We start from the raw sequence: 71,150 nt of genomic DNA on the forward strand, positions 1-71,150 counted from the left end.
TAGCAAAAGAAACGGTAAAAGAAAATTGTCCTCTTTGAAACTTGATAGACTACTTATATTGATGAATAAATGTTTATAAAATGTTTTTTGTTAGTGTTTAAAACAATTTAATTTTTTAGAACACTTAAATACATTTCCTTATGAGTTTTTTTTTTTTTTTTACAATTCTTAATTTTAATTTCTTATGATTTTTTTAAAATCTATATTTTTTTTGGGAGATATTTCAATATATGGTTTTTTAAATTATAGAAGCATATTTATAAATAAAATCTTAACTCAATTGATAGGGACAATGCATTGCAATATGTAGCGGTCCAACACTCTATTTATTCATCATTAAAAAGTAAATTTTTAAACACTAAACTACTTAACTAAAAACATTTTATAAAAAATATATTCTTATGATGCTTTTCATCTACAACCAACCAATTCCTCATAGAGGTGTGTTATATGAACAACCATTTGAGTGACAACTTTTGTGACAACCACTAATTTACAAAGAAAAGTAGATAGTGACACGGAAACCAAAGCAATAGAGAGAGAAAGTAAAAAAATAATGTGAGTATGAGAGATAAAGTTGTCACATAGGTTGTCACAAAATGGTTGTCAAAATATCATTTCTCTTCCTCATAAACTCATTTCAAATAGAAGGCACAATAGTGAACGATAAAGATGTCAAAATAATTAAATACTGCAAAAACACTTGCAAGCATAATTCAAAAATGGTAATCCAAATACAAATGATGTAAAAACATTAAACACATTTCAATGTATTAAATTAATCTCTCTTCTTAGTCATGCTTCAACACCAGAAATTAGTCAAAGAATGATGTTTATATTCTTCAGAAACTATGAAAACTTAATTTCAATCATTCGCTTCATTTTGATATATTTACAATAATTCTAGAACCATTGATCTTGAGCAAAATGTAAGAACAAATATAGCCACACAAACTGTGAAAAGACACAAATGTTGAGGAAAAAGAGCAGCATAACTTCAAGTTTTTTTTTAAAAAATCATAGCCTAAGGCATAAGCCACACAAACAAATATAATATGAAGTCTTTTGAGAAAACCTCTTTTGATCCCTTTGTAAAATCATCTTCTTTCCCATAGATAACTCACAACTTTGTTGCTAGAGCACATTCACTAACTCCTAAACTACTAAGGATCCAATTATTGTGTTACTGTGTTAGGGCCATTCTAAAGATGGAAATATCTCCATTGTTTTTTTGTGTCCATAGTAATTTTCATGGAATAGAAGATGGAAAAATATTTGTTGCTTTACATATGAAGATGGAAAGATCTCCATTGTGTTTCATGATCTATTGTATTTTGTAACACATTGGAAAGCCGTGGAGTGACTCAGTCACCTGTAACATATGAAAATAAATTGTATTTTAGCATTTATATATTCGAATCTGCAACTTCATACTTGGTTCAATCAAATTAAGGAATTACATACATAATATGGATCAACTTTTATTTCAATCTTTTGAAGAAAAAAAATCTTAATAACATGTGTTGTCACACATAAGGAATTCGAATCTGCAGCTTCATACTTTGTTCAATCAAATTAAGAAATTACATACATAATATGGATCAACTTGTATTTCAATCTTTTGAAGAAAAAAATCTTAAATAACATGTGTTGTCACACATGGCTTGAATATTTTGAATGAAAAGCCAGAATCGGACATGGCTTGAATATTCAGTCTATAAAAATAATTGAAAGATTTTTAGAGTGTTTCACATGACATTGGCTTTAAGTCCTTACACATAGATGACTAAAGGTAGATAAACAATGAATCAAACCCTAATTTGATCATATGCATACTATTTTCTTATGATAATCAAATGGGAACATGAATACATCTCAGTCCACAACAAATATTGAAATTTAAATGGGTAATGGAAGGAATGTGACATCAAACTTACATTTTTTATTCCTTTTGATTTGCTAGTCTAGACCACAATTCATGTCATATGTAGAATTAGAGTTTTTCTCGATCTATGTTGCAGTGATTCCCAAACCTGTATAGTCAATTAATGTGTGTTTGAGCATATTACACAAATCAAAATATCCAAATAGAAAAAAAAATCCAATATATCAACAATTGAAAAAGGAATAGTGTCAACACTATGTGTACACATCATATATGGATGCAAGTTGAATGGATTTTAGCATTTTTTCAACCTGTGTAAAGTTTCAATAAGAGTATAGTGGCACCAAACAACATACCCATGTCTAAAGTTCCATTTTTGTTTCCCTAACCACTTTTAAAGCACATACATCATATGATTTATTAATGCTTATATCCGTAGGTTTCATTAGCACAACATATAATCATGACTTTGACCATTAAATGGTACAAAAAGGTGTTATAAAAACATGAGATAAGTAATGCTAATACCACTCGATGACAGAAAATTTACAGTAAAATAAAGCTTGTGTTAGACAATTGTCATCCAACAACACACTCCGATAACAGAAGATGAATAAATTTGTGTAAAGCAAAGGAACGCTAGCAGTGCGCAAAAACCAAGAACCAAAACACCTTAAATAGGGAACAACCAAACCCAAACAGTAGCTTAAAACAAACCCAAAGTCGCAACAAAAAATAGAAACCGCTATACCAAAAAAAACCAAGCCGAAGAGCCATGCTACCAACTCATAGAGCCAAAAATTAAAACTAAAATGTAAAACAAAATAGTAGTAGAAAATTAAAACCAACATATAGTAGCAATGAGAGCCTAAGTATAACTCCTTTAACCACAAATGCATCAGACTAAAAGCACATCAATACCAATGCACCAAATCCTTGAATCCAATCTTTCCAATAACAACATTAGGTTAGCTAATCTAGAACACAATATGAACAACATGAATATACAAACAGAAGCAATCATAACCGCAAAGATGCACCCACGAAACTTAATTTAACATAAACATGACAAGTAAGTGATTAGTTCAAATGAATATAAAAGTCTTAGCTCACCCACATCAATATAAGTAAACTTTAGGGATAATTTGATAATGTTGTCAAAAGGAAATTTGAGGACACGACAATAGAAATGAAATGGATCACCATTGTTATCCGCTTCTTTGATAAGACAATATTCTCAAATCCAGGACTGGAAATAGAGCACAACTCCACCATTTCTAATGGATCGGGATTTTTTTTTTGTTTTTTATAATGGCTTACACAAACAAACAAACACACACACACACACATTCAAATTAAACAAAATCTAGATTCCAAAATCATTAATTAAGAAAAAGGAAATTTGTCAAAAGGAAATTTGAGGACACGACAATAGAAATGAAATGGATCACCATTGTTATCCGCTTCTTTGATAAGACAATATTCACAAATCCAGGACTGGAAATAGAGCACAACTCCACCATTTCTAATGGATGGGGATTTTTTATTTTTTTTTATAATGGCTTACACAAACAAACAAACACACACACACATTCAAATTAAACAAAATCTAGATTCCAAAATCATTAATTAAGAAAAAGGAAATTAGAAAAAGGAAATTATCTCTTATTTTTTTTTGGTGGTGTCCGGGGATCGAACCATAGACCTTGCATATATTATGCATTGTCCTTACCAACTGAGCTTGCATATATTAAGAAAAACGAAATTATCTCTTATTATACCTCTCCAAGTGAACGTGAATTTTTAAATTCCGGTTACTGCCATTTAATGAAATCAATTTTTTTGAAGGGTTAATGAAATCAATGTGATATTTAAAAAAAAATAAGAGAGTGATGATTTTTTTAAGATGGTGAGTGATGATTAATAATAGTATTTTAGAGTGTATTGTAATTATTTATGTTCAATATTTTTTTTAAGGACTGTTCAATATACGTTTAAAATCTATTTGGTTATTCCTCGTGAGCTTAGCTCAGTTGGTTTGGACAATACATAATATATGCAAGTTCCGGGGTTCAAACCCCGGCCACTACCAAAAAAATCTCTATTTGGTTACTTGGTTATAAAAGTCTTTTTTTTAAGGAAGTTATAAAAGTCATTTGAAATAAATCTAAAAAATCATTTACTCCCTCCGTTTCAAAATGAGTGTCGCTTTAGCCAAAAAAATTTGTTTCAAAATGAGTGTCGTTTTCAGTTTCCAATGCAATAATAACTTTTTCTTTTCAATTGTACCCTCCAATTAATACTCTGTACACAACTTTCAAATTATTACTTTTAAAACTAACCAATAGTTAATAAGGATAATTTGGTAAAATAACCATTTTCTTTCTCTTAATCATTGCATTTTTTAATATGTATGTAAACACCTAAAACGACACTCATTTTAAAACGGAGGGAGTATATATTGCATATCTTTATATTTAATCCAAAGGTACATTTGCAAACAATACTTACAAAACCCTAACCTATCTTATTTGGCACTAAACAACATTTGCTGCACCTAACCACAATTAATGCGGGGCTACTTGCTTGCTCATGTTTAAAATTAAAAATTTGAATGAGACTTTCCATCCACCATTTTGTATGTTTCCAACGCTATATCATAAATGTTGTCATTAACCATTACACAATTAATATACCATGTCATTGACCTTGAGCCACTAAATATAATCACTAATCCATGGATTGCGGTGCTCAAGGAATGTCATGCCTAGACCAAATTTCTTTTCTTATCAGATTACCAAACAAGTGGTCTGACTGTGTGTAGGGGAAGTAAAATATGCTCCCCATGTCAATGCATTAAAATCCCTCCACCCATTTTTTTAAAATTCCAACGTGATTATGTACCATTTTTTCCTATTGATCTCTATGTTTTGTTATTTCTCTGAAGCTATATGATCCACGTAGAAACTTGAAAACCAGTGGCTTACACAAACTCAAAACAACCATTGATACAACCTCCTTGATATTAAAATCTAGAGATCCTTAGGTCGTTTTACCAATTTTTTTGTCCTTCTCTCTCATTTCATTCTATGCTCAATTTCAAGCCTCTATCCCCAATTTCTAACAAATGCCAAATCAATTGCCACCTCTCGAGCTTAAAAATTGAATTATAGGTATGAATATAGTTTTTTTTTTTTTTGCCTTTCAGAATTTTAATTTTATCTTGATATGTATGCTAACATGGTAACTTTAGATAGGTTGTGTAATTTTTTTTTGTCATTTTACCATACGAAATTTGACACCGCCGGTGTAAGCAAGCTTCATATACAATTTATTTTTCAATTGCTATTGTTCATGGCAAGTATACAATTTTATTTTCAATTGCTATTTTTCATTTTATTTCTTTGTCTATTATTTGGTTCTACGACTTTGTGTGCATCTCAACTCCAAACTTGGTTCTAATCGATTTTTTTCTTTATATTGCTACTGATATCAATGGGACATAAAGATAACACAAATTTCTCACACACGTAAGTTACGAAGAGGAAGAGAATAAATTGCTTCCAACACTATACTTGATTCACATAAATTAGTTTTGGGTTAATTATGTTTCTAGTCCCTATAAAATAGCGACCTTGTAAGTTTAGTCCCTACTTAATTTTAATAGCATTTTTAGTCCCTAATTTTGTTTTTCTGCACTGAGTATTAGTCCATACTCAATTCAAATTTGTTTAATTTATGCTTAAACTCTTAAATTTTTGAACAATTTTTTGCAGACATGTTTAGAACATTACTAAAAGTTCGTCCGCAAAAAATTATTGCAAAATTTGATTTCTACATCCAGATTTTATTACTTTTTATCTTTAACTTTTGTCGTTTTAAAAAATTCATATTTAATTCATTTCATGTCAGAAAATTCTAAATTTTAGTAAACGAACCTTTCATAGTGTTCTAATATTGTCTCAAAAAAATCGTTCAAAAATTTAAGAGTTTAAGGATAATTAATCAAACTTTGTTTTAGCAGGGACTAAAATTATAAGTAAATTTTTTTTATAGGGACTAAAAATGCTATTAAAATTAAGTAGGGACTAAACTTACAAGGTCGCTATTTTATAGGGACTAGAAACATAATTAACCCATTAGTTTTCAACATACTACAAGTATGCCCTATTAATAGGTTTCTATACTTATCATATATGCACTTAATTTTATGAATTAAGAAAATAGTTAATGTTAATTTGTGCCCTTAAGACACATGTTAAGATACTTATTATAGAAATATACATATCAAAAGACGTGCATTCAACTTCTTAAAAGTTGTTATATTGTGTTTTCCAATACAAAATTGCTCTATTTAGGTTGCTTAACATGTGCCCTAAGGGCACAAGTTAACCTAACCCAAGAAAATATCATCAGTGTTGTAAAGAAAAAAGTGGAGCAGTGCCTCTTATTTTCATGTGGTCCAATCAAAACATTTCTAAGTAACCAAGTATATGATACTACGGAAAATACTTGGGTGACATAATGACACCGTGGCATTAAATCTGGGTCACACAAAGGTGTTGTGTTGTGTGGCCCAGATGTGTTGTATGTGTTGTGTGGCCCAGATGTTGTGTGACAATGTGTGTTGTGTGACCCATATTTAATGTCACGGTGACATTATGTCACCCAAGTGCTTCCCATGATACTACCTATGTTCTACTTGCTACTTTATTCATCAACTTTCAACACCTACTATTCACTTATTTTTTGAGTAATCAGCTACTGGTCCTGTTAAGAACACGTAATTGAAGTTTTTTTTTATTGATTGGTTCTATGTATTTGTGTGCAATTAAACCAAAACTTGCAGCTTGAAGTTCTTATTGTGTTTTTCTATTGGAGCTGTATATTATATAACTTGCATGAATTTCCCGTACTCTTATAGAAATCTAACTTAAGATTTGTGAGCCTCTCTTCATTAATTGAACTAATGATTTTTTGTTTTTGATTTTGTTTGTTGTGACTATATTCTACTATTTTGTTTGATGGTGGTTGTTATTTTTTTTCAATCATATGGAAATTGAATTTCACATCAACTTTCTTTAAACTAATACACATCAATTTATTCTTCTTTGTGTCGTATTATTCTTTTTTTTGTGTTGACCTCTTTAAACTAATATATTGAATTTGTTGTAGTTTCAGTTTGTTAATTTCTTACGCTCCTTTTTTAATTTAATTTTTGTTAGAATGAAAGATAATGAAGCGGTGTATTTTAAAGTTGTTAAATATAAGCAAATAAGTACTTGAAAAGTGGATGCATTTGAACTAAATTTTTATTGTTTATATTTAATTCTCGAGGGAGTATCTCATACGAGAAATATCAAGAAATAATAGATAGTATGTACATGAGAAGGTGGCATTTAGCCTGGGAAAGGGAAGTAGTTTCCCACCATGGGATAGTTGATTTTGACTATTGGATCAAATGAAGAACATGATATTATCATAGACTCTTAACACCAGATATTTTTCACACTCTCTTTTACCACTCTCCTCTCTCCTCCATCCCCACTCTCCTCTGTGTCCACCACCGTTTCAAATCTGCCTCTTCCTTTGTCCATCCCCAATTTTCTCACCGTCCTCGTCCTGCCTTGAACGCCTTCATCCACTCTTCACTCACCACCCCCAGCAACCTTCAAGGAATTCAGCTCACCAGATTTGGAAGAAAAATCAAGATCTTGTTACGAAGGAACAAAATTTAAGGAGGTTCCAGTAGTTGATGAGTATATGAAATGGGGTGATGAAGGAGCACATAGCCTTTACCATTAATCCAATTACAGACACATTGAAAGCTACTCATTTTAGAAACCATTGATGTGATGTTAGATGAACTTATGCTAAAAGTTGAACTAGTATTATTAGATCTGCATCTTCTCCAATATTGAATTATTGATTGCAATATTTTATTTGCAAGACCAGCGTATGCATTTTTTGGAGTTCAATTGGCCCATTTTGAGTTTTTGGAATGTTCAACACCATAGCACTTTCTAGTTCATTTATTTATAATTGAAGAGTAATCAAATAATTTAAGATAATAAGATTTCAAGTTCAACATGAATTTTAGATCTGGAAAAAATTCGGTATTCATGGGGTTCAACAGAAGAGAAGGGTAATTGCAGGAAATATATATGTTGAAGACAATGGAGGTTTTTTTATCGAAGGAGAAGACAATAGAGGTTGAAGGTCACCGCAAAAGAGAATGAAAAAATAAATCTAGTGTGAACAGACTATACTAAGATCAATACTCCCCTTTAATCTAACCGTCCAAAAAAACCTTTCCCATGATAGGAAACAACTCTCCATTCCCATGCTAAACCTCACCACATGAGAAATGGGAGCTCCTGTGAGAAATAATAGGTAGTTACATTCTTGGTTTATATATTTCACACGCATGTACAGTAAAACAAATTCTGACGCTATTTTAGTCAATAATTAATATATTTTACCCTTGCAACTCTATTTTTTTTTTTTTTGTGTGTGTATTAGTTCAGCAGTATGGGCTATATTGATTTAACGTGGTTGTGGATCAAAGTAAGTGAGTCAATGATTGGGATTGTATCTTGGAGTTGTACTACTTAAGATAATAAAAGAGAATGAGAGATACTCTGAGTTCATTGAAGAGAAAATTATGCAGCTATGGCATACTATAATTTCATTCAGCACTGTTGTGGATGATTGATAGCATAAGGAGACTAATAATGTGATTTTTTTTTTTTTATGTAATTTTCTTGGTGTATTGAGGCATTTATTTTACTATAGGAAAGCTCATGCCAAAACAAATTTTTAGTCTCTCTTCGGTTGTTATATGGTAAGGATGTATGTGTCATGTATTACGGTGCGTTGAGTATATGACCGGTGTACGTGATCGAATGGGTGCAGCTCTATTGGAGTTGTTGCTATGCACTAACTTTTTATATATGATTTTCAATCAAATGATAGAAGGTGGGTAGTGTATTCTCCCTATGATGTTGGGTTTGGACGTTATTAATAAAATGGTTGATACCTCAAATAACCACATTAATATGGGTGAGGTCTAAAAATAGCTCCCGTAAAAATACAAAAATAGAAATGAATTCATTTATTTTGTATTTATCATATTTTTGCCTTTTACAAGGGCTACCTCGAGACTGCACAAATTATAGAGGTTATTAGTGGAATAAATTTTTAACGGGGTGATGACTAATTATGATGAATATAAAATTGCATAGATAAAATATATGTTTATTTTTTTTAGATGGGCTAATTTCAAACGAACTTGAGTCAAGTATATACTCTACAATGTATTTTTGCTTTTGAATACTATATTTACAATTGTATATGATGGAGCAAGTTAGATTTAAAATATCTTTTAAAACCCAATACACCCTTTAGATTAGATTTGAGTCACAAATAAAGATTAGAAATATTTGTCTCCTTAAACCTAATTTCGGATGCATGATGGAGCTCCATAGGTGAAGCCACCTAGAGTGTTTGACTTTGTTGACAAAACTCATCTATAAATTTCCTCTTGCTCACTTAACTTATCGACTAGATTCTACTTTCTTCCTATAACAACAAACACGAAAAGACATATCTATCCCTACATTGCATCCAGATTCTTCTAGTATCTTCTTTTCTCTCTTTTCCCTTATAACAACAACTCCTCACTCCTTCGCACACAAACAAAACAAAGACACAAAACTTCAAATTCTTTCTCACAACACAATCAAAAAAAATGTTCGGAGTAGTTTTCCCAAACCGCAGTTTCCCAATGGATATCTCAACTTTCTCACAAATCGACACTTTCCATTGGATCCTCGACATGAACACATTCGTCGGTAAGTTCTTTCACCAACACTGACACGACACCAACACATGTGATTACGTTTATTTAGTTTATCTTTCTCGTGTCAGTGTCGTATTGGGTATCTGTCTCAAGCAAGTAAGTGCTAACCACACCCCTCTATTTAGGTGAAGCATACGACCAAGTCACTGAAATCTGCATCTTCCTCCTCAACAACTTCACTCTCCCACCAGACAAAGCCCTCGCCGTCTACGTCCAATCACCGGGCTCCCCATTCGTCTTCTGCGGCGCTGTCACCATTGCTCGTCCCTCCGCTGTTCTCTCCCTCCTCTGGCCGGAGCCAGGCTCCGGTGCGATACAGCCACAACTGACTGCCGATGCGGTGCCAATTTCTGCGAAAATCGGTGTTTCGGTGGAGGATCTGGCGTCGTTGAATTCAATTGATGTTGCTGGTGAGAAGAGGATTGAACGGTTAGCGATGAAAGTTGGTGAGAATTTGTTTAATTTTATGCAGAGTTTTTGTGGTGTCGATGGTTCGAAATTGATTGTTCCGATGGATATTTTGGATCGGTGGTTTAAGAAGTTTCAAGAAAGGGCTAAGCGTGATCCTGAATACTTGAAGGGTTTCGCTTTGTAAGTTAAAAAGTTAGTTTTTTTAATTTTATGTTGAAAAATTGAAATTATGATAGAGAGAATAGAATGTGGTTTCTCTTATGTTGATGTAGTTTTAATCTAGATGTGTTTCTTTGAACGGACAATCAAGGTTTTTGATTCATGGTGTTGTTGTGTTATGTATTGAATATAACAACGAGGGAAGAGTTTGTAGGTAAATGAAAAATGTAGTTCTTATTTTCATTTTCTTAATTTGAATTTAAACTAGTTGTTTATGGTTTTGTGACTAAGTTCTATTTTGTGTTAACCCTCTGAGTCTCGAGGGACTCGGCGCCTGATAATCGGCAGTTCGGTTCAGAGTTAAGTAAGCTCTGGCCAAGAAGTATTCTACCTAAAAATTGAACTTAGGAATATAGTAGATACTGTACCAATATCCTTGAGTTGTTGGTTTAGAGTTAAGGGCATGGAGGGTAACTAATTAGTGTTTGAAGTGTGGAACAAGGAAATAGATTTGATGTGCACACAATTACTGATTTTGACTGTCTGATTTAAATCAATGACACATGTTGTTTAGAACTGAGTTGGTGAACGTGTAATTTGAGCCGTCTGATCTCAAAATAATTGCCAAAATTGTTTACTGCTGCTTCTGTTATAACAGGAGTCTAAATTTGTAGGACAATGTTTTATGTTGTTAGTGAATCAGTGATGTTTAATGCATGTTGGTAGAATGATAGTGGTGCTAACTGCTAAATCATGTCCTAGTTTTTATTTTGAGGGAAAAAAAGTACTACATATATATTTTTTTGGTTATGGTACTGAAACATATGATGCAAGTGTCAGTTAATCTGAGTAGGATCTTCTTCTACAGCTTAGTTGACTTGGGTGTTAGTACTTCTCTCTCCCTCTTGAGAACATTTTGATTTGGTTGGTGAAAAGAAAATGCTGTTAGGTTATTGTTGTGAGGTTGTTGAATGATTGGCTAGATTCTGCAGCATGCTGCAATGTTAGGAGGCTCATAAGAGTATTGTAGTTGTTAAAAGGTTTAGGTTAAACATGTAGGACTGGTTTTTGTGTTGAATTTGTTAAGGTTTGGCCAAGTTCAATTGATGTTTCGTAGCATGAGATAGCTAAAGGATGGTGGTGTCTCTTGATGGGGGAGGTGGGGAGAGTTGGTTTAATGCGGAAGTGTCCCGGAAAGTGAATAATGGGGAAGGTACTTCCTTTTGGAATACCAAATGGAGGGGGGATATGATTTTAAGGGAGAAATATCCTAGACTCTCTGGTCTCTCTAATCAAAAAGAAGCGAAAGTGGCGGATATGTGGAGGGAGGGAGAGATTGAGGTTGATTGGTTGTTCAATTGGAGGAGGAAGTTGTTTGTGTGGGAGGAGGGGCTTCTTAATGAGTTAAGGTTAGACCTTCAAGGTTTTGAGAAGTCCCAAGGGGAGGATGAGTGGTATTGGAAGTTGGAGGATCGAGGTTGTTTTACGGTTGGCTCTTTGTATAAGAAATTGGCATTGGGAGTCTTGGTTGAGAACGAGAGGGGGGAAGAGGAGAATAGGGTGTTTGCTCAAATTCGGAAGAGCCCGGCCCCGTCTAAGGTGGTGGCACTCTCGTGGAAGGGGTTGCTTAATCGTCTTCCGACTAGAGTGAATCTTATCCGGAGAAATGCATTGCCTCAACATGGTAATTCGCGTTGTGTGTTTTGTAATGAGGTGGATGAGTCGACAAATCATTTATTTTTACATTGCAAGGTGACTTGGAGGATATGGGCGAAAGTCCAAAATTGGTTAGAAGTGAATTTCATTATGCCATCGAATTTGTTTGCCCATTGGCGGTGTTGGGATGCTTTGGTGTCGAATAGGAAAGAGCTTAAAAGGGGTACCCGGCTTATTTGGAACACTACAATTTGGGTCATTTGGAAGGTCCGGAATAATATTGTGTTTAATAATGGTAGTATGGACATGGGAGATGTTGTGGATGATATTCTTAGGCTGTCTTGGCAGTGGAACTTATCAAGGCTGAAGATTCAGCCATGTTTGTATTATGAATGGCGGTGGAATCCGAGGTGGTGCCTTCAAGCGCGAGGATGAGTCTGCTACAGCTCAGGTTCTGTTGGCGAGGCTTCTGGTCCAGGTGTTTTCTGCAGGCTGCTGTTTTTTGGGGGTCTCTTTTCTTCTCTTTCCTAGTTTTGCCGCGCCTGTGCAGGAGGGTTTATAGGGGATCAGTTGTGGGTTAGGCGCATTGCTGGTGTTTTCTTTGTCAGTTTTTGATGTTGCTTTCCGGTTCTGTAATTGAACTAGGATTGATAGGTTTTTTTTTTTTTTTTTTTTTTAATGAGACTGTTTGGTGTTTTGGTGCTTTTGTTTTTGGGCACTTGTGTATTCTTTTTCCTCCTATGCGGGTTTAGTACGTTTTGTGCTAACCTAGCTTAATAATATTTGATGATTAAAAAAAAACTTATAAATTGAATCAATATATGCGTTCTTAACTTCTCATTCTTAAGACAATTTCTGTTTGGGTGTCCATATCCTAAAGAATTACAAATATTTTCGTAAATTCTTGGACTGGGCAGCTGGCCTTTTTTATAACCATTGTTGAAAGAGGCGTAAAAATTTGGTAAATGTGAATCAAATGTCCTGATTAGGAAACTAAAATGTTGATGAGTGTACAGATCAATATTGTTATGGTGCACCATTTAAGATCAATTTCAATCACATGTAGACCGAAATGTCCTGATTATTAACCACGAAATGCAATTTCATGCATAGTTGTACAATACCAGGTAACAACGTAGGCTAACAAAGAAAAGTCTCTGTTTTTTAAAATAAAAGAGAAATCTTACATTAAAATCCATCTCATAAAGCTAAAAACTTAAAGAAAGAATTAATCAAAGAAAGAATTCATCCTGGCTCGTCATATTTCCAATTTGTTGAGTTGAGATTGAAAGAAAGAATTCCATGAAGCTATTTTGGCATTCAGCAACTATTTTGACTAGTATGTGTGGCAGCACACAAATGATTGCCATATAAATAATTTAGTCTCTAATGTGCATTTCAGGTGGAAAGTGTGTGCAAGTGTCTGATTTATTCACTTGCTTTTCACTCTCACAAATTATTACTTTGTCTAAATGTTGGGACCGTGTGTGTGTCTGGGTTGGTAGATAAATTCAATTTAATGAACAAATAAAGGAATTCAAAGGCAGTGTACACAACATCAAAAGTGAAAGTATATTCATATTCATTATCCAAATGCAAGCAGAGCAAGAGAACTTTTTTTTTTGAAACAATAAAATTTATTAAAAATCAAATCCCTGCACAAGACGACATGGACCAGGAAACAGAAACTACAATACAAAGGCGCCGTACATAGACGGAACGCCCAAAAGAAAACAATAACACCAATGCAAACATCACCTAAATTGAAGGATACCTCAAGACACCAATAAGAGATCTAACCACCAAAACCTAAGTCAACATCTAAACCAAAGCCAAATTCTCACACATTCAGCAAGAGAACTTGAAAACTGTGAATCCTGCATATCACGAGGGAACATGATAGCTTTGCTCCAAAGCAGTAGAACCAAAAAAATAAACCTGCCAAATGAGATGCAAACATTCATCAAATCAAGAAATTACTTAATCAGCATTTACTTTTGGTAGCAAACAATTTTTCATATAAAATACTAATATAGTTAAGAGATGCCAACATTCATCAAATCAAAGTAAAATACTAATAAGCTAATATAAATACACATCCACATAGATTAGATACATTAAATCTTTACACAAATATGCTATTCCAAATACAGCTCCATACCATTCATATTGTCATGTATTCAACTCCTTAAGCTAGCTCAGAATGCAAATCACAAATCCAATTCTGCATATTAGATGAACAACCACTTGCCATCAAAGATGAATATTGTAAAGATTGAGAAGAGAACACTAATTTGCAAACATAAACATACCAAAAAACATTCTACCTAAAAATCAGAAATCAAATCAAATATATGATCAAATTCAACATTGCAAGTTAATCAAATGATTTTGGTTCGGGTACTTTAAAACTTCCATCGCAATGGCCCTAAAGACATGCTATGGTAGTAAAAAAACCTATAGCACTTATCCCAGACAAAATATATCAAATAGCTACAATCCCAAGTTCATATAAGCTGAGAAAATTCAAATCTTAGGAAAACAAAAGAAGCAAATGAGAAAGGTAATTGGATTGCATCTTAGCAGTTTCTCACAAGTGCCTCTAAGCATACTCTTTCCAAATTAGGTGAATATTGACCAAGCTACAGGTCTCCACGAGTGACTTTTCCAGAAATTGCACCTGCAATATACAAACCGAGTTGAGTTTTGGGATTGTACACATGAAGTTCATTTATATCTATCTATAAATGTAAAGAAAAATAGTGAAATAGTACCTTATGAGAGAGTGTATATAGGACCCTGAACTTTGAAATGGAGTTGGTAATGGTAAATAAAACTCAAATAATGTTTTTTATTTTTACTCATCTCAATCTCTACAAAAAACAATAAAAAGATAGATATTACTCCCTCCGTTTCAAAATGAGTGTCGTTTTAGATGTTTACACACATATTAAGAAATGCAATGATTAAAAGAAAGATAATGGTTATTTTACCAAATTATCCTTATTAACTATTGGTTAGGTTTAAAAGTAATACTTTGGAAGTAGTGTGCAGAGTATTAATTGGAGGGTACAATTGAAAAGAAAAAGTTATTATTGCATTGAAAACTGAAAGCGACACTCATTTTGAAACAATTTTTTTTTGCTAAAGCGACACTCATTTTGAAACGGAGGGAGTAATAATTAAATAAATAAACAGAAAGCAACAGTCAGAACTGTGGAGAAAATAATGACACAGAGCCCTTATTTCCTAACTGGGATTCAAATTGAAAGTTCAAAAGAAAATGACTCAGTGAAAGTACATCAACTAATATCCACAAAGAGAGGGAAATATGAACATGGTAGGATAAATATGCACTTGCAATTCCATTTTGAGACACAAATTCATGAATCAAAATCACCTCATGTTCTGAAGTTCTTTTTCCTAGATATCTCTGTTGTCCACCGAAATATTCTCGCATCCATGGAGAGGACTAGAGGATTAAACTTCCTAGATATCTTTGTTGTGTAATAAATAAGAAAAAAAGAAAGAAATCAAAACCACTACATACCAATGCTAGTAGATTTATTTACAAAAATCATCACCTAGAGTACATGAAACTAAAACATCAATAATAAAAACAATTAGAACCATCATCTATACTATTAGAACCATCACCTATATTATCAACATCCTGCAAATAAATAACAAAATCAAACTTGTGTAAAATTATGAAATCTGCAAGAGAAGCACATGAATAGCCTAAAAAGCTTACCTAAAAATTTCAAATCCTTTCCCAAATTTTTACCAAATAACCTGAAATTAAGAAAACAGTACCAATCGTTAGGAGTTCCAAACTTTACAACACTCAAATCACTGATTATGAAAATTAGGAATCAGGAAAAGAATCAAAAACAAAATATATAACAAAATCAGAAATAGAAAGCATTGAACAAAATTTGTAAACTACATTCCCTCAATGATATTAACAAAATGATATATTGCTAAGCTTATTCATATACAGCCAAGACCAACAAAAGAAAATCACAGTGTGATTCCACTAACATTCTTCTAGGTCACTATTCTTCCTACATTAAATTAAAAACAAAAGAAAATAATAGGAATGGATTCATAGAAATGTCACCATGGACATGATCATGACATTATAAGCATTACGTATAAATTTATAATGTATTTGGCCACATGTAAATGAAACTGCAAGTTTAGAAACTCATTTTTAATCACTAAAACTGAAACGAATTAATTAGAAAACCAAATGAATTAAACCAAAATTTGCCTACTCAAAATTCATCCCTTTAACAAACTGGAATTGAATTTCAAATTTTCATCCCTTTAAAAAACCGACATTCAAGGATGGGCTGTAGTGAACTTCCGCGAATAGAAATTTTCGATCCCTGTTATTTTAGTGAAAGAGGAAATGGGTTGGTTTGTGTGAATTGGGAAGATTTTCTTGGTGGGAAAACCTTGTACCAATTTAGGGTTACTGTAAGTCTCTGGGTATAAAGTAAGTGTTGAACGAGACAACATTGACCAAGGAGAATATTGAAGATGGAATGGGACTGGTCATGTGTACAGCAAAGCATCCCTTTTTTTAGGGGACCGACAAAGCATTTTGTGTTTGACTTTGAAGAGGCATGCTAATGACATAATATTCTGCCATAAGTAAAAAGCCTAAAAAACATAACGTGCATGTATAGTCTCAAAATGAAAACTATTTTATAAGAAGTAAGAACACTTTTACGATTGAAAATCGTCTTTTAGTGGAAATAATAATCCTAGTTGATACCATAAAAATGACAATTTGAAAAGAACCTTAATAAAAGAGCTTCTACAAGGAAACAAACCGCAAAGCTAGTAGTTTTCTAATAAACTGATCCTGCAACAAAGGCACCACATATTCACGTTTATTCAATGAAAAATACAAATTTACAAAAATCCAACATAAAATCGATTAAAGGAAAAATACCTTTGGTTGTATTGGTGTTAACTACCTGAAAAAGTACAAAGCAACATAGCATCAATGAGATTGGTAGCAGAATCAAATCAATTATTACATTCAAGTATATATTGACTGTGTTGTAGATTGAAAGAGAACTATTAATTAAAATTTAAAGTGTGGAAATATGCAAATTGAAGGAAATAGTCATTGACTCGGTGGTATATAATAGCTGGAGCCACTAATGCCTAATTATCAAACTTGAAATTTTTCAAATACGAATTGATATAGAAGCTAAAGAACATGGAAACATTTCCTATTGAGTATCATCATTTTTCTTCTTAAGACATTTTCTCAAATACTTTGAGTCCTCACTTCGACGATCAAAAAAGAAAATGAAATCCAAAAATTAGTGACATGCAAATATATTTATGGTAAAAAAAAACCATCAAGAAAACAAACATATCAAAGAAGGAAGCCACTATAAAGAACACTTAAGAAAACCTGAATGAAGTTTCTAACTGCAAATCCGGTGTGGCAGAAGCGAACTCCGACGCGGTGGCCGCTGGTGATTTGTAGATGTGCGTATAATCTTGATTTTGAGAATGATTAAAAGATGAAAGTAGAAAATTGATGGAAGGTTGTTTTTCCATGGATGTTGAGAGTGAGTTTTACAAAGAAGGAGAAGAAGAAACAGCGAAAGAGGAGAAGAAAGTAAACAAAGAGAGAAGAGGGTTTCGGATTATGAGAGAAAAAGAAATCTGCTGCTAGTGAGAGAAAGTGGGTATGAGTCTTTGAGGAAGTGGAACTGGAAAGATACTCTCCCTAAGTAAAATGTATATCAGAGAGAATCTTCTTTGTATTTTAGTGAGGATTTGAATTTCAAAAAATTGAGTTTGCTGCTTAAGCCATGAGAGCTAAATTTGGCTAAAAAAGTGTGCCTTTAGTTTCTGTGATGTACATGGCACCAAAAAGTCTAATATTAAGATAGACATAGCCATGGAAACCAAACAGTGAGCGAGATTTAGGAATGTCCTAGTCAATATAAGAAGCTTTTGACATTTCACAGCATCCACATGTAACTTAGCGCATAAGCTACCGCGTGTGATCAGCTCCTAATTGGAATGTTTGTGTAAACGGTTACGGCTACCCCAAGCAGCAGAATAAGTTGAAATTGCAGAGCTACTCTTGCTCCGTGAGCGTCTTGCAAATCTAAGGCTCTTTGTACTTACCAATCACACGGTGTAAAAGAATCCAACCCATCCTGACACGTATTATTTTCATGTTCATGCAATACTAGAAATTATACTCAAGAAAAAGGATAAAATAACCATACATAAAAATCCATCCTAGAGAGCTAAAAACTTACGTATTGCATTAGATTTAGTGCAGAAAGAGCAAAATTTACTGTCATGTTATAGTTAAGAGTTGCCACAGAACTTTTTACATAAAAATCAATCTCAGAAAGCTAAAACCTTAAAGCACTGTATTAGATTTCAGTGCGGATATTGTCATGTTATAGTTAAGCATTGCACAGAACCTATATCGTGGCTAGCATAAGCAAACAAGTAATGGACCTGGATTTCATGCGGCCACAAAACAATGCAGTCATTGCAGTTGGTGAATGTCAACCATTGGATGGAGATCGGCCACTGGTATTTTAAATTTAATAAATCGGATATAAAAAACAACTTGAAGTTCATGCCATTCGATTTTAATCTTACAGGAGAGATCAAAACCGTTGGATATGTCAACTGCAGCGAATTCATTTCCAATTTGTTGAGTTGAGGTTGAAGAAACAATTCCATCAGGCAATTTTGGTATATAGCAACCCTTTTGACTGGCATGTGTGGCAACACTCAAACAATGGCATATAAATTATTTAATCTCCAATGGGCATTAGGTTATTAGGGAGTTCTAAGGTCAATATCAATCTATGTAGCATTGATACTTCAGGTTGAAGGTGTTTGTCAGTGCGACAGTGTTCGACACACAATCACTCATTTTTTAAATCATTGTCAGTGTCTGTGCCTGTGTTAGTGCCATGTTGTGTGTGTCTGTGTCGATGCTTCATAAATGTCAACAAGATACGTCTAATCCATGCACAATTGCATACGAAAATGAAGACATTCCATATATCATGAAAATGTACGCAGTGACCAGAAGAGACACAATATACTTTAAGATTCAAGTATCTCTACAAAGGGTAACACAACAAACTAGCACAATCATTGATCTGAAATAATGCCAGTCTTCAACAAAAAGTAGTTAAATTGAAATTCAGAATCTTAGCATGTGTTATAGTCCAATTTATATTATATCTACAAGTCATTTAATCTATAGCTTTGCTCAAATTAAACAACCTATCAAAAAACTAATAAAATTTAAATTGCAAACAGTACTAAGCAATTAAAAAGAAAAGAATTAGGTTGGCAAACGAGTTACCTGTAGTTATTGGAATAGCCACAGTTGTCCAAAACATAACTGTGGCGATAACAAATATTGCTACTAATAATGCTCCAATATATATTGCTGTCACCAAAGCAAAGAAAAGAGACAAGAATCCTCCGGCTACAGCCAAAGAAATTAAAAGGGAGACAATGAAGGCATTGATAGTTGCAACCAGAAGGGCAAACTAGCACATAAATTAGGCAACAAGTTAAATCCAGTAAAATTAACAGTTTCGGTTACAGAGGTAATAAATCCAGTACTGTCTTTTACCCAAGAGTTTAAACTTCTGAGTATTTTCCCCAACAAGTGGTCACTAGTTAGGCGTTAGTCCTTACAGCCTCTATTTCATCAAATTAAAAGGTAAAATTTCAGCACAAGGTATAGTGAGGTTGTGCACTGTTACAGAGATAGTATCAAAATCACTCAGGTCTCTTTATCAAACAAATTAAGCTTTTAGGACAATTGTTCAAGACTTGACATTGCAGCATCTATGACCATGTGTTCTAAACCGCCCCTATTATTCTAATAACAAAATGAATATCAAAACATAGTTGGTGGACCTAAGCATTGTTACCAATCCAAGCCCACAACTCTATTGCATGAAGGGGAAAGTATGCAACTCATGAATGAATGTGTACATTTGTGACTGTCTGTGTGTGTCTGTGTGCGCATGCGTGCACACACCTGTCAGGTGGTTCTACTGTTGTAGGCTTTCAATTAATAATGTGTACTTTACCTGAAGCGCCTGTCATAACCTTGCTTAGTTCCCCCAGCTGAATCACCTACAGCTATGCAAATTTCTGCAACATGGGGATAACGAACAATGAACTTTCGATTCAAAAAACAGTTTTATTCATCAAAAAGATCAGGCAATCTAATATGCAAGTTGCATAACCCAACATGAAATTGCGTAGATAGATCTCATTTTATTGACTTAAAAATGATAGTTTAAATATTACTCACAAAAATACAAGCTAGTAGGGATAGCTGTATATAAACTAGAAGGATATTCACAACAAATAATGCGATTGATAATAAGTGGATGACAATGAGTGATACAACTATTGAGCCACAGAGGTTTTATTATGAATCTACAATCAAACAGTTTAAAATGGATTAACAATTCACACGCAAGTTGAATAACATGGTATATAATATTAGAGATGTCAAAACACAAAAAGAAAGAAACTATGTCAAAACACATACCAGCTGGATACAATGGAGGCCTTGACAGAGCTATCTAACTCCATGAATTGCATCAACTTCCGGACACGGAACCTTATGACCTACATTATCTGGACAGACCCTTTGCCCTCATTTCGTCATACCACTTATGAGCCTGATCTCTCATGTCTAACTTCCAATATGCATTAATGAAACATGTATAAGTAACTACATTCGGTGAACAACCTTCCTCTAACATTCTAACAAATAATTTCTTCGCTATTATCATATCTCCAGTATTACAAAAAGCAGCTATTAGAGTATTATATGTAATCTGATCTGGATGCACACCCCTTTTTTCCATATCCTCAAATAAGTCACATGCCTTACCAATTTTGCAATTACGGATGCATAGGTCAATAAGAGCTGTATACGTTTTGACGTTGAAAGTGATTCCTACTTTTGTCATTCTTGTGAATAACTTCACAGCTTTTTTAGAATTCATCTGTTTGGCAAAGCAAGATATAAGAGTACTATAATTAACAACTCCGGGAAGTACATTCCTTTTAAGCATTACTGGAAGAAGCTGCAGTGCTTTTTCTGGAAATCTTTCTCTGCAAAGCTTGTGGATGAATTCATTATATGAATATGGGTTGAGGGAAACACCATGATCCCGGAATTCCTCCGACAATGCCAAGGCTTCATTGAAGTCGCGCTTCCTGCAGTAAATACTAAGGATATGATTGCAAGCGATGGTATCTAGCCATATACCACGTTTTTGCATGATACTATAAACTTTCAACATGTTAGCGAATTGTCTCAATTTGTAGAACCCCTTAATTTGACTACAATAACAAAAAGCAGAAGGAGCAAAATTATTGCTACCCATCTCCTCCAAAAGCTTTCCGGCTGAAACCATATCGCCTTCCCTGCAAAATCCATCAACTAAAGTTTCATAAATAGTCTGATCATATTTGCAACCAGAAGCACCAATAGCACGGAACTTATTCATCACGATTTGCATCGGCATAGTCTTGCTCTTGCATAGACGGTGGATGATGGAAGTGTGGCTAACAATGGATGGTTTTATTTGGTTGAGCTTCATATCCTCCCTCAAGTCAAGAACTTTCTTATCATCTCCATTCTTGCAGAAGGCATCAATTAAAATGCTATAACCATAAACATCGGGCAATATTCCAAAGCTCTTCATTTCTTCCAAAATTTGTGAAGCTTCACCTAACTCACCTCTTTGACACATTCCATACATGATAGCATTAAAACAATGGTTATTGATTGGCTGGTTTTCTCGACACATGTTACAAATTAACTTCCATGCAACCCTAAGAGAACCAATTTTACAAAGTCCCTTAATATAAGTACTATATGTAACAACATTCGGGGTTTCCCCACTCCTATAAATCTTCCCTAAAATCTCAGAAACCCGACTGATATCAGCACTGCACCGAATATCTCTACAGTAAAAATTCATCATGATTGTATAAGTGTGGATATTCGGCGTTGGACCAAAATTTCTCAAATCCTCAAAAAAACACCTCACACTCACACCATCAACATCATCCACTCTATTAGCATCTACCAAACATTTCAACAAGAAATTGCAAGACATAATATTAACTTCAATTCCAACATCCTTAGCACTAACAAAAACATAATAAGCATGTTCAAGCATAGAATTTGAAGCAAATACTTTGATAAGCATATCAAACACAATAACATGACATGCCGAATGAAGCAATATCGCAAACAGTTCGCGAGCGTCACGAGCATCCTCTTTATAGAATTCAACAATTTCTCTAAGCAAAATAAAGACTTCTAAAGGCATAGAAGCGAAAGCATAAGTGTGAATGATGATAGTAAAGGAATTGATTGAATGAGAAAAACCATGAGTTTGAACCCAACCCTTGAACTTGATTTCCCTTGCAACACCCCAATTTAAGGACTTGAAGACTTTAGCAACTAAATGAGGCAAATTTGTTGTAGTTTTGTGAAGTGGGGTGTTGAAATTTGGAGTTGAAGGTTCTAACATTAATGCTGCGTAAGAAGATGGAGAATAAAACCTGTTGAAAAAATGGACTCTTCTGCTATTGCTGCTGCTACTGCGGCGGAGTAAGCTAAGCATGTCACCGTCATGAAGATTCACTCACTTAACATTGTGGCCGGCGGGGGTGACGGAGGAATCACGGCGGGATTGTCGGAGCAGTTCAGAGTGTTTTGTGGTGTTTTAAAAAGGAGTGGAATAATAAACAAAAAGTTAGAAAGTTCTTCATCAATAAATTAAAAATCACTTTTTATGAAATCATTTTTCTTGTTTGGTTTAGAAGAATTCTACTACATATTTTTATAGTTTGCACATAATTAAATTAAGTTTAAGCGGTCCTCGTGAGCTTAGCTCAGTTGGAGTTGGTAGGCACATTGCATAATTTATGTAGAGGTTGGGGTTCGAACTCCGGACATCCCACTTCTTCACATTTAAATGTGTGAGCTCCGACCACTAGGATACTAGACAAAAAAAAAATTAAGTTTAAGTGTTAATATCTAAATTTAATTTGTGTTAACTTTATTTTAAATTTTAAGTGATGAAGAATGTAAATTTAAATTACGTTAATATATGATTAATACTTAAGCTTAGTTACCACACACTTTATGAAAGAATTACTTTTTTAGAAAAGATAAAGGACGTGGAACAAAGACAAAATAGAAACTTAACATCGTTGAAAAATTGGAAAAAAGAAAAGAAATTCATTTACCTATATGTAGTCGAGTATGGATGAAAGATGTTATGATAGAATATTTAATCTTTCATTGAGATGAGTTTCACATTCATGATTGTTTATGAGTGAGAAGGGGTGAAAGTTTAGAGTGCGGTTTAGAGTGGGACAATCAGTGGCGATTCCACCCCCCAGCTAGCCTGGGCTAGTGCCCAAGCTCAGCTCCAACTTTCCTTTGTAGCCAGCCCAGCCATTATTACAACTTTGAGCTTTTCCTGCGGATTTTTGGGCTAATTTCCTGCAGATTTTGCCAGCCCAGCCATTTCCTGCAGCAACAGCCAGCTAATTTCCTGCAGATTTTGCCCAGCCCAGCCATTTCCTGCAGATTTTGCCAGCCCAGCCCAGCCTCTATAAAATTTTTGGCTTCGCCACTGGGGACAATGAAGAAAGAGTTTTGAGAAATTTATATGAAAAATGCAGCTTTGGTATTAACTTAAAATTTTAAGTAAATTTGGGTATAACCAGAAATACACGAGGTTTGACTAAAAATATTCTTTATTTTTCTGCTCCACATTTGTTTCTCTCTTCCATCCATTTTTTTTCTTATTTACCAAACTATTGATGTTCATCTCTCAAGATACAATGCATTATCTAATTTTGGAGAAAACACAAACTTTGTGCTACATTTCTCAACAAAATATATTTGGAGAAAACACAAATTTTGGACTACATTCACTATCCTTGCCTTCCTTAAACGATAATTGAAAAAATCGTTATATTCAATCTTTACTTTTTTTCTCTTACTACCTATCTGTGTTAAAATTCTTAACAGAGACATCATGTTGCCTTTAACAAATATATTCAACCACTTGCTGTCTTCAGTTAGAACCTTAGTTGGTTGGCAAACATGATAGCATTGAAGGAGATGTTTTTTGTGCCTTGGATGAAAATATTCAAGTTTTGGAGCTTTGCATGCCTTTACCAAAATTCTTCACTTCTACTTCATTTCATTTTTTAATCCTTCTCTCTAATGTCTTGGGATATACAGACTTTGAGGCAAGGCAATAATATATGAATTTGCCAACAGAAACGAGGAAGATAACAATGGTTATATTCAACATTTATGCATTGCTTTTTTTTGTTGAGGGATTTATGCATTGCCTATCTACAACTGAAATCAGAATAAAAAGTTGTATTTTCCAATATATCTATCACCTAATATATATATATATATATATATATTTCTATGCTACCTTGTGCTCTTTTTATTAGAATCAAGGACTATATCATGTCTTCCTAATCCCTTGTGTGATTTAAATCTTCATCATTTCCAACACCGTAAATATCATGTTGTAATTTCTTAAAAAGAAAAAATATTATTCCACCACGCAGCGCACAGGTTTGTATCTAGATTAGGCCAATTTCAATCACACTCATAAAAGTTGCAGACATAAAATGGCATGTTCGAACCAATAGGCCAATGTATTAACATTAATAACAGTTATATTAAAGGTTATAATCACCTGTCGTGTTATAATATGATCCTGCTCTGGTTTCAAATGAATACCCGATGTTTCCACATTTTTTTTCGTTATGATGGCTAGCTACACTGATATCACATTTACACCTTCGTTCATACAAGTACATCAACTACAAACATTTAAAAATTACATTATTAACCACACAAATGCAATTTCATGCAAGCTTAAGTTGTACAATACCAGGTAATTACGTAGGCTAACAAAGAAAAGCCAATGCTTTTTCAACCCTTAATTGTGTAACACAATACATACAACCAGCATATTTTATCAACACTGCTCTCAGCTCATAAGTACAAACATAATCATAGCCATCGAAACCAAACAGTGAGTGGGATTTGGGAATATTCCAGTCAACAGAAGAAGCTTTTGCCATTTCACAGCATCCACATGTAACTTCACACATAAGCTCCTACCTGTGATCAGCTCCTAATCGGAATGTTTGTGTGAAAGGTTGCGGCTACCCCAAGCAGCAGAATAATTTGAAATTGCAGAGCCACTCACGCTTAATGAGTGTTTTGCAAATCCAAGGCTCTTGCTAGCTATCAACCATGCAGTACAAAAGAATCCAACCCATCCTGCTCGTATTATTTTCATGTTCATGCAATACTAGTGTTAGACCAAAAAAAGGAGAAAACAAAAAGCAATCTTAGATAAAAATCCATCTCAGGAAGCAAAAAACTTCAGCATTGCATTTGATTTCAGAGTCGCAAGGAAAAAATATATTGTCATGTTATAGTTAGATCTACCACAGAACCTCTGCTGTGGACCTAAGTTTCCTACAGTCGCAAAACAATGCAGTCATTGCTGTCGGTGAATGTCAACCGTTTGATGGAGATCAGCTACTTGTGTTTTAACTTTAAATTTATTAAACTGGATATAGAATACAACTTAAGTCAAAGCTGTTCGATTTTCATCCTATTGCCAAGATCACGACTGTTAGAAATGTCAACTGCATATTCATTTCCAATTTGTTGAGTTGAGATTGAAAGAAAGAATTCCATCAGGTAATTCTGGTATTCAGCAACTATTTTGACTAGCATTGTGTCAGCATTCAAATAATTGGCATATAAATAATTTAATTTCCTAACGTGCATTATTAGGTGATTAAGGAGTTCTGAGGGCAATATCAACCTATTTAGCATCAATACCTCAGGTTGGAGGTGTGTGCGAGTGTCTAACCAGTGTCGGACAGTCAGTGTATGATACTCATTCAACACTGAGACCTGTTTCTGTGTGTTTGTGTTGGTTTTGTGCCTGTGCGTGTCAATGTTTCATAGATGTCAACAAGACTGTGTTTAGTCCGCGTACAATTACATGCAAAAATTAAAACATTCAATATATCATGAAAATGCATGCAGTAACCAAAACACACACACACACACACTTTTCGGAAATACTCAAGTATCTTTCTATACAGGGTAATGCAACAAACTAGCCCAATCAATGATCAGAAAAAATTCCAGTCTTCATAAAAAAAGCAATTTAATTGAAACTCAGAATCCCAGCATGTATTATAGTCCGATTTATATCTACATGTCATTAAGAAAATTTAATCTATAGCTAATCTATCAAAATGTTCATAACAATTTAAATAGCAAACAAGATCGAGCAATTAAAGAGAAAAGAAAAAGGTTGGAAAACAGCTGGTTACCTGCAGTTATCAGAATAGCCACGGTTGTCCAAAAGACAACTGTTGAAATTGCAAATATGGCAACTGATAATGCTCCAATATATATTGCTGTCACTAAAGCAAAGAAAAGAGCCAAGAATCCTCCGGCCACCACCAAAGAAATGAAAAGAGAGACAATGATGGCATTGATAGTTGCAACCAGAAGGAGAAGCATAAAGGTAAGGAGTCCTGTCAAGGCAACAAGAGCAATTGTCCCAACCTGAAGAAATTTGAAAAGAAACCATAAACATTCAACTAAAAGGATAATTTTATGAAACCCTATTTTCTTGATATGCTGATTACACTAAAAATATGGATAATTTTGCAGCTTAACAATTTCATTTAGCATGTTCTCTTGAATTGGTATAGAAACATCTATGATTTCAAAACTGAGAATGAGATTTCTTACACACAAATATTGCAGTAAACACAACCAGAAGGATGAAACCGAAATGATATAAAATGCAACCAAATGGCTTATAAACACCAGAGCCCAATAGTGATGTCGTGAGGAGGTGTAATGGGAAACCAAAGTCCCACATAGAATAAATATAGAAGCCACAGACTAACTAACCACTCTGTAACTAACTAACTGCAATGTAACAGAATTGGAAAACTAACTAAAAGTCTAAAACTAACATTTTACACAATGAAATTAACATGCATAATGATAGTCAAATATTCACTGAGGACTAATTTTACTAATTATTACATGCTTCACGGTTAAGCACATCAGGATTTTAATAAAGGTCCGGTCCACAACCACAATCTAGACTGCGACATAACAAATTTTTGAAACTATAATGCGACCACAACCAAGGCTCATTGATTGTGATCCTCTACAATATCAATGATCACAGCACAATTACCATTCCAATCGTTACTGCAACCACTATTTTTTTCCCTCCAAAATGTTTCATGGACACCCAATTTTCCCTACACCTATGGGCTGCGACACCCGGTTAATCACATGCAGAATTGTTGTTAACTCAGCTGAGTAAATAGTTACTAGTTTAGATCGATGACATTCAAAATTATGAAATTATGGTAAATGTTAGTATGTTAGTTGTTATGTTAATATTTTCTCTCTAGTCAGGATTCAAACTCTGGATCTTTAATCCCTTAGATCAACCAAGTGAGCTACCCAACCCCCAATCATGCACTTGAGTTAATCAGAATTGAGTGTGAATTGAAAAAAATATATCTAATCTACTAAATTAACCACATTTTTAACATGATTAACAAAGTGTCGCACAAGTAGGGGGAAAAACTTGTCTCTCAATATCATTACTCTTTTTTTAGTACTAGTAATTGCACCCCTTTTTTTGTTGGTCAAGTAGGCTAGTGGCCAAAATTTCACCCGAATAAGTTGGGAAATCCAGGATTGGAACCCCGAATCTTGCATGTTGCAATGTCCTTCCCAGCTAAGCTAAGCTAAGTTTATGAGAATTAAACTCGCTATTTAAAACCCTGAAAAACATTATTAATTTAGTAATTTTAATATGATTTTGTTTTGGAATGTTAATTATTATTTTTTTCTTGTTAAGAAGTACTAATCTATAATCATTAATCACTCATCATTCCTCAGAACAACGATTGTTAATATAAATATTTTGAAGATCTATAGTGACTACAATTAGTAACTGCAATCACAATTTAAAGCGTTGGAATAATATACGAACAAACTTTGCATTAATTAGAAGTATCAACAACAACAATTAACTAACACTGATATGAAATTCATTACTTGAAATAGAAAATATACAGAGAGAGTAACCGAACCGAAATGAGAAGGAGAGGTCGAAGGGAAGAGCCTTGACGAGACCAGCGAAGAACACGGCGAGTGTAGTTTCTAGAAGCTTCGGGAATATAAGGAGAGAGTGAGGTTTTGATCCGATTAGCAGTATAAGAAGGTTCTGATATAAGACTCTGAACGACGTCGTATATCTTCTTTTTGTTGAAGCTCTCTTCTTCTTCTTCTTCTTCTTCTACTGTTACTCCGTTTTCTTTCTCTGCCATCTCTCCAGTTCAGATCGAAGAACTCAATTTTCAGTTAGTTGGAGGATACGAAACTAATAAAACTTAATTAAATGTGATCAAGATTGGAACTGTAGTAGTAGTACAATGGCGTCCCTCGTTTTTCTCATGACTCTATATTTTATTATTATTATTATTATTACTACTACTACTAAAATTAATTGAGCTATCAAACCTCATTAATTAATCAAGGGTTAAATATGTTTTTAGTCCCTACATTTTGAGTGACTTTGAACAATAGTCCCTACATTTTAATAAATGTTTTTAAAATCCCTATATTTTTCCACCGTTAACAAAATTGGTCCCTACCGTCTATTTTCGCTGACAAGGCAAACAGAATGCTGATGTGGCGTATTGTGGGGCCCATTTTTTTTGAGTGGCATCTTATGTGGACACATGTGTCAACACGTGGCATTTGGATAAACATTATAATTGAATATTATAATTAACTTTAATTATAACTTAAATTTTTATTAATAAAAAACCGTTTTGTTAAAAAAAAAATCCTTTTTAACCTTATCAATTGAATATTATAATTAACTTTAATTATAACATAATTTTTTATTAATAAAAAACCGTTTTGTTAAAAAAAAAAATCCTTTTTAACCTTATCAATTAATCCTCTATGAGGAAATAAAACTTTTTCCATTAATCCAGTTGCATCCTCCCAAAGCCTAATTCCAGAAATTCTCTCAAACATACTTAGAATGAGGGTTGAAACAACTATTGGTTATTTTGGCTTTTTGATTTTTCAGTCTTTTCAAATCGATATCTCCTTCTGAAGCAGGTGTTGTAATCCTGTTATTATTTGCATCCCCAAAAAATTGTTTCAGGAGACAGATATCTTTATGAATAACAAGATTAAGATTGTGAAATCCAGCAATCTGAAAAAGAGTACCCCTCCAAGACTAGCATTGAATCTTCCCCTCACATCCCAATCTTGGTGATTATTCACGGCGCAATGGAGGGATTTAGGGGTTTCCGGCGACGAAGTGGAGGGGCGACTGGGTTATACACGGGAAGAAGGGGGGCGGTGAAAGATGAACTTGTTTTGGATTGGAATGGAACTTGCAGCAACAACAGAACCTAGCAGCAACAATATCCTTAATGAACAACTTGAAACTGCAGTAAACAAAAACTCAAACAATGACAATCCAGATGCCAACAAAATCAGACAAATTTAGATCTGAAAATTCATCAACTTTGTTCTAATTTTTGCGATAGCTTTGGAATTTTCGGTTATGTGATGCGGATAGTACCAAATTTGAGGTTCTTCAAATTTGTGTAGTTGTTCACTAAGAAGAACACTTCTGATTTCAAGATTAAGGTGAAGATAGAAAAAAGGTTGTGATTTAACAAAAGGGTTGGGTTGTGAAACTGAAGATGATAACTATCATGAAGTCAATCAATGGGAAGAAGGTGTTCCATGATGAAGAAGGAATTTCAAATCCTTAATTTATGAAAAATTGAAAAATAATGGAAGAAAGATGATGAGTTTGGTGGTGGTGTTGGTACAAAGAGATCGTGGAAGAGTAAAGGGGATTGTTTTACTTTTTTATATTAATTTTGTAAGTGTGATAAATAAAAAAATATTCAATTTTTAATTTAAATTAGGATTTTAACATGTGGCATGACATGTTATTAATGAGGCCATGTGGCTTCTTGGTGGTGTCTATGTGGCATGTTCCGTTTGTCCAGTCAGCAAAAATAGACGGCAAGGACCAATTTTGTTAACGGTGGAAAAATGTAGGGATTTTAAAAACATTTATTGAAATGTAGGGACTATTGTTCAAAGTCACTCAAAATGTAGGGACCACAAACATATTTAACCCATTAATCAATACATCATCTAAATTAACCATAATTTTACATCTCATTAATAATAACAACATGTTTACGAGGAAACGTCCATGAAACTTTTTATTTTTATTTTATATTTAATGGACAATGACACACAAAGGAAATGACACATGATTTGACCCACGTAAGGGGGCATGTTGCATGTGTGGCGTTTTGACTTTTACATGCATTTGTTTTCTTTATTTAGCCATTAGTAAACTTAGAAAATGGATCCTCCTAATTGCTTTGTAGCAACCTCAACTACAGATGGTGGATGTGGTCTAAATGGATCACGGGGTACCCAACAATCAGAACCTGCACCTCGACCGTCTTTAGCACTTGTTTTTGCACAATCTTTCACACTGTGCACACCATTTTGATTTGTAGTAACCTCGGCAGCTACAGATGGTGGATGTGGTCTAAATGGATCACGGGGTACCCAACAATCAGAACTTGCACCACGACTGTCTTTAGCACTTGTTTTTGCACAATCTTTGACACTATGCACACCATTTTGATTTGTAGTAACCTCGGCAGCTACTGATGGTGGATGTGGTCTAAATGGATCACGGGCTACCCAACAATCAGAACTTGCACCACGACTGTCTTTAGCACTTGTTTTTGCACAATCTTTGACACTGTGCACACCATTTTGATTTGTAGTAACCTCGGCAGCTACTGATGGTGGATGTGGTCTAAATGGATCACGGGCTACCCAACAATCAGAACTTGCATCACCACCGTCTTTACCATTCGTTTTTGCACAATCTTTGACTCTATCCACATCATTTTGTTGTGTCTCAACTACAAAAACGTGAGTCATATTCAAATAAAATTACACATATTTTGCACCAGAGTTTCCTTAAATTTAGTAATTTAGGAATAATGAACATAATAAACTTCACAAATTTGGTTCGACATAATTAATAACATACATATATCGATCGACAAATGTGTAGATGCATGAGATGATCACATGAATTTTACTATAGACAAAACAAGATAATAAGAGTGTCCAATTAAAAATAATCAATTAGAGTGAAAGTGGTGAAAATGGCTTACTACTTGAATTATTTTTTATGGTTAAAAAAAAGTGTGGATCCTTAATGTAATTGGGGGTAGACCATTAGAAAAAGTATGAAGATATGTTTATGGAGGGAAATTGAACATGGAATGGAAATTTATTCCGCTATGGTCAATTCTATAGGAGCCTTGTAAGGAGGTAAAATTGTCAATCATCAAATGAATAACTCTTGAACCTATTATTGCATTTTATTCAATTATTATAACTGCAAAATTCAAAAGAAAATTGAAAACTCATTCTTTCTAGAGATTGAGGAAATCATACCCAAGTGCCTTGCTTCCCCCATGAAAGAGATTAAAACAGCCATGACCATGAGGCCTTGGATAAGCAATGATAGTTTAGAAACCATTTTTCTGAAGCAAATTAGAACTAACTAAAAGTATTGTAAATTAAAGATGTGAAAATTAGGGTCAAAATGTAATCTATATATAAGAGAGCTAGATGGTGAGTGGACAAGGCCATTGAGATTAACACACAATTTTTTGTCTTGTCTTAAATTTGGAAATGGTTTTTTAGTCAACAAAGCTTTATATTTTTTTTTCCTAAAAAAATATATTTCTTCATACGAATATAATATTTATTTAATAAAAAAGGTAATACTTTTTTCCCTTATCTGAACTTTTCTTCGTTGAAAATGGGTCAAAATTCTAATACAAGGAAAATTAAAATTTTACATGGTAAACCGTTACGAAATAATCTATATTGATTGAATAAAAAAATTATAATCATAGAGGTCATAGCTCAACTTGCAAATACCGAAATTGTAAGGTCGGACGTCATGACCCGGTTTCGAACACGAGACCTCACAAATATATGTGAGTTTAATTTCAGCGGCTTACAACTTCATCTAAAGACCCAAAAAAAATTACCACTTCATCTAAGACCCAAAAATATAAACATTCTATCCTGAAAAATAGTGTTCATATTTTTATTTTCTATGATGATTTTTGTTTTGTTTTGTTAAGACTATGATAAAATTTAATAGTACATATTTTCAATAAATAAATTAAATACTCAACATCTGAATATATTTCACTCAATCAAAACAAAATTTGAATATATTTCAAAAAAAAATATTTCAAGCTTTAACTTTTTTGGATATTATTTTTTTTATCGAAATTGAAGAGCAGATTTTCAATCAAGTGATTCTAAAGTAACCGACTTTAGGTTTTAATTTAAATAGTAATAATATTTTTTTTAATATATGGATCATTGAAACTTGAAGATTTTTATTTCCGTTGTTATAGTCCAGTGGTTTAACTGCATTGACTTTTTATGCATGTGTCTAAGTTCAAACATCAGACTCAGGTTTCTATCCTTCTTACGTGTGTCGGGTCACCAGGCCACTCATATATAAAAATCAGAACTTGCATCACGAATGTCTTTATCACATGTTTTTGCACAATCGTTCACTCTATCCACATCATTTTGCTTTGTCTCAACTACAAAAATGTGAGCCATATTCAAATAAAATAAAATTACACATATTTTGCATCAAAGTTTCCTTAAAATTAGTAATTTAGGAATATGAGCACAAACTTCACAAATTTTGTTAGTCATAGTTGATAACATACATATATTGTATCATTTATGGTCAAGTCTACAGGAGCATTGTACAAAGGTAAAACTCTCAATCATCAGATGAGTAAATCTTGATGCTATTATTGTATTTTATTCAATAATCTTGACTACAAAAATCAAAGGAAAATTGAAAACTCATTCTTTCATGAGATTGAGGAAATCTTACCCAAGTGCCTAGCTTCAACCATGAAAGAGATTAAAACAATCATGACCAAGAGGCCTTTGATAAGCAATGCTAGTTTAGAAACCATTTTTCTTAAGTAAATTAGAATCAACTAAAAGTTTTCTATATGAAAGATTTGAAAGCTAGGGTCAAAATGTATTCTATATATAAGAGAATTAGATGGTAAGTGGAAGAGACCATCTATAATATTATTATTTGGTACCAATTTGGCCTTGATCTGGCCTTCAATGCCTTGATTCTTCACTAACCAAAACATACATAACCAATACTATCATTGTATCTTGACAATTGATTATCATTAATCACACATTATTGTTTTCCTCAAATTTCAGGCAATTACTACTATCAATCACTCCATTAAAAACCTCCTAGGAAACAAATCATTGATCCTAAAGCAATTGAATTTTCTTCCTTGTAATGTTCCTAAAATTGATAATGGAATAAAGTGATAATTGTGAATTGATTGTGAAATGAAAGGTAAAATTGATAGATTAGAACTCAATTAAAATTGATGTTCTTGGTACATAGAAATATTAAAGAAAAGATAGAAGAAGATTAAGTCTAAGACTTAACCATTACTCTACTAGAGAGTACCAAAGGGAGAGAGGAGAGACTTCATCATTTTTTTTCAATAACCCTTGGTGATTATTCTTTCCCTATTTATGCACAATCACTAGCCACATGTCCATTTACCTCAACCAATTATATTTTGCCAAGTGTATTTTCTTATGTGTTATTTGAATCATAACATCCTCCTTCATCAACTCAACAGAATTTTAATTCTAGAGTTTATTACAGGATTCAAATCTTCTTAATCTATCCTTGATACATAACTATTTTTCTTCCCTTACTACATATCTTGCATTCGATTTTTGCTTGCATCTTAGTCTCACTGTTATTTGCCTATTATTTATCTACTTTCTCACTCATCTTCTCGACAGCAAGGTGACAATATTTCATCCATCTACACTTTTAAAATGAGTATCAAGTATTGTAGCATATAATAGACATTGGCAAATTATGTGTTCATTACAGCTTTACCTTCCAGAGAATGAGAAAGATGGCATTTCATATCATTTCAGTTTTATCCTTCTGGTTGTGTTTACTGCAATATTTGTGTGTAAGAAAACTCATTCTCAGTTTTGAAATCATAGATGTTTCTATAACAATTCAATAAAGAACATGCTAAATGAAATTGTTAAGCTGCACAATTAACCATATTTTTAGTGTAATCATCATGTCAAGAAAATGGGGTATCATAAATTATCCTTTTATGTCAAGAATCCATGTTCCAATAATGCAGATATAAATTATAGTCCAAGCAATTGTTGTCTTCTAAGAATAGTTTAAATTTTTTTAAAAAGTTTACATTGTTGACTTTTTTTTTATAGTTTCCCTTAAAAAAAAGTTTACGTGACTTATGAGTTTACGATAAAAGAAGATATGTCACTTGCAAGCACGGAATAAAAATTCTGGAAATATATTCTCATCATTAAACCAAATATACTTCCAACGTTTTAACATAAACATCACTTAAGAATACAATCAACATTATTAATAATAACAACATGTTTACGAGGAAAAGTCCATGAAACTTTTTATTTTTATTTTATATTTAATGGACAATGGCACACAAAGGAAATGACACATGATTTGACCCACGTAAGGGGGCATGTTGTATGTGTGGCGTTTTGACTTTTACATGCATTTGTTTTCTTTATTTAGCCATTAGTAAACTTAGAAAATGGATCCTCCTAATTGCTTTGTAGCAACCTCAACTACAGATGGTGGATGTGGTCTAAATGGATCACGGGGTACCCAACAATCAGAACCTGCACCTCGACTGTCTTTAGCACTTGTTTTTGCACAATCTTTGACACTGTGCACACCATTTTGATTTGTAGTAACCTCGGCAGCTACAGATGGTGGATGTGGTCTAAATGGATCACGGGGTACCCAACAATCAGAACTTGCACCACGACTGTCTTTAGCACTTGTTTTTGCACAATCTTTGACACTGTGCACACCATTTTGATTTGTAGTAACCTCGGCAGCTACTGATGGTGGATGTGGTCTAAATGGATCACGGGCTACCCAACAATCAGAACTTGCATCACCACCGTCTTTACCATTCGTTTTTGCACAATCTTTGACTCTATCCACATCATTTTGTTGTGTCTCAACTACAAAAACGTGAGTCATATTCAAATAAAATTACACATATTTTGCACCAGAGTTTCCTTAAATTTAGTAATTTAGGAATAATGAACATAATAAACTTCACAAATTTGGTTCGACATAATTAATAACATACATATATCGATCGACAAATGTGTAGATGCATGAGATGATCACATGAATTTTACTATAGACAAAACAAGATAATAAGAGTGTCCAATTAAAAATAATCAATTAGAGTGAAAGTGGTGAAAATGGCTTACTACTTGAATTATTTTTTATGGTTAAAAAAAAGTGTGGATCCTTAATGTAATTGGGGGTAGACCATTAGAAAAAGTATGAAGATATGTTTATGGAGGGAAATTGAACATGGAATGGAAATTTATTCCGCTATGGTCAATTCTATAGGAGCCTTGTATGGAGGTAAAATTGTCAATCATCAAATGAATAACTCTTGAACCTATTATTGCATTTTATTCAATTATTATAACTGCAAAATTCAAAAGAAAATTGAAAACTCATTCTTTCTAGAGATTGAGGAAATCATACCCAAGTGCCTTGCTTCCCCCATGAAAGAGATTAAAACAGCCATGACCATGAGGCCTTGGATAAGCAATGATAGTTTAGAAACCATTTTTCTGAAGTAAATTAGAACTAACTAAAAGTATTGTAAATTAAAGATGCGAAAATTAGGGTCAAAATGTAATCTATATATAAGAGAGCTAGATGGTGAGTGGACAAGGCCATTGAGATTAACACACAATTTTTTGTCTTGTCTTAAATTTGGAAATGGTTTTTTAGTCAACAAAGCTTTATATTTTTTTTTCCTAAAAAAATATATTTCTTCATACGAATATAATATTTATTTAATAAAAAAGGTAATACTTTTTTCCCTTATCTGAACTTTTCTTCGTTGAAAATGGGTCAAAATTCTAATACAAGGAAAATTAAAATTTTACATGGTAAACCGTTACGAAATAATCTATATTGATTGAATAAAAAATTTATAATCATAGAGGTCATAGCTCAACTTGCAAATACCGAAATTGTAAGGTCGGACGTCATGACCCGGTTTCGAACACGAGTCCTCACAAATATATGTGAGTTTAATTTCAGCGGCTTACAACTTCATCTAAAGACCCAAAAAAAATTACCACTTCATCTAAGACCCAAAAATATAAACATTCTATCCTGAAAAATAGCGTTCATATTTTTATTTTCTATGATGATTTTTGTTTTGTTTTGTTAAGACTATGATAAAATTTAATAGTACATATTTTCAATAAATAAATTAAATACTCAACATCTGAATATATTTCACTCAATCAAAACAAAATTTGAATATATTTCATAAAAAATATTTCAAGCTTTAACTTTTTTGGATATTATTTTTTTTATCGAAATTGAAGAGCAGATTTTCAATCAAGTGATTCTAAAGTAACCGACTTTAGGTTTTAATTTAAATAGTAATAATTTTTTTTTAATATATGGATCATTGAAACTTGAAGATTTTTATTTCCGTTGTTATAGTCAAGTGATTTAACTGCAATGACTTTTTATGCATGTGTCTAAGTTCAAACATCAGACTCAGGTTTCTATCCTTCTTACGTGTGTCGGGTCACCAGGCCACTCATATATAAAAATCAGAACTTGCATCACGAATGTCTTTATCACTTGTTTTTGCACAATCTTTCACTCTATCCACATCATTTTGCTTTGTCTCAACTACAAAAATGTGAGCCATATTCAAATAAAATAAAATTACACATATTTTGCATCAAAGTTTCCTTAAAATTAGTAATTTAGGAATATGAGCACAAACTTCACAAATTTTGTTAGTCATAGTTGATAACATACATATATTGTATCATTTATGGTCAAGTCTACAGGAGCGTTGTACAAAGGTAAAACTCTCAATCATCAGATGAGTAAATCTTGAAGCTATTATTGTATTTTATTCAATAATCTTGACTACAAAAATCAAAGGAAAATTGAAAACTCATTCTTTCATGAGATTGAGGAAATCTTACCCAAGTGCCTAGCTTCAACCATGAAAGAGATTAAAACAATCATGACCAAGAGGCCTTTGATAAGCAATGCTAGTTTAGAAACCATTTTTCTTAAGTAAATTAGAATCAACTAAAAGTTTTCTATATGAAAGATTTGAAAGCTAGGGTCAAAATGTATTCTATATATAAGAGAATTAGATGGTAAGTGGAAGAGACCATCTATAATATTATTATTTGGTACCAATTTGGCCTTGATTTGGCCTTCAATGCCTTGATTCTTCACTAACCAAAACATACATAACCAATACTATCATTGTATCTTGACAATTGATTATCATTAATCACACATTATTGTTTTCCTCAAATTTCAGGCAATTACTACTATCAATCACTCCATTAAAAACCTCCTAGGAAAGAAATCATCTTTATCTCTATTATATATATTTACACTATTTTATTTTGATAGTACACATGGCATCCTTATATTGAAAGGTACATTTAATGTTTTATGTAATTGGTACATATTATGTGATTTGTGCAAGACTTATGTAATTAACATGATTATGCAAGTTGACTAAAAGGCTTATAATGACAAAAAAAAATAAATGGAATATTTTATTCAAATTATTTTTGCTATTTAATGTGTTACTAATTTCATTACTAAATTAATGACATAATTGATGTGACTTACTTGCTTCTTTTTTCCTATAAATATTGTTTGTCCGTCTCCAACATCTTCACATCATTTAGAATTCATACTAAAATTTTAAAATTATTCTCAAAATCTCTCTTTTATTTTATTGAAACACTTTTCTTCTTAACATATTTTTTTCATCACTCTAATTTCAAAAATTGATTCAATTTATGATATTACTCCACTACATGTTGTATATATCCATGTATTTTGTTCAAATTCACATATTCATCCTATGATACCCTCGAGTTCTAACGGCTTATGACAAGATATGTACCAATTACATGTTGGTACATAATTCTTAATTATCATCCAATCAAATTGTAATCAACACATCATCATATTAAGTTAGCCACTCTTGAGTTTTTTTTTCCTATATATAGTCAATTTGTCTTTCATCATTTGTATATGCATCTTCCTTTCGTACAAATCTCTATTATAAACATTTGCCTTAATTTTTTTGAAAAGTACACTTGGCACTCTTCTATGTTAAACTTCATTTGATGTATTACACACCTAAGCATCACTAATACACATGTGCACCTCATCATCTAATTGTAGCTTGATTATTGGCTATTGATAAATCATTGTTACATTGTGTCAAAAAGAAAATCATTGTTACATATTAACACATGTTTGACCTTGCCATTTATTACAATTGATACCGATATGAATGCTGGTACAAAAGTGGCATCCTATAAGAATATGCTCTCTATTGAACCTACAACCATTTCCTTTTGTATGTGTATTTCCACTAATTAAACAATCACCCTTTAATGTCCATAAATGTCTTATAATTACGTGTTAAAAAAGTTCTAAATTAAGATCTGCATCAACAATTGTATTGCTCAATTTTTCTCTATAAATATTGGTTCAACTTTCACCATTTCATATTCATTCAAAGAATTCACAATTCTTTCCAAATATCGTAACGAAAGTTGTATATGATCGTGGTTCGGGTAAAAAGGTGTTTTCATTTATACTATTTTTTGTTAGTTTTCTCTCATTGTATTGTTTTTATTTGATAGTATTATCTATCATTTTTTTTAATTCACTTATAAATATTAGACTTCTTTATCAAAATTCAGGGATTATGGATCTAATATGTAACGTGGAGGCTAGACCTAGCAATTAGACATCTAAATTTTGAACTCACACCTTTCAAGCGATCATTTGATATCAGGATCAACACATAGCAGCAGTACAATTTTGTCCAAGAATTTTTGAAGAATATTAAGATTGAGAAGGATCTATGAAACATGGAGATTTTTTTTTTCTTTCTATGAAACATGGATATAAACACGTACTAATGTTCTTTTTAGTGTTTACTGGCATTATCGTCAAATTGTTTGTTGATAATTTATTTTTTTGGCTGAAATATATAATTTAGTTTTTTTTGAAGGAATAATTAGTTGTTTCTCCTTAAAAAAATAATTTGGTCGTTTCAAATTAAAATTTTGCTACGTTAATGTTGTTGTTTTTTTTTTTGAAGGAATGTTGTTGGTTGGTTTTTATTGTCTTTGCTTATTTTTTCATATTTTTTAATTATATTATAAAACAAAGCAATTTGATTAGATGCACCAATAAAACAAAGTGATTTGATATATCAACAAAAAGAATTGTTGGTATATACAAGTTAACTCATTCACTATATACGAAATTACAAATCTATATTATTATAAAGATAAAAAAAAGAGAGATGCTATTTAGTATGGGATTTTGGCTACGAATTTTCACGGAAGGTTGTATCTTTTTGTTTTCCAGGCGCTGCAAAAAAATGTACACTTTTTTTGGTCGAAAAAAAAAATCTCCAACAACTAATTAACACACCACACAAAAACTCCAATAAAAAAAAAGAGATGTCCAGTCCTGTGTAGTGGTACAACAATCAAACAGCCACGTTGAATAAGAACCAAACAAGCTACCTCCAAAATTTAACAGGAAAAAGAACTCGCAGCACAGCAGTTCCAACACCTTTTTCCCCTTTTCCAGTAGAATTTCCTCCCCCACCATCACACCTTCCTTCCTCACCATTCAACAATTTTAAACAGTGAAAATCCATATGAAAATAAAAACAAAATAAAACATGTGTATAAGTAATTAAATTCTGCATTAGAAAAAATTGAATGTTTGCAAACTTTGTTGGATATTTCAAACATCATGTTTGGGATGGTAAGAGCCATTGGAGAGCATTGAAAGAATTGGGGAAGAAGGAGAAGTAGTGTGAGTTGAGCAAAAAGGGTGTTATTTTTTTTTTGGTACAAAAAAGGGTGTTATTTTATTAAAAAGGGATAAGAATGAGAGCTTTTACTTTTTAAGGTTTGGAAGCTGCTGGGCAAAGAAGAGAGACGGTTAGTTATACTTTTTTAACTTTTTATTTTATTAGAAATGTTCAGGAACTGAACACGTTTTCATGCGGACGTAGTTTTTCGTTTTCAAAATTGCCGTACTGTTTATCATTTTCCTAAAAAAAATAGTACACGTGACATTTTAATTTGCTTACAAGACTTAATTGCTCTTAATTCTTCATTTGTAAATTTCCTACAATAAACACGTTACTTCTTTTTTGTTATTATTACTTACTCATATTAATTTAGTAATTTTTATGAACATTCAAAATCAAATCAAGAATGAGAAGATTTTCACGTGCCAAAGCAATTGTCCTTTTTTACGGTGAAAATTTTATAATTTTTTGTCAATCATTTCTATACATGCTAACAATTCAATTAATAATCTTAAACAAAAGAAAAAAAAATATATCTACTTCGAATCTCTATAATAAACAAAAGGCATGCACAACAAACATAAATCAAAATAGGCGAATAATTATTGATTTAAATTGTACTAGAAAAAAATCGATTATGACTTTATTATACAGTTTCAACTCTATTTTATTACTCAATTATAACTTAATCGTTGTATTTTCTTCATGATTTTTTTAATCTATGAAAATAATATCCTAAGTAAATAGAAAATCATTTTTACATATTAATTTTCTCACGAAAAATTTAATAAAATAATTTTCCAAAAATTTGTTTTATTTTTTGGAAAAATAAATCAAGGTAGGCAAAGATAATTCATAACACATTATCATACATTATCACTACAAGAATTTTGTTTTGAATGAAAATTATATGCATTGATTTTAGTTGATTACATAATATGCATGGTCAAAGATAATTCATAACACATTTACCTTCAATTCCTTAATGGTGATCATCATTTACCTTCAATTCCTTTTTTCTCTAAAAAATAATTTGTTCAATTCCTTCAACATGATAAATGGATGATTTGCGTTTTTAATTATATGTTTAATGTTCAATAATCTGCTAGCCTTTTTCCCTATATATAGTCGATCCATCTTACATCATTTTCACTTGCTTATTCATTTCATACGATCTTATTACCTTTTAAAAAATTGCAATGGTACCATACCCATGTTCCATTTTCGTTGTTTCTAAATATGAATCAACCATTAACGTTAGAAAAAAATTAATCAAACAACGTGTTTTACTTCTCTTGCTTGAAACAGAAATTTTATAACATCAAATAAAATGTATAATTAAATTAAATGAAGGATTAAATAACAATGAAAATTCATGAATGAGTTTGAATGAAAAATAACTGTTAAAATAAAGCTTATAAAATAAAGCTTAATTCTCTCAAAAAAAAAATAAAGCTTAAAGAAATTTTTTATTTAAAATAAAGCTTATAAAAATATCCAAATAAGAACAATTACATTGGACAAATCCTTTTGCTTAGTAATATTTGTTTTTTGATACATTTTACTTAGTATTTTAATCTCAACAAGAGTGCACCAAAGATCCTATGCAAATCTTCTTTCATTTTTAATTTCATTAAGATAATAAATAAAACGATGTTAACCCTTTACCGCCGATTAAGGATCCATTTCCTAAAAATACCCATTCATTACCAAAAAAAAAATTGTGAAGAAAAAAATATTTATGAGTTGATTATTGTTTGTATAATATTACCAAGTTTACTCCGCTAATTTTTTTTTTACCAAAAATGGTAACAATCACATTTGGATTGAATCCGTGTGAGACGCACCAATATATAAAGTTTTTTTAATTGTTTTTCTTAAAAAAAAATTGGTATATGCAAATTTCACTATTGTAAACAAATAAAAAAATAGCTTCATTTTTTTTTTCAATTAAAAACTAATTGAATTTTTTATCACTTATTAATCATGTTTCAAAGGCAACCATCAAATTATCATCATTGTTTGATTTCTCAACCAATCAAATGGAGTCACATACTCTTTGCCTTAACTTTCTACCAATTAGAGTAACTACATCATCATAGGTTTCAATCATACACGTATTTGTTAACAAGTAAGTCAAATATATATATATATATATATATATATATATATATATATATATACACACACACACACACACACACACACAACAAATATAACTTTCTAACATGCAAAATCTTAAATGTTTTTCTTCTCAACTTTCAACTAGCATGGTGACGTGACATTTTTTTTTCTTGGGCTTTCATTTTCATTTTTTTTCGTTTCTCAAATATGAAACGTATCATTGATGTCATTACAAGAACCATTGAATTGCTTCTAAAATGCAAGGACCATTGAGTACGAGTATATGATATAACATAATGAGTATGTGTAACATTCCAATTTGAGTATTAAGAATTTAAAACTTTTTCAACTCAAATGGAGTTTTACTTTAAGATTTCAACTTAAAACTTCATATAAATGACTTTGAATAACTTTATTTAGAAGAAAGATTTACAAAATATTTACATTTACATAAAAGACACCTTTAAAAATACAAGGAATTATGAGATCCTAAACTAGACCCTACTGTGATCCGGCCTCTGATGATACTTTGAAAATTACTTATACCTGAAAAATAGAAATGAACATGGGGTGAGAGTATGAGTGTATGTCATTGCAAGGACCTTTGAATTGCTTCTAAAATTGAATTAATTCAAATTATTTTTGGTCAATTTGTTTTGATAAAAAAAAACGGATCCTAAAAATATGTCAAATTATATAGTTGATTTAATTATAATGCTATGAAGAGTATCATTTTATTTTTCTACAAAAGATGCAAAATCATCTTAGCATTTAATGAAATATCAATTGTCTAATTGAATGTATTTATTGGTTTTCTTTGATTGTGTTTTTCTGATGATGTTAGAGGTTCTTGGTACAAACTCGGATAAAGAAGAAAAAAAATTAATTTTGTTTTGAGAAAGAAAGAAAAATTAATCTAACAACTAATTATTAAAATTTGCCATTAAAAAGTCTTTGTTTAATAGGATATATTTTTTCTTAATTAAATACATTAAATATATAACTTTTTACCTATGATGATCAATAAAATCTTATGTCTTTCATTTTAAATAGTATTCTAGACATTTTTAAAATTAAAAATAGAAAATAATTGATATTTTAAGGATCTTTTCTAACAAGTTTTCTTAAGATAAAAATTTATGGAGAAAAAACAAAAAAAAACTAGGAGACGTAAACCTATTCTAATAAAAATTTAGGGACATAAATCGAATCCAAGAAAAGAGCTAACATGAACTAAGTTGTGTAATCACATTAGGTTAAGAACAACCACATTAATTAATACGGCATCTTCGTCAAAATCCTTAAGACATTAAATATATGGATCATCTCATTTATATGTTTCTCCTCATCTACTACTGATGCATTCAATATGAAACTTTAACTCACATATGACACATTAGCATCACTTATTGTGATTTAATGGATGAAGGTTTATGCTCATTTCTTTCATGAGAAAAGAGAAAGTAAATTAGGAAATGAAAGATGATAAAAAAAATTGAACATGAGAGAAATGATAATGAATATCTCCACAATCAATACATCATAGAGTTCAGAGTTATGAGGAAGACTACAATGAGTTGGATCATTACATTTGTCTAAGAGAAACCCCACAAATGAGATTGACACTGCATCTTCATTCAAAATCTTAAGACATTAGGTATATTGGACATCTCATTTATATGTTTCTCAATATTTACTCTTGCATCAAATGTAAAAGGTTAACTCACACATGTCACATTAACTTCTTCTCTCTAAGGGTGAGAATCTTGGTGTCTATGATTTGACGAAATATCCAAATAAGGTTGGAGACACAACCTGTAAAAAAGATGGGTTGGTGGCACTTTTATAGAGGGACGTTTTTACCCATTTCTTTCATGAGAAGAGCGTAAGTAAAATAGAAAAAGAAAGAAGATGAAAACGAAATTTAAACATGAGAGAAATGGTAAGGGAAAATAACGAGTTTTTGATAATTTATGAGTTTGTTGATGGAGTTATAAATTATTGGGTAATTTTTCTACCTAATATTAGAATCATTAAAAAAATGTCACATAATTTAAAATGTCTAATAAACGTGTATTTTTTCAACTCATCATAACACATCTACATTTTTCCTTTTCCAGATCCTCCAAAGACCAAAAGTGAAGGAATTTTAAATATTGCTTTCACCAAAAAATAATTCCATCAAAGTGAATGACATCAAAAGTTTAAAATGTAAGATAATAAAATTAACACAAATGACACCTAAAAATTAACAAAAACAAATCATCGTAATGCTGGGACTTCCTATGAAGCTTACATTGAATTATATTCAACATCAGACTAAAAGAAATCACACAAATGAGATTGACACCACATTTTTATCCAAAATCTTTAGATACATGTATATGATTCATTTCACTTATATGTTATTCATCATCTACTCTTCCATCTATTGTAAAATTTTAACTCATATTAAACACATTAACATCTCTCTCTCTTTCTCTCTCTCTCTCTCTCCCTTTCCCTCTCTCTCCCCAATGTGCGACTCTGTGTCCTTAATTATGTGACATACTACATAGTCAAATAAGCTCAAATTGAGGCACAACATGGTCAAAAAGGTGGATTGATGTAATTTAATGGATTGGAGTTTATGTTCCTATCTTTCATGAGAATAGAGATAAAAAAAAATTAGAAAAAGAAAGAAGATCATGAAAAATAAATTTGAGGTTAAGAGATATGATAGTGGTAAAAAAAAAAATAAGAATTGTGTGTTTTTTCCATGAGGATATAACAAATAGAGTGATTTTATAGTAATTTTATCGGTCTATTGAAGGAGTTTGAGATATTTGGGTAATCAATTTACCAAAAAATTAAACTCAATTAAAAATACGCCACAACATTTAAAAATGTTCAATAAACATGTATTTTGTCAACTCAACATAACACATCAACGTTTTCTATCATGAAATCCCAACGAAGACCAAAACTGAAGGAAGTTAAAATAATAGAGATTGATATTATAAAATATTGCTTGAAAGCGAACAACATCAAAAAACTTCAATTTAATATAAGAATTATGCAAACAACGTTGAAAAAACTAACGAAATAATTCATCAAAATGTTTAGAGTTTCAAGGCCACCTACAATGAGGTAGATTATCACAAAGCACACAGCTGAGATTGACACCACATCATCGCCCAAAACCTTAAAATATTATGTATATTGGTCATCTCACTTATATGTTTTTAAAGATCTACTTGCATATATTGTGGAATTTTAAGTTACAATTGACACTTTAACATATCTCTCATAAGTGTGAGACTCTTGCGCATGAGGTCTGGTGATATAGCCAAATAAGGTCAACCAGAGGCACAATATGGTAAAAAATATGGGTTGATAGTGTTTTGATGGATGTAGGTTTGTGATCATCTTTCATAAAAAAGAGAAAGAAAATTAGAAAAAGAAAGAATATAAAAAACCTATTTAAAGATAATAGAAATGATAAAGGAAAAAAGTAGTGTGTTTTATCCATTGAAGTGTTAGGAATATAGCGGGTTACTGGTAATTTTATGAGATAGTTGAAGATTTATTAGTAATTATTTCACCCAAAAAGAGAATCAATTAAAAAAACATCACATCATTTTTAAATGTCTGATAAGCATGCGTTTTTTTTTTTGAGGGAGATAAGTATGTGTTTTTTTTTTATTAACTTAATATAACATGTCTACAATTTTCTATTACTAGATCCCACCAAAGACCAAAAGTGAAGGTATCTAAAATAGTAGAGATTGGATTTTTTTTTTTCTTTCATGAGAGTGAACATCTAAAAACTTATATTTAATATAATAAAATTAAACTAATGACATCCAAAAACTAAAAAAAATAGTTCATCATAGTGTTTGGAGTTTTGAGCGAGCTTATAATGGATTGATCATCACATTTGACTAAGAGGAACCCCAAAAATGAGATTGACACCACATCTTCACACAAAACCTGAAAGACATTATGTATATTGGTCATCTCACATTCATGTTTCTCAATATATACTTTTGCTTCTAAGGTAGAAGTTTAACTCACACATGACACATAAATATATCTTTATTATGTGTGAGACAGTCCGTATTTTCTGATCTGGTGAGAGTGCCAAATAAGATCATAGGCATAACATGTTAAAAAATGTGGGTTGGTAGTGGTTTTATAGAGAAATGTTTTTGTTCCTTTCTTTCATGAAAAAGGAGAAAGTATATTAGAAAAATAAAGAAGACGAAAAAGGAATTTGAACATGAGAGAAATGAAAAGAGAAACAAGTAAGGAGTGATTGTTTTTCTCTAAGAGAATAAAGTATATAACGAGTTATTGGTAATATTATACATTTATTGAAGGAGATAAGAATTAATATGTAATTATCTTACCAAAATATTAGACTCATTAAAAAAAATGCCACGACAATTTAAAATTTCTAATAAACATGTATGTATTTTTTATCTCAACAAAACACATCTACATTTTACTATTGTCAGATCTTACCAAAGATCAAAAGTGAATGAATCAGATATAACAGAGGTTGAGATAAAAAAATTAAACAAAACAACATTCAAAAACTAACATATAAAAATATCACAACGTTGGAACTTCTGTGAGAGTCTAAATTGAGTTGTATGATCACATTAGGCTAAGAGCAATCACACGAGTGAGCTTAACATCACACCTTCATCCAATGTCTCAAGGCATTATGTCATGGATCATATTATTTATATGTTGGTCACATCTACTCTTGCATACAATGTGAAATTTTAACTTACACTTAACACATTAACATCTCTCCATTAAGTGTCAGACTCTCCGTGTTCGTGATCCACCACCTAGAACACTCCCGCTCCCCTACAACGTTGAACCATGATATCATACCACAGTTGGACTTTCTGGAGGAGCCAACAATAATGTGGATCAACTCATCGGAGAAAGGGCAACCACACAGTGAAAATGAGACTATAGTTTCAACCAAAAATTTAAGGCTTAAGTATGAGTTTTTCACTCTTTTGATGTTCAACCCGCACTCTTTCATCTAATGTTGAACATTAACTGACTTTTGCTACATCGCAATATTATCTCATAAGTTTGACGGAATTCTAGCCCGAGCTTGGCACGGGTTTCCATGCTAGTATAATACAAAATGATACTTCTATGAGCCATAGTACACTTGGCATCATATTTTTCATCTAGGATTTAATGTTATTCATCTAGCATTTTTCATCTCTCTCATCAAAGAATATTCCTTCTTATTTTTATGTGATTAAAACGTAAATGTTGACTAAAAAATGGATGATTTAATGGCGTGTAAATGCTATTAACTTTCATTACATTTTTTTAATTTGTTTCATAGTCAAACCTGAAAAAATGAACATATTTTTTTATCCTTCTTCTTTTCCATACGTTTCTTCCAAGCTTTAACACCATTTTTTTTCCTCTTCCGGTTGTTAGGTAGCATATTTTAAATCACGATCATATTTTCAATCACGAAGATATGATATAGTAAAAATCAATTAGATGAAAATCATAGTCTCAAGTGTAACAAGGTAAGTGGATTCAAATATTTTATTTTCTTAGATTATTGACGATGTCGACATGTTAGTGCTGGTTTGATGCCTGTATTTGTCTAATGTTCATAGATGTGTGCTAATCGTTCTTCCATTAGTATTTGTGTACAAAAAGTTCAAACATACTTTTAACCACTAATGTTCATGGGATTGACTTTCTATTGTGTTTGATAGATCAATTCATTGCTCTTCTACTCATGTATCTTTCATGATTATTTAAAGTTGCAATTTTTGGGTTGTCTTGATCCAATATATAGCACCTATACTCACACAATAAGATGTCGAGACATGACCTAATTTCATTGTTATTCTTTTTAGCGAATCCTGCAAAAAAGTATGCCAACCAAAATTATTACAAGAGAATCGATCAAAATATGGACTTCATCTTGATAAAAAATTTGGGACAAATAACTTCTTTGATGTTATGTAGTTACTAAATTTGACATAAGAATGCAAAGTAAAAGTCTTTTATGTATGTCGCGTCTTTTAATAGCATAATAATGCACATAAGTGTCTTTTAACACAAAAAACTTCTTAATGATCATTGGACCATAATGATTCTTGGGTATGATATTTAATGTCGTTATTAAAAAAACAAAAGTCACAACAATGAATTTCTTTTTGGTGAAAAAAAGGTTATGGTGAATGAATGTTAATTTTGTATAAGGTAGGAAAAATCTTAGAGATAAAAGAGCACTCACTAAGATATTTACGTTTACCTAGCTCCAAAGATACTCGAAGGGCTTAAAACCTGTAACCTTTAAATCTAAAGTATGCCTTTACACTGCTAGACTAAACCATGTTTGATGGTAGGGATATGATAGATACATGATAAGGTATGAAACTAGATATAGACTTATATGGACATGATAAACATTAATCATATCATGTGTTTGATGCGCACATGATATCATTATAATTAAATGAAAAAATTAATCTCATAATTAATTAATTAAATATTATAAAAATGACTTGTAAATGTTTATAATAACAAATATATATATATATATATATATATATATATATATATTATTTTAAAAAAGACAACATTTTAAAAATGGTAGAATATCATTATAATAAATAAAGAATGATCTTCTAATTCTATAGAAATTCAGGATAGTTTCTAATCCAGCATATACCTAGGATAAAAATTACAAAGGAAATAGGATAGGAAAATGGTTTATTTTATCATGTCTCTTTGGTGCATCAAACATGATATTTAAGCAGGATGTGATTAATATATTATATCATGTCTCCCTATCTTGACCATCGAACAGTAGATAATCTCAAAGAACTAGGAAGTGGATTTTTCTTTCAAATTAATCATGATAAATGACATATTCCTTATACCTGAATCATCTCTCTTCTTAATTGTTCTTGCTGATGGGTTTGTTGAAGAAATTGAAAATTTTGGATAATTAATTTACCTAAAAATTAGACTCAAATAAAAAATGTCATATCATTTAAAAATACCAAATAAGCATGTAATTTGTTATTCATCATAACACATCAACATAGAAAAACTTAAATTTAATATAAAATAAATTAAACATTTGACATGAAAAAAACTAAGAAAATAATTCAAAATAATGTTCAGATTTTCAAGAAAACCTACAATGGTTGTATCATTATATTAGGCTAAGAACAACCACAAAAACGAGAACAGCCACACAAGTGAGATTGATACACTTAAGACGATAACATATTTCCCTTAAGTGCGAGCCTTTTGCATCTATGGTATATAGATACATATCCAAATAGTATTAGACAGAGGCACAACATGCTAAAAATGATGGGTTGGTAGTGGTTTTGTGCAAAGAGAGAAAAGAAATTAGAAAAAAGAAAAAGATAAAGAAGGAATTTGAAGTTGATATAAATGATAAGGAAAAAAAATAAGGAGTGTGTTGTTTGTCTGTGACAGTAAAGAGAATAAACTGAGTGACTGGTAATTTCATGGTTTGAGTTTTTTGAGTAAATGTTTTACTAAAAAATTAGACTCAATTTTTTTTTAGGGAAAAAAATTAGACTTAATAAAAGAACAATCTTTTTAAAATGTCTAATAAGAATGTATTTTCTCAACTTAGAATAACACATCAGAATTTCAATCAAAGACCAAATATGTCGGAATTTGAAATGATATAGGTTAAATAAAAAAATATCATGAAACTGAATAAAATCCAAAAGATAAATTTTAAGATAATTTTTTTTTAAAAAAAAAATAACATTCAAATACTCAAAAAATAGTTCATCATAATGTTGATACTTCAGGGAGGAGCCTATGCTGGATTGAATCATTAAATTTGTATAAGAGCAGCTACACAAGTAAGGTTGATATCACATCTTCGCTTACAATGTTTAATAAGCATGTATTTTGTTAACTCCACTTAACACATCTTTATATTGCTATTGTCACATCTCATCAAAGACCATTAGTAAAGGAAATTGAAAAATATAGGTTGGATTAAAAAAATAGAATCAAAGCAAATGACATCAAAAACTAAATTTTAAGATAAAAGAATTAAGCAAACGACATAAAAAAAATCCATCACAATGTTGGTACTTTCGGATGGGCCTAAACAGGGTAGGATAACCACAAAAGTAAGGTTGACACCACATCCAAATTCTCAAGGTATTAAGTATATGGAGTCTTCTCGCTTATAGGTTTATCACCTTATGCTCTTCCATCTAATGTGCAACTTTAAGTCATATATGACATATTAATATCTACCCCTTAAGTTTGAGACTCTTTGCATCTATGATCCGGTGACACAACTAAATAAGACTAGGGAAGGTGTAACATGGTAAAAAAAGGTGGGTTAGTGGTGATTTAATGAAGGGAGATTTTTGTTCCTTTCATGAAAAGAGAGAAATGAAGAGAAAAAATAAACTAGAAAAACAAAGAAGGCATAAAAGGAATTTGAAATGAACAAAATAACAAGAAAAAAAAAGGGTTTGTGCGTTGTCTGTGAGAATATAGAGAATAAAGTAGTTGCTGGTAATTTACGTGTTTGTTGAAGGAGTTGTAGATTTTTGGGTAAAGTTTTTACCAAAAAATTAAAATAAAAAAGTCACATTATTGTAAAAACTGTAATAAGCGTGTATTTTGTCAACTCAATATAACACGTATCCAATTTCCCATTGTCAAATCCCACCAAAGACGAAAAGTGAAGGATTTTAAAATAATAGAAGTTTAATAAAAAATATAGCCTGAAAGCGAATGACATCCAATAAATAAAATTTGAGATAAAAAAAAAAATCAAGCAAATGACATCCAAAAACTAACAAAAATGTTTATCATAATATTGAGATTCCTGGTCAGCCTACAGTGAGATGGATATTCATATTAGGTCAATATCAACCATACAAGTGAGATTGACACCGCATCTCAACACAAAACCTTAAGGCATTAACTACATGGAGCATCTCATTTATATGTTGTTGAAAATTTACTCTTCCATCCAATGTAGAATGTCAAGTCACACTTGACACATTGACATCTCTTAATCAAGTGTGCGACCATCCGTGCCTGTAATTATGTGACATAGTCAAACAAGGTCAAACAGAGCCACAACGTGTTCAAGAAGGTGGACTGGAAGTGGTTTCATGAAGGATTTGTAGATTTTTGGGTAATTATTTTACCAAAAAATTAAACTTAATTAAAAAAATGTCACATCGTTTTAAAATGTTTAATAAGCATGTATTTTGTCAAATCAACATACATCATATGGATTTTTCCATTGTCAAATAATTCCAGAGACCAGACATGAATGAGTTTGAAATGATAGAGGTTGAATAAAAAATAGCTTGAAAGCGAATGACATCTAAATACTAATTTTTTTGATAAAATAATTAAACAAATGACATCCAAACCCTAACAAAGTTGTTCATCTTAATGTTAGAACGGTAGATGAAGCCTGCATTAGGTTGGATCACCGTATTAGGCTAAGAGCAACCATACAAGTGATATTGACATCGCATATTCACTGAAAATGTCGAATAAGCATGTATTTTGTTACCTAATCATAATACATCTACAATTTTTTTATATTGTGATCCCACCAAAGACCAAAGTAAAAGAATTTAAAATAATACTCCCTCCGTTTCAAAATGAGTGTCACTTTAGCCAAAAAAAAATTGTTTCAAAATGAATGTCACTTTACATTTCCAATACAACTTTAATTTTTTTCTTCCAACTTTACCCTCTCCAACTTTTCTCTCACACAATTTTCAATGCAACTTTAATTTTGTCTTTTTCTTATAAAGTAAGGGCAATTTAGTAAAAGTGTTATATCCAATGATTATTTCATTCCATTTCTTAATCTGTGTGTCAAAGCCTAAAGCGACACTCATTTTAAAACGGAGGGAGTAAAAGTTAGACAAAGATATTGCATGAAGGTGAATGACATCTAAAATCTTATATTTAATATAACAAAATTAACCAAATGACATCCCAAAACTAAAAAAATTCATTATAATGTTTGGATTTCAGAGGGATCTTACAATAGATTGGATCATCACATTTGAACAAGAGAAACACCACAAGTAAGATAGACACCACATATCTATCTCAAACCCGAAGACATTAGGTATATTGGTCATCTCACATATATGTTGCTCAATATATACTCTTGCATTAAAAGTAGAAGTTTAACTCACACATGATGCATTAACATCTCTCTCAACATCTACTCTTACATAAAATATGAAATTTAACTCACATTTGACACATTATCATCTCTCCATTAAGTGTCAGACTCTTCGTGCCCGTGATCGACCACCAAGAACCACTCCCACTCCCTTAAAATGTTGAACCGGGATATCATGCAACTGTTGTGCATTCTGAGCGAGCCAACACCGACGTGGATCCACACGTTTTAAAAACAGAAACCACATAAGTGAAAATGATACCACATCTCCATCCAAAAGGCTTAAGTATGATATTTTTTACTTATTTGTTGTTCAACCTGCACTCTTTTATCCAACGTTCGACTTTAACTGACATTTGTTCCATCTAAATATTATCTCTATTAAGTATGACGAAATTCTAGCCCGTGCTTGGCACGGGTGTCCATACTAGTTGATCCTAAAGCAATTGAATTTTCTTCCTTGTAATGTTCCTAAAATTGATAATGGAATAAAGTGATAATTGTGAATTGATTGTGAAATGAAAGGTAAAATTGATAGATTAGAACTCAATTAAAATTGATGTTCTTGGTACATAGAAATATTAAAGAAAAGATAGAAGAAGATTAAGTCTAAGACTTAACCATTACTCTACTAGAGAGTACCAAAGGGAGAGAGGAGAGACTTCATCATTTTTTTTCAATAACCCTTAGTGATTATTCTTTCCCTATTTATGCACAATCACTAGCCACATGTCCATTTACCTCAACCAATTATATTTTGCCAAGTGTATTTTCTTATGTGTTATTTGAATCATAACATCCTCCTTCATCAACTCAACATAATTTTAATTCTAGAGTTTATTACAGGATTCAAATCTTCTTAATCTATCCTTGATACATAACTATTTTTCTCCCGTTACTACATATCTTGCATTCGATTTTTGCTTGCATCTTAGTCTCACTGTTATTTGCTTATTATTTATCTACTTTCTCACTCATCTTCTCGACAGCAAGGTGACAACATTTCATCCATCTACACTTTTAAAATGAGTATCAAGTATTGTAGCATATAATAGACATTGGCAAATTATGTGTTCATTACAGCTTTACCTTCCAGAGAATGAGAAAGATGGCATTTCATATCATTTCAGTTTTATCCTTCTGGTTGTGTTTACTGCAATATTTGTGTGTAAGAAAACTCATTCTCAGTTTTGAAATCATAGATGTTTCTATAACAATTCAATAAAGAACATGCTAAATGAAATTGTTAAGCTGCACAATTAACCATATTTTTAGTGTAATCATCATGTCAAGAAAATGGGGTATCATAAATTATCCTTTTATGTCAAGAATCCATGTTCCAATAATGCAGATATAAATTATAGTCCAAGCAATTGTTGTCTTCTAAGAATAGTTTAAATTTTTTTAAAAAGTTTACATTGTTGACTTTTTTTTTATGGTTTCCCTTAAAAAAAAGTTTACGTGACTTATGAGTTTACGATAAAAGAAGATATGTCACTTGCAAACACGGAATAAAAATTCTGGAAATATATTCTCATCATTAAACCAAATATACTTCCAACGTTTTAACATAAACATCACTTAAGAATACAATCAACATTATTTTAACTTAACATTAGCTACGTCTGATAAATTAAAATAGTGGACTAGGTGGAGGTGGAGTAGCTGTTGTAGGAGGTGGAGGTGGACTTGGTGTTGTAGGAGCTGCAGGTGGAGGTGGACTTGGTACTAATGGAGCTGCAGGAGTTACAGGTGGAGGTGGACTTGGAACTAATGGAGCTGCAGGAGGTGGAGGTGGACTTGGTATTAATGGAGTTGGTGGAGTTAGAAGAGGACTTGGTATTAATGGTGGACTTGGTATTAATGGAGTTAGAGGAGTTACAGGTGGATTTGTTGTGCCGGGCCATCCAGGAATGCCGGGAATACCGGGCCATGTTGGTAAGCCTGGAACACCGGGAAATCCAGGTATATTGAAGCAATCTGTTCTTGCATCGCCATTTTTCTTTGTAGCAACATCAACTACGTGTGAACTTGTTTTTAATGGAGGAGTTACAGGTGTTACACCGGGCCATCCTGGAATGCCTGGAATACCGGGCCATGTTGGTAGGCCTGGAACACCGGGAAATCCAGGTATATTGAAGCAATCTGTACTTGCATCGTCATTCTTCTTTGCAGCAACCTCAACTACACGTGAACTTGTTTTTAATGGAGGAGTTACAGGTGTTACACCGGGCCATCCTGGAATGCCTGGAATACCGGGCCATGTCGGTAGGCCTGGAACACCAGGAAATCCAGGTATATTGAAGCAATCTGTACTTGCATCGCCATTCTGCTTTGTAGCAACCTCAACTTCACGTGAACTTGTTTTTAATGGAGGAGTTACAGGTGTTACACCGGGCCATCCTGGAATGCCTGGAATACCGGGCCATGTCGGTAGGCCTGGAACACCAGGAAATCCAGGTATATTGAAGCAATCCGAACTTGCATCATTTTGCTTTGTCTCAACTGCAAAAGTTAGAGCCATAATCAAATCAAATTACACATATTTTCCATCAAATTTTCCTTGAAATTAGTAATTTAGGAATAATGAACATAATAAACTTCACAAATTTGGTTCGACATAATTAATAACATACATATATCGATCGACAAATGTGTAGATGCATGAGATGATCACATGAATTTTACTATAGACAAAACAAGATAATAAGAGTGTCCAATTAAAAATAATCAATTAGAGTGAAAGTGGTGAAAATGGCTTACTACTTGAATTATTTTTTATGGTTAAAAAAAAAAAGTGTGGATCCTTAATGTAATTGGGGGTAGACCATTAGAAAAAGTATGAAGATATGTTTATGGAGGAAAATTGAACATGGAATGGAAATTTATTCCTCTATGGTCAATTCTATAGGAGCCTTGTAAGGAGGTAAAATTGTCAATCATCAAATGAATAACTTTCGAACCTATGATTGCATTTTATTCAATTATTATAACTGCAAAATTCAAAAGAAAATTGAGAACTCATTCTTTCTAGAGATTGAGGAAATCTTACCCAAGTGCCTTGCTTCCCCCATGAAAGAGATTAAAACAGCCATGGCCAAGAGGCCTTGGATAAGCAATGATAGTTTAGAAACCATTTTTCTGAAGTAAATTAGAACTAACTAAAAGTATTCTAAATTAAAGATATGAAAATTAGGGTCAAAATGTAATCTATATATAAGAGAGCTTGAGTGGACAAGGCCATTGAGATTAACACACAATTTTTGGTCTTGTCTTAAATTTGGAAATGGTTTTTTAGTCAACAAAGCATTATATTTTTTTCCTAAAAAAATATATTTCTTCATACGAATATAATATTTATTTAATAAAAAAGGTAATGATTTTAATGATTAAAACAGTAATAATATAATTCAAATCAATATTTAAATTTTATACTAATACTAAATAATCTATACTTTTTTTCCTTATCTGAACTTTTTCATCGTTGAAAAATGGGTCAAAATTCTAATACAAGGAAAATTAAAATTTTACATGTAAACTGTTACGAATTAATCTATATTGATTGAATAAAACATTTATAAACATTCTTTACGAAATAATCTATATTGATTGAATAAAAAAAATTATAAACATTTTATACTGAAAAATAGCTTTTATATTTTTATTTTCTATGATAATTTTTGTTTTGTTTTGTTTTGTTAAGACTACGATAAAATTTAATAGTACACATTTTCAATAAATAAATTAAATACTCAACATCTGAATATATTTCACTGAGTCAAAACAAAATTTGAATATATTTCATAAGAAATATTTCAAGCTTTAACTTTTTTGGATATTTTTTTATTGAAATTGAAGAGCAGATTTTCAACCAAGTGATTATAAGGTAACCGACATTGGGTTTTAATTTTTTTAAGGAATTTGGGTTTTAATTTAAATAGTAATAATATATTTTTTAATATATGGATCATTGAAACTTGAAGATTTTTATTTCCGTTTGTTATAGTCCAGTGGTTTAACTGCATTGACGTTTTATACATGTGTCTAAGTTCAATCGTCGGACTAAGAATTTATCCTTCTTACGTGTGTGGGGTCACTAGGCCACTCATATATAAAAAATAAAGATTATAAAAACAAATAACATTTTAATAAAAAATAAATATTATAAAAACAAATAACATTTTAAGAAATGCATTATTAGTTTTTAAATTAAATACTTACCATCTAAATATATTTCAATAATTATTTTTTTGACTATATATTTAATGAAATATATCTCAATTGTTAATTTAAATAATTAATAAATATGTTTGATGTCCTCACTCACATGCTTACCGGGAAACTTCCCGGTAGGTCACCCATCCTAGTACTACTCCAAGCCAAGCACGCTTAACTGTGGAGTTCCTATGGATTGAGCTCCCGAAAAGAAGATGCATCTTGTTGATATGGGTAGTACCTAACAATTCTTATAAGCCTTCCTTCAACCATGTAGTCCCATACCTACACGGCCTCCGGATCCCTCTCATTCCGATGTGTATTCCGATGTGTTTCGGTTCCTACTATTGTCGTGGGGGTCCCTTGCGGCTTAAACCGTTCCCCTTAGGTCGGGAACCTTTCGTATCCACCTAGCGGGATATCGAAAGCCACGACGTGGGTGTTACATGCCCACCAGCTTCCGCCTGGTTCGTCCCCGAACCACACCGTACTGGGAGAGGTCTGCTCTGATACCAAGTGTAACATCCCAGACTGCTTACAGGATTGCCGACTAACCCCACAAACCAACACGAGTCTTTTCAGCATGCTTTGTCCTCACTCACATGCTTACCGGGAAACTTCCCGGTAGGTCACCCATCCTAGTACTACTCCAAGCCAAGCACGCTTAACTGTGGAGTTCCTATGGATTGAGCTCCCGAAAAGAAGATGCATCTTGTTGATATGGGTAGTACCTAACAATTCTTATAAGCCTTCCTTCAACCATGTAGTCCCATACCTACACGGCCTCCGGATCCCTCTCATTCCGATGTGTTTCGGTTCCTACTATTGTCGTGGGGGTCCCTTGCGGCTTAAACCGTTCCCCTTAGGTCGGGAACCTTTCGTATCCACCTAGCGGGATATCGAAAGCCACGACGTGGGTGTTACAAAAATCTTATATGAACCTTTAAAAAAAAGGGTTAATTATGATTCTAGTCCCTATAAAATAGCGACCTTGTAAGTTTAGTCCCTACTTAAAAAAAAAACTAAAGCATAATAATATGTGTTTAATTTTTTTTTTGATCGAACATATTTACTTTTTTGAATGAAGAGATTTTTTTTTTTGGTAAAAAAAGATAAATCTATTCTACAAATAAACACAAACTCGTTTATATAAAATTAAATATTACACGTATCCCATCAATTGAAATACAACATTTTTTAAATAAGGGGTGTTGCCGTGTTGAATGATTTCTTTTGATTTTGATGGAAAAGTTTGGGATGGTAGAATGCTAGAAATCTAAACTCCCTTTATATTTTGATGGAAAGGTTTGGGATGGTAGAATGCTTGGAATTTGAACTCCCTTTATAACATCACAATAAATTATAAATGAGTCAACAAAGAACTAAACTCATTACTTACAATCACATCTCCCTTTAGAATTTAAGTAATTCTTTTAGGGCCTAATGAACCCCCATTTTTTTTTTGTTAAGACCCAAATTTCGTACTTGTTTTTTGGAGTCTAGGGCAAGAGTCTAGGGCGTTTGCCCTGCTCCCTCTGTTTTATATACGACCCTGCATAAAATATGTATAATAACAAGAGACATCCTTCTTTATGCTCAAAGAACTCATGTACTTACCATGTCTTGATGATGACAAGCATAATAATATGTATTTTTTTTTTGAACGAACATATTTACATTTTTGAAAGAAGAGAAAAATTAAATCTTACACATATCCCATCAATGATCATTCTTTGTATTTCAATTAAAAGCTAAAGTATCTTAAATGAATAATCATGGTCACATAACATAGATATCCCTTCAACACGCTAAGGATAGTTAAAAATAGACCATATGCATGAGTTATTCCACAAAACTAAAAAGTAAATTGTTTATTATGATAAAGACCGGAGGAAATAGAAGAAAAAAAAAATAAGATTAACAAAAATTGCCTTATTGTAACAAATATTTCCTCAACACAATCTTGTAACTCATGCATAATCATTTAACCACAAGCACATTAAAAACATAAACTATCTAACTACATATAATCAGGGCCGTTTTTGAGATTTTAGTGGTTTAGGGTAAAACTATAATTTGGGTCCAAAATAATGAGTATATAAAAAACTTTAAATTTTTCAAAGTGTTAAAATAATTTGCTTGAACATGATAGTTTTTACTACATTACAAAATTATCTAACAAAAACATTGAGTTTTTTTATTTATTTAACATTTAAATGTTCATACAAAACATTTCATTCAGACATTTCTAGATACAAACACTAATAATTGTGTCAACATCAATATATTATATCATATTTTTCTCAACATCAATAGGTTGTGTTGGGATTGTAAAAAGGTTGATTTTTCAAATAGTTGGAGAAGAGTCACTCTAATTAGGGATATCAAATCGATGGGTAAAAGATAAATCAATTTAACACAAAAAAAGCTTTTGCCTTACGGACGAGGTCAATCAAATGGATCCAATAAGCATCAAAATCTCCTCTCATAAAACATGTCTAATTACATATATAACCCTCAATTGTTTAACCTACAACTTTTTCAAATAAGGGGTGTTGCCGTGTTGAATGATTTCTTTTGAGGTCGATGGAAAGGTTTGGGATGGTAGAATGCTAGGAATTTAAACTCCCTTTATAACATCACAATAAATTATAAATGAGTCAACAAAGAACTAAACTCATTACTTACAATCACATCTCCCTTTAGAATTTAAGTAATTCTTTTAGGGCCTAATGAACCCTTATTTTTTTTTTGTTGAGACCCAAATTTCGTACTTGTTTTTTGAAACCTAGGACGATCGCCCTGCTCCCTCTGTTTTATATACGACCCTACATAAAATATGTATAATAACAAGAGGCATCCTTCTTTATGCTCAAAGAACTCATGTACTTACCATGTCTTGATGATGACAAGCATAATAATATGTATTTTTTTTTAACGAACATATTTACTTCCTATTACTACTTCAACTGTTAAAAGATTATGACTATCAGAGCAAAATATGTAAATGCAAAAGTTGATTTTAACATTTACAAGGCACTATTATTTAGAACACTCATATTGTAACATCATTTTTTCCTTCCTATTAGTGCTTGTTGAAAAGTTTGTTTGAATTGGCTCTAAGTTTATTATCCAACCATCAATCCATGTTGGAATTAATTTAATAATTCATCAAAACAAGACACGTTTTATAACGATTAAAATCATATATAATCATAATTTAGTACGAAATAAACAGATGAGCATGCATATAAACTAGGTATGACATGTTGTATACTATTATGTATTAGGAATACCTGGATGAACTAACATCTCAACAACAATGATATGAAACGAAAAGAGGCGGTAATCTAATCTGAAACATAATAAATGTTAGCGACAACTAGTTTCGTTCTTACTTAACTGATACTCTTTATTTCTGAAATACTCTTCAGATGGGGAGAAGAGAGAATATGCTTGTGGAAGGTATATTGGAGATCATAGTTTTATATTGGGTGACAATCAATTAAGTTTCCCATTATTCTGTTAATGTGTTAATGGGTCATTCAAACATTCAATCTTATTGAATTTATATCAATTAATTAAAATAATTCATTATCCAAATGTAAATCCAATTAGCTTTTTACTTTATTTGATCACTAATCAATCAAGTCTCGTAATTGATAAATAATTAATATAATTATTACGGTATAAAGATGATTGCCCACATAATGACATTAAAATATAATTAAATAATAATATATTTCAACATCCCTTAAAAGAAATTAAATTACACATGAAGCAGACGTTCAACAATCAACATTACATCCAAGTAAACATCTTTACGAGTGACTATATTAAAAAGTTGCATATCAGACTAAACACATCGGTTAATAAGGATAAGACGGTAGCATAAATGTTTTCTTTACGTTGGGAGGTAGGAGGAGAAGCTTGGGGGTGGCGGCGTCGGTTGTTGGCGCGGGAGGAAGACCTAGTGGGGGAATGTACATCTTTGCTTTCTAATGTTACTTTGCAAGATATTGTTACAGATGTTTTGCAGCGGCGTCCTAATGTGGGTGGTGGTTATACGGTCCGTGGTGTGTATCAAATGCTTATGAGGCAGGAGATGCATAACCGAGACGAATTAGTTGATGCCGTCTGGCATAAACATGTCCCTCTAAAGGTGTCAATTTGTGTGTGGCGTCTTCTTTGAAATAGGTGGCCTACAAAGGATAATTTGGTTCGTCGAGGTATCATTCCGGTCGAGGCTCAACTATGTGTGTCCGGTTGTGGTAATAACGAAACGGAAGATCCTCTTTTAATTCATTGTCCCATTTTCGGTATGCTTTGGCAACATGTCAAAAATTGGATTGGTTTGACTTCAGTGGAACTCCAACATGTTTTGGATCATTTTACTTAGTTTGCTTATGCCACGGGAAGCTTTAAACCCCGTTGGTCGTTTTTACAGCTTGTCTGGTTATGGAGTGTTTATGTGCTTTGGAATGAAAGGAATCACATGTTGTTCTCTAATAAAGCTAAATTTGTTATGCATCTTCTGGAAAAAGTACAAGTTACTACTTTACATTGGCTGAAAGCTAAAAATGTGTGTTTTTCTTTTGGTTACCATATGTGGTGTCAGCAACCTCTTGTCTGTTTGAGCATTGGTTGACTGTTTTTTTTGTCTGTAATTATTAAGGATACTTTGTAGACTCCTGTTCTGCTCTCCTTTGCACACCTTGTGCAAGAGAGTAGTTCTTTTTTTCCCTTGTGGTAATATATCTCATTTTTTATTGTTAAAAAAAAAGGCTGAACATGTACCCAACACAATCAATCTAATTCTAAGTATACATTTATGTAAGAATACCAACCCATGTAAGTTTAAGTTATATTCCATTTTGAAAATGGACCTAAGTCGCATCATACTCGCATATCTATCAAAGGTTACATCGTATTGAGATCATTGGATATACCAACTCTAATTTTACTAGATACAAAGATAGTATGATATCGATGTCGATATATTGCAGGCAAAAATGCTGAAATTGATCAGTTGGATGCAGTAACTGAGTTTTGAGTCTTAGATCCTCCAATTATGTGTGTGAGTTTTCAATGTTTATTGTTATTTTGTCTATCTACAAAAAAAAAATCAAAAGATAAAAGTTTATACGCCACCCTAACACTAGTTATCCAAACCATCAACCTTCAAGATGTAACGGTCGCATGTTGTGGTGCCACAAAAAGATTTTTCTCTCTACACCACCCCTTTCCAGATCTCTTCGTGTTTGACGCCACTAGCTTTGGAAGTACACTGATTCAGGGTCACTTTTCCTTTCTTCCTTCTACTGTCCCAAGCTTCTACTTGCTATCCTGACATCCTCTCTTCGTCGTCCTCATGGCCGTTGTCATAATCAACGTATGCAAATAGTCGTTTTGTTATGTTGCATCTAGTATTTTGGATGGTTGGTGGTGTTTTTGGGCTTTGAGTTTGTTGTCGCCGGATCTACTGTCAAGTTTTGTTTGCATTCTTCGATTTTGGATCCCAGATCTACCTCCTATGTTCTGGAAGGTGGGATAGTTTAGGGAGGAGGCGGAGCCTTCACCCTACCTTGATTGTAAAACCAATTTCGGTTCTCTAATCCCGTTCAAGTCTGTCTTAGACGCAGTTTCTCACGCTATTGGTTACATGTTCTAATTAAAAGATTATGGTGTTTCATCATCGTCGTCGTCATATCTAGTTCATTCATCAAATTTAACCTTGAATTTTACACTCGGAAGGGTATTTATTGCTTGTCGTTGATCGTAGTAGGAAGTTGATGGTATGTGGATCAGATTCTGTGTTGGTGGTCTGTCCATTTGACAACTTTTGAACTCTGGTTGGTGCTTGCAGGCAATCAATCTTCATCTTTTTTTGCAACCTGGTCTTGCACTCATACACGATTTTTCTTAGTTGTTCTTGTATTGAGTGCTTGTTTGTTAGGATTGATTAGAGAAGGTTCCATTTGTGTTTCTTTGTTACTATGTATTACCCGTTTGAGTTTACCTACACTTTTGTATGGACTTACTAGGTCAGGTCTTATGTCCCCAATCTCTGAATTTTTTTTAATCTACTCATGGAAAATAAAGTAAATAAATTTGTACAACCTCTTCTATTATCGTAGTAGATTTTATAGCGTGTTATGAGGCAACCGGTCATGGAACTTGGTTGCAAAACTTTGTTACAAGCTTGTGTATAGTGGATGTAAATGAAATATGCTAAATTTATTATTTAACAATTAATGAGTGGTTATCTTCTATAATAAAATAAAAACAGGAGTTCGACGAGTCAAATCACAACGACATCAACTTCCTTGTTATTAAAGAATTTTTTTCATTATTGCATATTCATTAACTAAAGTGTTGTCACCCAAAGTGTTTCATGAATGTACCACTATTATGGGTATAAATATATCTAAGTAACCCATTTGGGGTTGGCCTCGCGATTGGCTTGGGACCTTGGAGTGTGCTCCTCTCAAGGTCTCAATTTTGATTCCCCTGGCGCCAATTTTGATGGATTAAGTCCATACAAAGCTATGCTCTAGCTTTAAATATGCCCCCACAAGTGGACGGCGGGATGGACACCTCAGATTAGTCGGCTCTTGGTCTGGATACTAAGTTTTTTTAAGTAAAGATATATCTAAGTTCATGTAAGGCTTAAGAATTTTTTTTCCAGAAATAGAGTTTTTACATTTTTACACTCTGATTTTTGTTATGGTATGATCTGACTAATTATTAAGGACGATCAACTGAAATTAGACATGTTAAGATCACATGACATAAAAAATGTATGCTACACATTCACATCATGATCCATGTAGCTCTTTTGTGTCATCATATGTGACCATTGATGTGGGTTCAATTACGATGGTTGTAACAATGACTGCTTAGATCCTATGTTGGCATTATTGATATACCATATTGGTTATAAATACATTAACTATGACATATATCAATTTGAGCTCATATGGATAGTTCTTGCAATGCAAAGTTATAAGGTTACACATAAAGTTAAAAGAGGGAGATTGTTAGATCATTAATCCAATATTGATCTTATATCTGAATAATTATGTATTTTGGACTGTCACTTAAGTTAAGCATAATTAAAAGCGATCTAATAAAATTTGGTTAATATTGGCTTATGAGTGTCTAATAGGTTGCGATCTTTTCATACGTAGAATATAAAGAGTAACTCTATGTTTGTGATGGTTTGAAATAAAATACAAATAGTTAACCCTAATTTTGTTTCTACACATAAAGAGGTCATGGTCCCAAGATCACACACACTAGAGCGGTATTTATTGATATCCCATTATCATAAAGAGACGCAAAGACTAACTAAAGAGTTCTCTCAATGTGAGTGTGTGTTGGTATAGAAAGCTCAACCACATCACTGTTTGATCATCATGGCTTCTTGTACATTTCCGTTTATTAACATATTTTTGTGTGTTAACCTTTCGATTTGAAAGTAAAATGAGCCTTAGTAAAGTCTGACAAAAAATTGTTCCAACAAAAAATCGAACTCTTTATGATTATTAACATGATTGAATCTAGGGTTTAAGGTATAATTTTGGCTCTAACCAAAAAAATATATTTGACTTTCAAGCATGGAGTAAAAACTCTAGCAATATACTTTCATAATTAAACCAAATATATTTATAATATGCTTACATAAATATCGATAACTATAATATCAACATTATTTTATGAGCTTTGCTAAATAAAGCGAATGAACTATCCCGAACGCATCACGGATTTAAAATTAACCAATAAAAAGTTGCACATGGCCGGAATACATGGGAAGTCTCAGTAAAAGGTGGATATAAAAAAGGTTTGGTCGAATAAAGGTCGGGATGAATTCGGGAGAATGCATTCGAATTATGTAGCATTTTCTTATTTTATTAATTTAGCTACATCTGAAAGTTTAATCATCTGGGCTAGGTGCAGGTGAATCAGGCATTTCAGGAGTTGTAGATGGACTTGGTGATGCAGGAGTGTTAGGTGTACTTGGTGGACTTGGTGATGCAGGAGTGTTAGGTGTACTTGGTGTGCCAGGCCAGCCAGGTATACCTGGAAATCCTGGTATGCCTGGGATTCCTGGGATTCCTGGTATGCCTGGAAATCCTGGGATGCCAGGAAAACCAGGTATGAAGCAATCAGAACTTGAATCACCTATGTCTTTAAGACTTGTTTTTGCACAATTATCCACATCATTTTGCTTCGCAGCAACCTCAACTGCAATAACGTGAGCCATGATCAAACCAAATTACACATGTTTTCCATTAAAATTTCTTTGAAAATAGTAATAATTCATGAACAATGAACAAAAGTTCAGAAATTTGGTTAGTCATAGTTGATGACATATATCCCTAGACAAAGGTTCATGAGATGATCACATAAATTTCAGCATGGATAATACAGAATAACAAGAGTACGTATCAATTAAAACAATAAATCAGAGTGAAAGAGGTGAAGAAACCTTACTACTCGAATTACTTTCATGGTATAGAAAAAGGATGGATAGTTAATATTATTAGGAGTAACCGTCTGAAAAATTTGTGGACATGTTTATGATCGGGAATGTAATCTTTTGATGGAAATGTATGCCTCTAGAGCATTGTACATAGATAAAATGTCGATCAACAAATGAGTAGAGCTTGAAGCTAAAAAATATAAAAAAATCAAAAGCAAAGTGAAACATCATTATTTCTAAAGACTGAGGAAATCTTACCCAAATTTCTAGCTTCCCCCATGGAAGAGATTAAAAGAACAATGACCAAGAGGCCTTGGATGAACAAGGCTAGTTTAGAAGCCATTTTTCTCAAGTAAATTAGATTCAACTAAATTTTTTCTAATGAAAGGTGTGAAAATTAGTGTCAAAATGTACTCTATATATAAGAGAGCTAGATGGAGAGTGGACGAGTCAAAAAGTGTATTAGCATAAATAAATTTGGTCTTATTTTTTGAATTCTAATTTGTATTTTTGTCATTAAACATCATTCAAAGAATGCATTTAATTTTGTGCATAAAGCGTAATTTGCTTCTTCCATTTACGTGTAACGTGTAATATTATATATTAAAATGTCTTTTCAAGGTAATACTATTTATTATTAAAAATAATATATATTTGTCCTCATGAGCTTAGCTCAATTGGTAAGGACAATGCATAATATATGCAATTCAAACCCCGGCCACCACAAAAAAAAAACAAAAATATATACATTTAATTAAATCAATATTTTATTAATATTTATGTTTTATACATTGAATACAAATAAATAAATATATACTTTTACGTTTGATTTCCCTAAAAAATATACTTTTAGGCTTGATACTTAATGAGTCAAAAAGAAAAAAAGGTATGGTACTTAATTTGTAAAAGAGTAGTGATATTTGAACAACATTTATGTTTATACATTGAATACAAATAAATAAATATATACTTTTACGTTTGATTTCCCTAAAAAATATACTTTTAGGCTTGATACTTAATGAGTCAAAAAGAAAAAAAGGTACACCCTCCGGTCACTAATATAAGCAAAATTCCACTTTTTAGATACATTCAATTAATGATGTATGTGGTCTTTATTATATGTCACATACATCATTAATTGAATGTATCTAAAAAGTAATTTTTTGCTTATATTAGTGACCGGATGGTGTAAAAGAGTAGTGATATTTGAACAACCATTTAATACAACTTTTGTGACAACTTCTTTTCTCTCTCTTTTCATTGGTTAAAAACAATGGAGAAAAGAAAGAGAGAGAATAAGAGGATAATGTGAGAATGAGAGAGAAAGTTGTCACAAAGTGATTGTACAAATCTCATTTCTCTTTGTAAAATGAATCGTGATATCCATACTGAAAAATAGTTTTGATATTTTTTCTATTGGATATACCTCGATTTTGGTCCCCGTACATTCATTGAATTCCTTGAAGGTAGTGAAATTGCAAACATGCCTTCAAGCTAGCCATTTTGGTTCACCACCAAAAAAAAAAAACTAGCCATTTCGTTTTTCGCATGCGTATTTTATTTAGAGATGGTAAAAAGGACCAACCCGCCCTGTCCCAATCTGCCCCATCAATAACCCGTCTAAAAAGGGCGGAGCGGAGCGGACCAACTAGAGAAATAGGGTTGTAAATCTCATCCCGCCCGTTTTATGGCGGACCGACGGGTTGGCGGGTTGACACGTCAATGTTTTAAAAAAAAAATATTAATTATGAAAATATAAATATATAAATTTAAAGCCAATTTAAAAAAATCTAAATATTTATCTAATGGCTCAGCTAAAAATATGAAAATAATTATTCAAACATATAAATTACATCTTTTAAAGTTCTATAATAAATAAACAAGACATTGAAAATAAAAACTCCATGAGTTATCAATTATCTAATTGTTCCAAATATAAGGCTATAATCATAAAACAAAAGAAGTAAAATTAATTGAATTTTTTCCCCCACTATATGGAGGTGAAAATTTGAAAATTGATTGTGACTTGTAAATAAAAAAAAAGTAAAAAAGAGAGTCAATTATGATTTATTTGCAATTTTTTGCAATTTTGGTAGATTCAAGGACTATAAAAATAGGACTAGGGGTATACGTGGGTCGGTTTGGATTGAGTTTATTCAAACTCAGACTATATAGGGACTCTGGTTTGGGTGAGGTAAAATAACCACCCGTTATACCATTGGGTAGGTTTGGGCAAACCCACTAATTTCTGGGTTGGGTTGGATTGGGCAATGAGTTACCCAACTTATTTTTCTATTTTTTTAATATTAAATGACTAAATGACAAGTACTCATAATTTTTCTTAAATATTACTCTACTTTTTAATTTTCTTAAAAAATGGTTAACTTATTTTTACTATAATTTTATGCATCATAGAATAATAAATTATAATATCAAATAATAAACTCTATCGTAAAATACTTGCGACAAACTAAAGTTGAATGACATAAAATTGGACCAGTATTAAAAATAACCAAAAAGTGCAACATCTTGGTTTGTAACTCTAGCATGTTTTGATTTTCAATGTGTATGTTTTGAAAATATAATTTGGTTTATGACCATAACTTTTAGTATTTTTCTTCTACCCTATGAAAATAAAGATAAAAAATATTAACATTATTGGGTTCCCTTGAAAGTGTCGATTTTTGCATGGAGACTTCTTCAGGACAGGCTTCCTACTAGATTCAACTTGGCTAACCATGGTATTATAGCTACAGCGGCGCGGTTGTGTGTAGCGGGGTGCGGTCATGTCGAGGATACTACCCACTTGTTTTTGTCTTGTCCTACTTTCAGTGCTTTGTGGCCATTGGTGCGGGATTGGATTGGTTTTATTGGGGGTGGACTCTCAGGTTCTTTCTGATCATTTCTTGCAATTTATTCAATATACAGGAGCTCAGAAGGAGCGGCGATCCTTTTTACATATGATTTGGCTTTTGTGCGTTTGGACCATATGGAACGAACGCAATTGTAGGTTGTTCAAAAATAAGGAATGTTCTATTATTCAGTTGTTAGATAAAATTAAGTCACAATCATTGTGGTGGCTGAAGGCTTGTAAGGCTAATTTTGTTTACGGTATTCAGTCCTGGTAGTCAGGCCCTTTTCAGTGTTTGGGCATTGGCTAAACATTTGTTTCTGTCTGACAGACTTTTGTATTTTCCGTGTTTTTCTTTGGCACGCCTTGTGCTGAAGTGATCACGGTGTCAGTGTTAATATAATTCATTTTGGCTTGTTCAAAAAAAAACATTATTGGGTAAGTTGATTTTTTGGGTCTGAGTCCGATTTTACCCGAAACCCATTTATTTTTAAGGATTCCATTTTTAGAAATCATACCCATCCAATGAAAGTTATACCCCACACCCCTACTATTATGTCTTCACCCCAACATTTTATACAAGGGAGCTGCTATGGTGAAGTCATTTTTTATGACCTTTTTGGTAAAGTCATTTATGTGGCTCAATAGGAGAGTGCCACGTGGATACATGATCTTTTAAGTCGGTTAAAGGTTTAACTGATGTTATAAGGTTTTTGTTGATTTTATTAGTTTTATTAATTTTATTAATTTTCTTATTTTAATTAATTTTCTTAATTTAATTATTTTTCTTAATTTAATTAATTTTCTTAATTTCATTCCTTAGGACTGTGTTACTGGCTCTGATACCAGGTTAGGCGCAGAATCGCCAGCGGAAATTTCTCGAACTTGTTTTAACATTTGTTCGATTTTTATTAAACCTTGGAAGGGTTCTAAAAACGCTTTTGCTCTTTCTTGTTGTATACTCGTAAGAGTATCTATATCTTCTATTTCTTCTAATAGATTATATATAAAATCTATATGATATAATATTAAATCTTGTGCACGAAAAAGAACTTGACTTAACAAAATTCTTTTACTCTGAAATTCTATTTCAAAAACTTGTTTTTCTAATTTTTCTTTCAAGAGTTTTAACTCTGTTTTAAAACTTAATCCAGACATTATAGCTTTTGATTAATGTTTAAAATTTTAGCTTTTATTTCTGATAAAGTCTTGTTAAACTTTTTGCTTTCCTTATTTTCAAATGAAGTCCTTGGTGGTAAAAACCTTGGTTTACTAGTACTTTCGTCCTGTTCTAGTTTTTTACTTTGTTCTAAAAGAGGTGTTCTGTCTATTGACATGATAGATTTTGATCTTTCTAAAGGTCTTAGAATTGGTGATTCTAATTTTATTAATGACGCAAATAGTTCATCTATTTGTATCTTTTCTTTTCCACTAAACTCTATACTATGATGAGAGTTACTTAGTGCATAAGATCTTGATCTTTGAGTTTATAATTAATTACTATAGATCTATTTAGATCTATGTCATTTAGGCTTAAACCTATTTGTAAGTTTATATCGAATTTTAATTTTCCATATTTTAGATTTCCTTCACCTTTTGTTATCAGTGAATGTTTTTTATTCATTCTAGCATCTTCTATAAGAAGTTCTAGTTCTGAATCTATTCCTTTCATAAAAGTGCTTTTTATGATTATTTGGATAGTTGATATATGAATATATCCTATCTTTTTTCTTTTTTCTAGCGATAAGTGTTTTAATCTTTCGCTTATTTGTTGTTTATCAATCATGGATATTACAACAGATTCATCTGTTGATTCCATTGGTACAGGTTCTTCACCTACCATCATTCCATATTTTAGAATGTTTTCTCTAGATAATTTTTCTTTTATTAAAGAAAAAATATTTTTTTGTTTTTCTCTGAAATTTTCTTCAGGTTTTAAGCTAAAGTCTACCTTTTCTATATGGTCTATTAATACATCGGCTATAAAACCAGATGCATCTTCTTTTATCATGCTAAATTCCATTTTATTTATTTAAACAGTTAAAAACCTTTTAGTTTTGAAAGAATTCTCACTTCTATATGAGATTATTCGATTATTAAAAATCGGAACATATGTTTTTATGATTATTTCATTGGTATAATACTGCAAAGTATTTTGATATAAAATAGAACTTAAAACCATACCTGATCTGGAAAGCTTTTAATATATTTGGATCTTTCGATCTTTTCTGGATATAACTTTGAAGTTATATTTTGATAATAGACAGGAGTTTTTCACTTTAAGAAAAACCTGATCCCTCCAGAGCAAAGCTCAAGGATCCTAACCCTCCAGAGTTAGACTCAAGGTTAGTGAAGAGATTGAATAATTTTTAAGAAAACTTTCATTCATTTTCTCTTATGTTACAACGAGCTATAAGCTCTTATTTATAGGCGGAAGAGACTTACAAGTTGGTGACATGTCTCTTTCCTACCAGCTAAAAAGAAAGGCAAACACAACACGCAATAGGAAAAGTAAAAGCATTATCACCTAATGTGATAAGATTTCTTATCTAAATGGACCCCATCTGACTCAGATGATAAGGTTCCATTATTACAATAGGTCATTTACATGACGCGTGTCTTCAAGCCTTATCTTTAGCTTTGTCTTCTAGTGTCGAGATGTTTTTTGCGCACCATTTACACATATGCCCTTTGTATTTTTGAAAATACACACAACATTCTTTTTGAACCTCTTCAGGGATTCTGTATAGGCCATTCTCAAATCCTGAGAATAATTCTTCAAAGTGAAGAGTTTGCTTGCGATGTTCCTCTGTCACTTGTTTCTTGGAATCACAGATCATTGAACAATGTTATGATGAATATAACACCTTGTATTAACTATGGATGATCCATATTTAACAAGATTATCATAAAATTACTTTGCTTGAGAAATAAATGAATGGACTGACCAGTCATAACTTT

General features: G+C 32.1%; 8 protein-coding genes, 1 long non-coding RNA gene and 1 pseudogene across 25 annotated transcripts; 2 read left to right on the plus strand and 8 right to left on the minus strand.

Moving 5' to 3' along the window:
* Positions 1-815: 815 nt before the first annotated feature.
* LOC146923725 (uncharacterized) lies at positions 816-3,465 on the minus strand. Of its 2 annotated transcripts, none has more exons than XR_015010924.1 (3): positions 3,337-3,465; positions 1,938-2,033; positions 816-1,372 (listed from the first exon to the last, which is right to left on the minus strand). It is a non-coding gene; the product is annotated as an uncharacterized LOC146923725 (long non-coding RNA). The 2 variants fall into 2 exon arrangements; XR_015010925.1 differs by lacking the exon at positions 3,337-3,465 and adding an exon at positions 3,089-3,263.
* Positions 3,466-9,580: 6,115 nt separating this feature from the next.
* Positions 9,581-10,559, plus strand: LOC146923726 (hikeshi-like protein). The gene is made up of 2 exons (XM_085708885.1): positions 9,581-9,738; positions 9,872-10,559. Exons 1-2 carry the CDS (start codon positions 9,636-9,638, stop codon positions 10,339-10,341), a joined length of 573 nt encoding a protein of 190 aa, XP_085565011.1. The 5' UTR covers positions 9,581-9,635; the 3' UTR covers positions 10,342-10,559.
* An 891-nt stretch (positions 10,560-11,450) lies between these two features.
* On the plus strand, positions 11,451-12,407 carry LOC146923727 (uncharacterized). The gene has a single exon (XM_085711763.1). It carries the CDS (start codon positions 11,451-11,453, stop codon positions 12,405-12,407), a length of 957 nt encoding a protein of 318 aa, XP_085567889.1.
* A 1,067-nt stretch (positions 12,408-13,474) lies between these two features.
* LOC146923728 (uncharacterized) lies at positions 13,475-22,789 on the minus strand. Of its 11 annotated transcripts, XM_085708888.1 has the most exons (13): positions 20,566-22,789; positions 20,096-20,159; positions 19,630-19,699; positions 19,354-19,543; positions 16,939-16,963; positions 16,785-16,848; positions 15,727-15,767; positions 15,630-15,645; positions 15,373-15,469; positions 14,747-14,845; positions 14,567-14,652; positions 14,134-14,196; positions 13,475-13,910 (listed from the first exon to the last, which is right to left on the minus strand). In XM_085708888.1, the coding sequence occupies exon 1, from the start codon at positions 22,661-22,663 to the stop codon at positions 20,651-20,653; it is 2,013 nt and encodes a 670-aa protein (XP_085565014.1). In that variant the 5' UTR covers positions 22,664-22,789; the 3' UTR covers positions 13,475-13,910; positions 14,134-14,196; positions 14,567-14,652; positions 14,747-14,845; positions 15,373-15,469; positions 15,630-15,645; positions 15,727-15,767; positions 16,785-16,848; positions 16,939-16,963; positions 19,354-19,543; positions 19,630-19,699; positions 20,096-20,159; positions 20,566-20,650. The 11 variants fall into 11 exon arrangements, with proteins under 11 accessions (XP_085565014.1, XP_085565020.1, XP_085565012.1 ...); XM_085708894.1 differs by lacking the exon at positions 16,785-16,848; XM_085708886.1 differs by lacking the exon at positions 15,630-15,645.
* On the minus strand, positions 18,024-20,111 carry LOC146923729 (uncharacterized; annotated as a pseudogene). The gene is made up of 3 exons (XR_015011179.1): positions 20,091-20,111; positions 19,354-19,543; positions 18,024-18,172 (listed from the first exon to the last, which is right to left on the minus strand). The product of XR_015011179.1 is annotated as an uncharacterized LOC146923729 (transcript).
* Positions 22,790-24,737: 1,948 nt separating the features above from the next.
* On the minus strand, positions 24,738-28,521 carry LOC146923730 (uncharacterized). Its single transcript, XM_085708898.1, has 3 exons — positions 28,245-28,521; positions 26,445-26,682; positions 24,738-25,368 (listed from the first exon to the last, which is right to left on the minus strand). Exons 1-3 carry the CDS (start codon positions 28,479-28,481, stop codon positions 25,220-25,222), a joined length of 624 nt encoding a protein of 207 aa, XP_085565024.1. The 5' UTR covers positions 28,482-28,521; the 3' UTR covers positions 24,738-25,219.
* Positions 28,522-30,406: 1,885 nt separating this feature from the next.
* LOC146923731 (uncharacterized) lies at positions 30,407-33,290 on the minus strand. Of its 3 annotated transcripts, none has more exons than XM_085708900.1 (2): positions 33,170-33,290; positions 30,407-31,142 (listed from the first exon to the last, which is right to left on the minus strand). In XM_085708900.1, exons 1-2 carry the CDS (start codon positions 33,252-33,254, stop codon positions 30,559-30,561), a joined length of 669 nt encoding a protein of 222 aa, XP_085565026.1. In that variant the 5' UTR covers positions 33,255-33,290; the 3' UTR covers positions 30,407-30,558. The 3 variants fall into 3 exon arrangements, 2 of the variants coding, with proteins under 2 accessions (XP_085565026.1, XP_085565025.1); XM_085708899.1 differs by lacking the exon at positions 33,170-33,290 and adding an exon at positions 31,687-31,802; XR_015009861.1 differs by lacking the exon at positions 30,407-31,142 and adding an exon at positions 32,819-32,864 and having other exon boundaries at positions 33,170-33,285.
* Positions 33,291-34,637: 1,347 nt separating this feature from the next.
* On the minus strand, positions 34,638-37,521 carry LOC146923732 (uncharacterized). 3 transcript variants are annotated; one of them, XM_085708902.1, is made up of 2 exons: positions 37,396-37,516; positions 34,638-35,370 (listed from the first exon to the last, which is right to left on the minus strand). In XM_085708902.1, exons 1-2 carry the CDS (start codon positions 37,478-37,480, stop codon positions 34,925-34,927), a joined length of 531 nt encoding a protein of 176 aa, XP_085565028.1. In that variant the 5' UTR covers positions 37,481-37,516; the 3' UTR covers positions 34,638-34,924. The 3 variants fall into 3 exon arrangements, 2 of the variants coding, with proteins under 2 accessions (XP_085565028.1, XP_085565027.1); XM_085708901.1 differs by lacking the exon at positions 37,396-37,516 and adding an exon at positions 35,915-36,036; XR_015009862.1 differs by lacking the exon at positions 34,638-35,370 and adding an exon at positions 37,004-37,090 and having other exon boundaries at positions 37,396-37,521.
* A 16,635-nt stretch (positions 37,522-54,156) lies between these two features.
* LOC146923733 (uncharacterized) lies at positions 54,157-55,823 on the minus strand. Its single transcript, XM_085708853.1, has 2 exons — positions 55,691-55,823; positions 54,157-55,143 (listed from the first exon to the last, which is right to left on the minus strand). The coding sequence occupies exons 1-2, from the start codon at positions 55,773-55,775 to the stop codon at positions 54,272-54,274; spliced, it is 957 nt and encodes a 318-aa protein (XP_085564979.1). The 5' UTR covers positions 55,776-55,823; the 3' UTR covers positions 54,157-54,271.
* An 8,650-nt stretch (positions 55,824-64,473) lies between these two features.
* LOC146923734 (uncharacterized) lies at positions 64,474-65,734 on the minus strand. Its single transcript, XM_085708857.1, has 2 exons — positions 65,597-65,734; positions 64,474-65,100 (listed from the first exon to the last, which is right to left on the minus strand). The coding sequence occupies exons 1-2, from the start codon at positions 65,679-65,681 to the stop codon at positions 64,790-64,792; spliced, it is 396 nt and encodes a 131-aa protein (XP_085564983.1). The 5' UTR covers positions 65,682-65,734; the 3' UTR covers positions 64,474-64,789.
* Between the last annotated feature and the right edge of the window lie 5,416 nt (positions 65,735-71,150).

Source organism: Medicago sativa, chromosome 5, assembly GCF_051527215.1.
Source record: "Medicago sativa cultivar Bolivia chromosome 5, Bolivia_mono, whole genome shotgun sequence".
Lineage (NCBI taxonomy): Eukaryota > Viridiplantae > Streptophyta > Magnoliopsida > Fabales > Fabaceae > Medicago > Medicago sativa.

Excerpts from the sequence above, each read along its gene's own strand:
- LOC146923728 (XM_085708890.1), bottom strand. The coding sequence starts at position 22,663 with ATGCTTAGCTTACTCCGCCGCAGTAGCAGCAGCAATAGCAGAAGAGTC.
- LOC146923734 (XM_085708857.1), bottom strand. The coding sequence starts at position 65,681 with ATGGCTTCTAAACTAGCCTTGTTCATCCAAGGCCTCTTGGTCATTGTT. Across the intron at positions 65,101-65,596 it reads GGGGGAAGCTAGAAATTTGG|TTGAGGTTGCTGCGAAGCAA; the intron begins GTAAGATTTCCT and ends ACGTTATTGCAG.
- LOC146923730 (XM_085708898.1), bottom strand. The coding sequence starts at position 28,481 with ATGGCAGAGAAAGAAAACGGAGTAACAGTAGAAGAAGAAGAAGAAGAA. Across the intron at positions 26,683-28,244 it reads GACCTCTCCTTCTCATTTCG|GTTGGGACAATTGCTCTTGT; the intron begins GTTCGGTTACTC and ends AAATTTCTTCAG. Across the intron at positions 25,369-26,444 it reads GGCTATTCTGATAACTGCAG|GATGGGTTGGATTCTTTTGT; the intron begins GTAACCAGCTGT and ends TAATACGAGCAG.
- LOC146923727 (XM_085711763.1), top strand. The coding sequence starts at position 11,451 with ATGGTGGTGTCTCTTGATGGGGGAGGTGGGGAGAGTTGGTTTAATGCG.
- LOC146923732 (XM_085708902.1), bottom strand. The coding sequence starts at position 37,480 with ATGGTTTCTAAACTAGCATTGCTTATCAAAGGCCTCTTGGTCATGATT. Across the intron at positions 35,371-37,395 it reads GGTTGAAGCTAGGCACTTGG|TTGAGACACAACAAAATGAT; the intron begins GTAAGATTTCCT and ends ACGTTTTTGTAG.
- LOC146923733 (XM_085708853.1), bottom strand. The coding sequence starts at position 55,775 with ATGGTTTCTAAACTATCATTGCTTATCCAAGGCCTCTTGGCCATGGCT. Across the intron at positions 55,144-55,690 it reads GGGGGAAGCAAGGCACTTGG|TTGAGACAAAGCAAAATGAT; the intron begins GTAAGATTTCCT and ends TAACTTTTGCAG.
- LOC146923726 (XM_085708885.1), top strand. The coding sequence starts at position 9,636 with ATGTTCGGAGTAGTTTTCCCAAACCGCAGTTTCCCAATGGATATCTCA. Across the intron at positions 9,739-9,871 it reads CGACATGAACACATTCGTCG|GTGAAGCATACGACCAAGTC; the intron begins GTAAGTTCTTTC and ends CCCTCTATTTAG.
- LOC146923731 (XM_085708900.1), bottom strand. The coding sequence starts at position 33,254 with ATGGTTTCTAAACTAGCATTGCTTATCAAAGGCCTCTTGGTCATGATT. Across the intron at positions 31,143-33,169 it reads GGTTGAAGCTAGGCACTTGG|TTGAGACACAACAAAATGAT; the intron begins GTAAGATTTCCT and ends ACGTTTTTGTAG.